Below are 72089 nucleotides of genomic sequence, written 5' to 3'. Positions count from 1 at the left end.
ATGGGGAGAGTATCAAAACTAAAGCATTAATTGACTCAGGAGCGGCAGGGTGTTTTGTTAATCTTGCTTTTGCCAAAACTCATCGTCTTCCTCTCGTCTCTTGCGATCCCCGGATGGCAGTTGCAGCACTGGATGGGCGCCCCCTGGGGACCGGGAGAGTACAGTATATCACACAACCCCTCACGCTTAACATCGGCTCTCAGCACACCGAAACTATACAACTGTTTACCATTAATTCACCTCTTCATCCAGTAATACTAGGATTTCCCTAGTTGGAGAATCACAACCCCCAGATTTCCTGGTCAGAGAGGAGGATTTCACTGTGGTCTCCCCGTTGTCAGAGGAACTGCGCACCCACTGTCCAAGGTCCTGAAGCATGCCTCGTTTCATCTACGGAATCGAATCTTCATAAGGTACCGGCAGTTTATCATGATTTAAGCCGGGCATTTAGCGAGAGAGAAGCTGATCAACTACCGCCACATCGAGCGGGCGACTGTGCCATTGAACTCCTACCTGGGGCTGTACCAACTCGCGGGAGAGTTTACCCTTTATCTCAGCCTGAGACTGAGTCCATGCAGGCTTACATTGACGAGCAACTATCCAAGGGCTTCATTACTACCTCTACATCCCCTGCTTCAGCTGGATTCTTTTTCGTGAGGAAGAAGGACGGTGGTCTCCGGCCATGCATTGACTTTCGGGGCTTGAATGAGGTGACTGTGAAATATCGATATCTTCTGCCGTTAGTTCCTGCTGCCTTGGAGATGCTTCGCACAGCCCGGTACTTCACCAAGCTGGATCTACAGAATGCTTATAACCTGATACGCATACGCAAGGGTGAAAAGTGGAAGACAGCATTTTATACTACTTCCGGCCACTATGAATATCGGGTTATGCCGTTCGGACTTTCCAATAGCCCCTCCGTGTTCCAGGCTTTTGTCAACGAGATATTCCGAGACCTGCTTAACCGAAACGTCATAGTTTACATGGATGACATCTTGGTCTATTCTGAGACCCTCGAAGCGCACATTAGGAATGTGCGAGCCGTCCTGAAACGCTTCATTGACAATCAGCTATACGCCAAGATTCAGAAATGCTAGTTTCATCAGACCCGAATCTCTTTCCTGGGTTACATTATCAGCGCCGAATGGGTTCTTATGGATGATAGCAAGGTCCAAGCTGTGGTCAATTGGCCTCAACCCTCATCTGTAAAGGAGTTGCAACGCTTTCTGGGGTTTGCCAACTTTTACCGCAGATTTATATGGAATTTCAGCATTATCGTGGCTCCCCTCACATCCCTTCTCCGGGGGGGAGGGAAGTTCAGGTGGTCTCCCGAGTGCACTTCAGCGTTTGAACGGCTGAAAGAGAAATTCACCACAGCTCCCATTCTTCACCACCCTAATCCTGAGAGTGAGTTTATCATAGAGGTGGATGCTTCTAACACAGGAGTGGGTGCGATTCTTTCACAACGCCATGGCAACCCGGCCAAAATGTTCCCCTGTGCGTTTCATTCTCGCAAGCTCAATTCAGCAGAACATAATTATGGTGTGGGCGATCGTGAACTCCTGGCCATGAAGGCAGCCTTTGAAGAGTGGAGGCACTGGTTGGAGGGCGCGCGTCAGCCTTTCACTGTCCTCGCGGACCACAGGAATTTGGAGTACATCAGATCCGCCAAGCGTTTGAATGCACGTCAAGCTCGCTGGTCTCTGTTCTTTTCCAGATTTAACTTCAAGATCACTTACAAACCGGGGTCTAAGAACGGGAAGGCTGACACTCTCTCTCGTCTGTTTGATAGTCCCCATGAACCATCCAAACCTGAGTCTATTCTTCCCTCCACGCTAATTGTGGCCCCCGTGCAATGGGATATAATTGCTGAGGTAACTGCTTCACAGCAAGATCACGCTGCCCCGCCAGAATGCCCTGCAGATCGCCTCTATGTTCCTCTCGAGCTTCGCCATTGTGTCCTCCAATGGGTTCACTGCACTCCCAGTGCGGGACATCCTGGTATCACGGCGACCACTCAGCTCGTCTCCAACCGTTTCTGGTGGCCTACTTTGCAAGCCGACGTCATCACTCTCATCCACCAATGCGTTATTTGCAATACCGTCAAATCCTCTCATCTCAAGCCTGCTGGTCTTTTACAACCTCTGCCTGTTCCTCAGCGCCCCTGGTCCCACATTGCCGTGGACTTCGTCACTGATCTGCCCCAGTCCCAGGGGTTCACTACCATTCTATCGGTAGTTGATCGCTTTTCCAAGTCGTGCCGCTTTATTCCAATGGCTGGATTGCCTACCACCCTTCAAACAGCTGAGGCCCTCGTAAATCATGTGTTTCGTCTCTTCGGACTTCCAGATGACATTGTTTCTGACCGCGGTCCCCAGTTCACATCTAGAGTCTGGAAAGAGCTCTGCACCAAACTAAACATCAACGTAAGCCTCACATCGGGTTACCACCCTCAGGCCAATGGTCAGGTGGAGCGGCTCAACCAGGATCTCATCCGTTTTCTGCGCACCTATTGTCACCAGAATCAGCACGACTGGAGTCGCTTCTTGGTCTGGGCAGAGTACGCCCAAAATTCTCTGTTGAAACCAGCTACAGGATTAACCCCATTTCAATGTGTTCTAGGCTTTCAACCCCCGCTCTTCCCATGGGCTGGAGAACCATCCGATCTCCCCGCAGTGGACGCGTGGCTACGGCGCAGCGAGGCTACCTGGGACTCCGCCCACGTCCACTTACAGCGCGCTATCCGCCACTATCAGCAGCACGCAGATCGGAGAAGGCACAGCGGACCTCAATACAGGCCTGGCCAGTGGGTGTGGCCCTCCACCAGGGATCTCCGTCTTAAGCTTCCCTGCAGAAAACTTTCTCCTCGGTTCATCGGGCCATTCAAAATTCTCCGCCAGATCACTCCTGTCTCTTTTCGTTTGGCACTACCAGCTCATTACCGCATCTCACCCACTTTTCATGTGTCTCTTTTCAGACCCGCTAATACTCCCAGGAGAGAGGTGGTCCAGGAGGAGATCGCCCCAGTGCAGGCGCCTCCCATTGAGGTTGGCGGCGCAGAGGCGTACCGGGTGCGAATGGTCCTGGATTCCAGATGCCGTGGCAGGGTACTACAGTATCTCATTGACTGGGAGGGATACGGTCCCGAAGAACGCTCCTGGGTTAGGTCTCAGGATATTCTAGACCCCTCGTTACTCTCCACTTTCCATCGAGACCACCCAGATCGACCCGCACCAAGACCCCGTGGAAGACCCCGTCGTCGGTCAGGTCCTCGCTTCCGGAGCCGCTCGCAGGGTGGGGCTCTGTCACGGAGTGCTCAGCTACGCCTCCCTCTGGTTTCATCCGCTTCCTCTCTCCGGAGTTTTAGAACTGCACTTCCCATCTTTCCCTCTGGTCATTATCTATCTCCATCCCTGCCTGATTTATCTGATTATCCTCATCACCGTCACCTGTTCATCATTATCTCCCCTATATCTGGACTGTCCCTTTCATTGTTACTTTGCGAAGTGTTGTTTTGCTCAGCTGACATTACCAAGCGTTATTCCCTGATCCCTGTTATTATCTGGACCTTAGATCTCTGCCTGGACTCTCGACTCTGTGAACCCTTGCTGCCTGCCCTGACCCTTGGCTGTGACTGATTACGAGTACTGGATTGTCCCTTCATCAGAGCCTGTTTCTGTTTATGTCTGCTTCTCTCTGTTTGATCGCTTGTGTTAATAAACTACTGCAAATGGATCCAAACGCCTCTGCATCTGCACTACACTAATAAAAATAGATGGAAAGAAGTTTCAGAATTACATAAATAAAAGAGGAAGTAATCTGGGTGAATGAGGGCTGAGTGAGGGTTAGTGGATGGAGGTGGTGTAGCTGATCAGAGACTAAACCCTGGCCCCTGCTGTTCTGCCATGCTGTTTTCAACAAGTGAACAGCTCTAATCTTGTTTATTACTGTTGACAACAAATGCATCACTTATGACTGCAACACCTCTGTTGCAGTATATATTCCAGTGATCTCTGACTGCTGAGACTGAGCCACTAGAGTAGCCAATGGCAGCACAAGCACCATCCTCTAAAAGGATTATATTTAGAACTCAGAGCTGTTGCACATAAACTCTGGCCACTCTGTCCAGCATGAATGAGACATATATAACCAGGAGCCCCTCAAAGCTCTGCTCTCAAGAGCTGGCCCACTTACTCATCCTCTCTCGATCTCTCTCTCTCTCACTCTTTCATCCACTAGCCCATTGCTCGGTTGATCTGATGATGACTGAAATGAAAAATAAAATCACCTCCATATGGCTCTGTAATCAGCAGCTCCTCATACTGGTCTGTTCTCCCCAGCCATTCTCCAGATGGACACAGTAGGGAAGACAGGGAGAGGGTGATGGTGGCAATGTGTTTCTGGGTTGAAATCGCAGTGGGACTTATCCAATTTCTTCAACAGGTATCCTCTAATTAGTGATGTCTCCCTATGTGTTTACCCCAGCTGTTCCTTTTGTTTGTACTTGATAAATTAAACAAATACATGATGATGAACAAAAACAGAGTAATAATAAGACTTTATACGCTAATGAATATTGTTATTGTTTACAAATACTACTTCTGAAAAAATTAAATTAAGATTGTTATTTGAGGTGGCATGCACAGAAAGCAATGTGAGTGAGGATTTGATGAACTAAGAGATATAACAAAAGAGAAAAGGGATGATGAGGGGAAGAGGGGAAGAGAAAGAGTGAGATATTGAATGACACTGATGCAAGGCTTTGAGTGGGGACCTGCTGTTTTAGTTTCACCATGCTGAGAACAAATGGTAGTAATCTGAGCCTCTCCAGTGCAAATAAATACCATGATGTGTCCTTTCCCTGAGGAGAGAGAGAGCACTGCATGAAAGAGAGCTGCAGGAGACAGCTCTGCTAAGAGTAAACAAATGGAAAATTATGGTTTCCCTAATCATTTAAAAGAGCCTGTCAAAGAAACTCATTGTGTTTCCCTTCATTAACCGTTTCATATGTACCATCACACATATTGTTAATAACTGGGCCCTGCAGAGTAGCATCACACATGTGTTTCTGCAACATCCTGTTAAGTTACAATCTCCCAGATTCAAATTGGCTTTGGCATACATTCTGTGCTGGTCAAGCTTTTGTTATTATATTAGCTCAAACAGTTACTCATACTGTCTTTTAAACCACAGAATACATTTATTTTATATCCATACATCCAACTCATCACCAACAAAAAAACTAAAACTATTTACAGCTCTTATACACACAGTCAATACATCAAACACGATCTTCCTCGGATGCGTGCTGCCATTAGTTTACATTAGTAAACCATCATAACTATTCACAGCTTGTATACGTATGCACAGCCATCATATCTAAACGGGATCTTCCCATGCATGCAGCCACATCTACTAGGTGTAGATGTGGTTAATTCACACAAACAACCACTCAAACAGTCTTTTCAGGCATATAATTTGTTTGTTTTTTGAAAGAGACAGCCAAACCATCACAAAAGCACCACTACAACAGTTTAAAACTTGTATACTTACAGATGCTGACCGAGCACGCAGACAAGTCTGTTTACATAAGCGTTTGTCACTCACACACACACACACACACACACACACACACACACACAAACACACAGACAATGTTTGAGATGTCAAACGGTGCATAGGCAAACCGAACTGCTGATATTATTTGTTCATTAGTTTTTTACAGCAATACAAATTAAATAAATAAAACAAAAACAGTACAGCAGACATAACCTATTTGTTCTCAAGTTTACTATACTATTCACAGTATTTTTTATGACAAATAAAAATAAAATAATAAAAAAGATATTTGTCTACACTTTGCCCCCTCTACCGGCTGTGCAGTGTCACTTGCAAAAATAACACATTCCAGGGGGCACTGCGGAGGAATTTAGACCCTACTCATGAAAAAGTAAATAAACAGCTTTCATGTTGTATTTGAAAGAGTCATCGTGTCATCTCTCAACATCCGGTCCCATTTTAAGTGTCCCTTAAGCACTTAAAGGAGACACCACAACGATGCCATATCCACAGCATCAAGCTACATTCAAACATTGCAGCTTGTCTGGATTTATAATGGCATAGGTGAAAATGAATTTAATATTTTTACATTAAGACACAGAGAGGCAGGACGCAGCTGAAAATTTCATAGTCATGTTTCATAAAATGTCCTAGAATAACACCTTGGCATGCAATGCAAGAAATGCTTCAAAGTACTGCATACCTCAGTCTCCTCAGTGAGAGAGTAGTCATGTCTATTTGTTTATTAATTAATGGCCCTCTTTTTCACTTCACCTCATTTTGTCAGAATGATTTTTCCTCCCTAGTGGCCTCAGAAGATCTGAAATACAACAAACAAATATCATGGATTCATTTATGCTAATTTTAATGGTACTTTTCTCTTTTTTGGGGCTACAGTCTGAAAACTCCCTCTTTGTCCCGTGGCAAACAAAACAATGAGCAAATAAGAAATAAATACTGTAAATACAGCAATGAATAAATTATGACAGAATTTTCCAATTTAATTCATTTTAAAATGCAGCCTTGGCTAAAGTACTGAAATCCTCCAAAATTAGTTGAATAAGGCATCAGATTGACATAACAAATATTGATAAAGGGTGATGTTTTGGTGGGACAGGCAAAAGTCACTATAGTGACGTATAAGAGAGGGTTCTACATACTCTGACACCATTCATTTTTATATGGAATAAAAATACAATGGAAGTTAATAGTGATTTGAGGCAATATTCTTCCTTACATCTTTTGTATAGAGTAACATGGGGGTGATGACAGAATTTTATTTTTGGGTGAACTGTCTCTTTAAGCACACTCAGTATTTCCTCATCAAAATATTTTATTAAGAGTCTAAGATTCAGAAAAACAGTCTCATTCTGGAGTAAATAATGTGTAAGATGGGTTTTATCCATGCCTGTCTGCTTTTTTCCTTCTTGCTCTCTGTCTGTCTCTCTCAGTGGATGCTGTGATGGTGAGGTAAGATGCTGGGATACATTACAACAATGACCTATGTATCCTGAGAATATTTATTGCAGATCACCCTGCCAGAGGAAAAAAGAGTGTGAATGAGTCCTAATTGCATGGACACCTGGAATCACTGCAGTTAAACATAATGCATAGCATGTTACTGATCTCAATCTAATAATGTCTAAAGTTAACAATATTTCTAAACAGACACACACTTTTGAATATAGCATTCTGTGAATCACATAAATTCAAACACACATACAAATTTTCATACAAAACCACTGATATATAATATTGAACTGGATTGCTCATGACATCATAACAGTGAAGCCAGTGTACTGCCATATTGCTATGCCCAAACATGTCTCTTAACAGGAAATCATCTCATTTCAGTGAGTAAATAATAGTCATTCAATCACTGATTTTATATCTGAAATCTGCTTGCACATCCCTACAACACAAATGGCATACACATGTCATTATTTATTAATTATATATTAAAGTCTGGAATTCCTGTTTCTTGAAAGCCAGAGTGAGTTATTTGTTTCTATATCAAACAGTATCCACCTCAAACAAACTTCATCATTGAACAGATCAGATGAATAAACAAGTTCACTGAAACTGAGGTAAGATATAAACTGACATTTTCAGACTTATTTATTGTGAACATTAAAGTGGTTGCTCAGAGTTACTTGTTTCATATTTCCATCAAAAAGTGCCTTTTTCTCACGGTCACTTGAATAAGAGTGTGCTCTCTCTTCCTTTATCACATGTGAAGCGGGCACGCAGAGGGAGTCAAGCAAAACAAATTTGGTTAAAATGAAACTGATACGCTAGGTTTAAATGGCAAACAAACACATATTTATGACATGTATCGATTTATGACTACAGAGAGCACTTTAATATGAAAACAAGCAAACCTCCAGGCATTTAAGGCGATTTAGAAATCCTAGTCTGACTTTTTTAAAGTCCCTTTCGGGGGTAAGGACGTATTGTCACCTTAAACAAGCAGATATTACAGCTTTTCCTACTTACATTACAATTTGTGGACAGTTTTGCCACTTCCTTTGGTGATTGTTGTGCTGCACTGATAGACTGATGCTCTGACATAGAGATCCACATATATATTCTCCCTCGTAATGAATAGTATCCATAATGAGCAAATTAAACATTCATTTCACTAGAGGGTCAAATGCAGCCGCAGGTCAGAGATGGTGAAATGGGGGGCGTTTTCGCCTGCCAGTCATTAATGCTCTATGAGTGTTTGGGAACATCATGATGGATGCTCAAACACTTCCGGTGGCTTCAACTGCTGCTGGCAGTTTACCTTTACATCAGCGATCCAGTTCTATATATCAGTGTACAAAACAGTGTTCAAGAAACAAATGCCAGCAAAATAAATGTGCTCATGTCACAGAAGGAAAGAACTGCGTTACGTAAACAACCTTGTTCAATTCAACATAACAAAAGGAGTGGAGAGCCATCCCAAGACAAAAAAACTTTAGTTACATTACTAGCTTCTCTATCTCATCCAGGGGACTAGGCCATAATAAGAAGACATATACACAAGCACATAAATTATTTAGTTTTCTCCACCTCTTTGTATCTCTCTTGGCCCAAAAAACAAATATACTACCTTAAAATCCGAAAAAGGGACATAGTCTTTTAAATTGTGCTCTATCTTGTGTAAACAATGTAAACTGCATTTGGTAAGGTCGTTGTCGAAATGTAGAATATCTAGTAACAAGCCAAAGCTGTTTAAGTTCAAATTGGGCAAAAGTGCAACAATAAAAGTTATGCTCCCAATTCTTGTTTTGCTGAAATGGCATTTTGATCTATTGACAAACTTTTATATTGCTTGCATCTTTTATTGGAACCCATTATGAGATGAACAGACTTGTGAAAGGGCCAACAAAGGCTTCGGGGATTTTCAATTTCCAACAGACTGCGTAATTAATTGTCAAAATTATCCTACCACTGAGTACTTTTATTTAATATTTTCATCGTATACAGTAGCAGTTTATAGTAACATTATGCAAATTATAACGTGAATATTTGAAACTTCTTTAACTTGAAGAACCCAGTACAATTCCCAAACTAAGTAGAGAACTTTGCAAAGAGTTTAACACCAGGTCACTCAAGGAAACTAGACATACTGAGGAAAAAAATAAAAACTTGTGCCTCAGAGCCTCTCTGTTTACGTTTTTGTGGTAAAATATAGAGTCAGAAAACGATTAGCCCTGTTGTTTTAAATTGCATTGCGTGCTACATTTACCATGGCACACATTAATATCGCATTGCCTGCTCATGAATTAGAAAGAATTTCTGTCACCCATCCACAACTAGCTTTTTTTTAAGACTGCCCAGCAGGAGATATCATAAATATCTAATTTTTCTTTTTGCTAAATGCTGTGGAACAGCATAAGAGATGTGAGATTTTAAGGTGATTATTTTTGCCAGCTGACAGGGGAACCTTAGGAGATCTCATCCAGACACATGAACATCACGACTCACCATGAATACAAGTCAAGACAACAGGCTACTGTTCTACATGTTCTGCTTTTCTCTTTCTATAATGTTACTGATGGCGACACAGTCATTCTCCTCAGTTTAGGTCAAGTTTAGTCAAAGGGCTGAAACCCTATTGTAATTGTAAGGACTTTTAGGGGTTTAAACGCTTAGCGCTGAAACGCTATTGTAATTGTAAGGACTTTTAGGGGTTTAAGCGCTTAGCGCTGAAACCCTAATGTAATTGTTACGATTTTTATTAGGGGTTCAAGCCCAAAGGGCTGAAACAAGTTACAAAACTTGAGATATATGTACACAGTCTCAGAATGTGGCTGTGTACCAAGATTTATAAAAATCGGTGGAAAAAGATGGCGCTATAACAAGGACATTTACATTTTTGCCAAAAACTTTGCAACTGAGTTGACTAATCTTCAAATCTAAAAGAAAAATTCCTCTAATTCATTGCACCAAGACCTACAAAATGTATATCTTTGTTTTATTGTTTTTTAAAATAAAATCCGCTATTCTAATGTTCTAAAAAAGCAACTTTTTATATCTCCTCCCAGGCCATATATACAATTCTCACAAAAATGTGTGTGTGTCTACTATGAACCCTCCTGATGAAAAGTTATCAAAGGAATTGGTCAGGCGTTGTCCATTTTGTACGTATTGACAAATATCTACCAAACGAAAAGGCCACATTTTACAAAACTTGATGCACATATACAACAGCACATTTTGAGTCTGCATGCAAAATCACACAAAAATGTGCCTATATGGGGTGCTACAACAAAAAAATGCTCATAAATCTGCAACTGTATTATCAATGAAATGCAGTTTCAAAATGGCTGTATAAATGGTGTGTGAATTATTGTATATCATCCAATGTTACCTGCTATTGTGAACTACATCTAGGACTCCCTAGGTCAATAATTATCAAAGCTTGGTTAAACTTTAGTTATTTATTTAGTTATTTAGGGGTTACATTTATCATGTGGGTTTGACCAAGTGATTCCAAAAGCTTATAATTCCTAAAATAAATATTCAAATTTCTAAAATCTTTTGGACATTGGGTGCTTTGAGGCTTTATAACTGTTATAAAGTAAAAAAAAAAAAAATGACCACCATAACAAATGAATTGGAAATACGAATAATGTTAAAATACAGGGAATTTTGGGGGAATACAAACTGCAGATTAAAAGAACACAGCAATTAAGGGGTTCAACTCTAAAACATCAAGACTGCAAAATACACGCACTCACACAGAAACACTTATGCACACATATATGATCAATAATGATCAATCAATAATTCAGTCACATTACAGGAACAAAGCACACATCAATGGAGCTAAACTCAAAAACATCAGGAGTGTATATTAGACACACCCACTCAAATGTACACACACTTATACACACAAATACTGTATACAAACAGGGAAATCATAGGCTGAGTTTGACTTTTCACTAGTTAGTTGAGTCTAAAGACTCAACTAAGAGATTGAGATCAGGCAGTTCTACCGCCGATGAAGCATTTCTTTTCTTTTTTGTTTTTTATTTCATTTTTATTTAAAATGAATGTTTGAGCTAGATTATGTGTAACATATTTATTACTCTGTGTTCATGCTTGACTGTAATCATAATCCAAAAAGTGATGCTTAAAAACAAAATTTTAACAAACAAAGACAAATAAACTTTAACAAAAAGTAGTTTGATAATGTCTAAATATACATCCAACCTAATAAAAGTAAATAACTATGCCTTAAAACACTTTAATCAGCAAGGTTTGCACAAATATGCAAGCTTTAGGCATCTAGTGGCCACACCATAGTAGTTACATATTATTTTCTTAATTTCTTTCCACCAGATGGCACTAATCTGCCTTCATTCATTGGATTTTAAAATATATTTTTAACTTAAATACAGCATTAATTGAAAAATAACATCAAAATGTGTTTTCCCAAAATTTTTAAAATAAACATTATGCAAAACAAATATGGTATATTCATTTCGCTAAAAAATACATGTATGGCATTCAGTCAGTTTTGAGTGGCTAACAGTATGTATCTGTGGCCCAAACCCACTCAAAAATACACATACTTATACACACACATACTGTACACAGACAATGAAAACATAAGCTGAGTTTGAGATTGAAAGGCTGGATTGTCAGCACATTTAAATCTGACTTTATCCTGTTTCAGGATCGTTGAACATAAGACATCAGGGTCATATTGCAATGGTAGCAATAGCAATAGTTGCAACACCAGTCTGCAAAAGTTTTATGCATACTTTAAAAGTTCTTAAAAGTCTTGAACCCCGACAATTGCTGCTTGCAGCTATATTATTGTTATTATTGTTCCGTATTTTTGCAATTTCATACCATAGCAATAATCTGAATGTCAAATGAAGAGTACATTTTATCTATACTTAGGAACAATCTTAAAGCAGACTAGGTGATCTGTAACCTGCCGTCACACTATCAAGATGGGTGTCTGTTTTGTCAAGAAATGACAGGTGAAGATGGAGTAGCTTCTGGAGTATGGAGTATGGGCACATTCGGTAGTAACATGTCGATTTCCTTGTGTGATCATGTTAATACTTACTTTCCTCGTTGTCCATCCATTTACATATGAGTATAAAAGATTCAAATATATGAACAGCGCTCTGAGCTGAATAAATGTGTGTGTGGGGGGAGACTTTCTGACTCTTCTAACAAATTATATTAAGAACAATCATCAAATTTCTTGACTGATGAGTGTCTTCCTACAATAGAAGGGCAGATTACTGTTCAATCCCTCTCTGTCTGATGCTCAGCCTCTTACACTCCCTCTCAATCTCCTATACTTTTTAATCTTGTTTTTCAACCACACTGAAGAACCTTACATTGTCGTTCTCACCATCTCTCTTAATCTTGCGTATCAGTACATCAATAATCTGAAAAAAATGTATTTAAATATTGCCCTGAAACCATTTCTCCCTTTGTTCAATCGTTTTTCTTTATCTCTTCCTTTCTGTGGTGGTGAAGTGCTAATGGGAGTGTAGGGGTGAACAAGTGCTACATTATTGGCAGGCAAGCAGCTGGGTGGGAGGGCTGTTTTAGGATTCAACCAGAGAAGCACTCTGCTGCACAAGCCTGGGACTCCAGGGACAACATTGGATTAGTGGTCAGATATGGTGACACATCCTTCAATTCCATGGGAAGGAATATGTCTGTGTTTGACCTGTAACACCTTACAATGTTAGATTGCAAATCTGCAAAAATTGTTTTTTGCATCACCCTTAATAAATATTTATATTTTTGCAAAAATACTATATATATGCATATATATCAACTGATCACAATGTATAGTCAGGACATTAATAATGTGAACATTTACTATTACAATTTGAGAAAAATTTAAGCTACTTTAAAGAGTTCTCATCAAAAAAATCCTCCATGTGCAGCAATGACAGCTTTGCAGATCCTTTTCACTCAGGTGACATTTACATTTACATTTACGCATTTGGCAGACGCTTTTATCCAAAGCGACTTACAGTGCACTTATTACAGGGACAATCCCCCCGGAGCAACCTGGAGTTAAGTGCCTTGCTCAAGGGCCCAACAGTGGCATCTTGGTGGTGCTGGGGCTTGAACCCCTGACCTTCTGGTCAGTAACCCTGAGCCTCAACCACTGAGCCACCACTGCCCGTAGCACTTACCATAGATAAGGCCTGCACCTCTGAGTCTTCTCTTTACTGTTGTACATGAAACTGGTGTTGTGCGGGTAGAATTCAATGAAGCTGTTAGCTGAGGACATGTGAGGCATTTATTTCTCAAACTAGAGACTCTGATGTATTTATCCTCTTGTTTAGTTGTACATCTGGCCTTCCACATCTCTTTCTGTCCTTGTTAGAGCCAGTTGTCCTTTGTCTTTGAAGACTGTAGTGTACACCTTTGTATGAAATCTTCAGATTTTTTGGCAATTTTAAGCATTGTATAGCTTTCATTCCTCAAAACAATGATTGACTGATGAGTTTCTAGAGAAAGCTGTTTCTTTTTTGCCATTTTTGGCCTTATATTGACCTTAAGACATGCCAGTCTATTGCATAATATGGCAACTCAAAACAAACACAAAGACAATATTAAGCCTCATTTAACGAACCAAATAGCTTTCAGCAATGTTTGATATAATGGCAAGTGATATTCTAGTACCAAATTAGCAATATAGCATGATTACGCAAGGATAAGGTGTTGGAGTGATGGATTCTGGAAATTGGGCCTGTCTAGATTTGATCAAAAATATATATCTATTTTTAAATAGTGACGGTGCTGGGTTTTTTCCCTCCATTTTTTCTCCCCAATTTGGAATTCCGAATTTTCAATGCGCTCTAAGTCCTAGTGGTAGCGTAGTGACTCAATTCAGGTGGCAGAGGACGAAACTCTAGGTCTGAGACGTGACGGAGCTGTTTTTTACATCAGTAATGTCCTGACTATTCTTTGTGATCAGTCGCATGCCACTTTGTTGAATTAAAGTACCAATTTCCTTCAGAAAAACAGCTAAATCTGTACATTAATCCAAACTTTTGGCCACCAGTGTATGTATATATCAACTGATCACAATGTATAGTCAGGACATTAATAATGTGAACATTTACTATTACAATTTAAAAAAAATGTAAGCTACTTTATAGAGTCCTCCATGTGCAGCAATGACAGCTTTGCAGATCCTTATATACACAGCACTGTGTAAAAATTTTATATAGCGAGAATGTCATAAAAAAAAATACATAAATAGTTTTCATTTATCACTTAATGTCATACAAAGTCCAGTAAACATAAAAAAGCTAAATCAATATTCGGTGAGACCACATTTGCCTTTAAAACAGCACCAATACTCCTAGGTACACCTGGACACCGTTTTTCTTGGTTGTAGGCAGATAAGATGTTCCAAGCTTCTTGGAGATTTCACCACAGTTCTTCCATCTATTTAGTCTCAATTGCTTCTGTCTCTATATGTAATCTCAGACAGACATGATGTTCAGTGGGGGGCTTTGTTGGGGCCATGTGATCTATTGCAGGGCTCCCTGTTCTTCTACTCTAATCTTTTCTATTTATATGCTTCCTTGAGGTATGACCATTGAATCTCCAGAGAGAATGACGAGACTCTGACAGCTCGAAAAGTGCATGCCATCTCTCTCTCAATATAAAAAAACATACTTTTTATCTATACTAAGGAACAATCTTAAAACAGACTATGTGATCTGTAACCTGCTGTCACACTATATAATATATACATAAATATAAATATATTTTACAGAGGTAGGGTTACTACCACTACTTCTACAAATAATAGCCTAATCATCATCATCAACAGCATTCACTCTCATAGCAATTCACTCTCATAGCAACTCTCATGTATTTATAAAAAATCAAAGCTGAAAGAATGTGGTCTCCCGTCTATACCCTGTATATTTGTAATTTGACTGACTGACAGAAGAAATGGAGATTACCTTGATGATCCTAATACCAGAAGCAGAGGCTGAGGTTAAAAGGGCTTGGGTGGGGGAGAGAGAGATTGACTGGGTGCATTCCTAATCTGAGGTATTGGAGTGTTTCATATGAAAATGAAATACTTCTAGACTAGTCATGGCGTGGCGGCGGCTATAATTTAATGGCTGCTTGTTGATCTCGTTGAGTTAACCGCGTGAATCATTGAAGCACTGTTTACTTTTTGCCTGCCATTTGCTGTGGACGTTGGTTGTTACGGGTTTCCTCTGATTGGTCGAGCCTTATGCTGTTTTGAGAGAAAGAGACGGTAGTTTTCATCCAAACCCCGTCAGTCCGTCAGTCTGTCAGTTGACTCGGGCGAACGCTGAACTGAGCTTGCGGGTTTGGCGGCGACTCACTGCTCACGCGCTCACCCACAAAGCAGAACATTCCGGTGGCGCGAGCTGAACCTTTAACTGCTTCTTAAAAACGTCGAGGGAATATTTTGTTTTCGGTCGTTGGGTTTTTGGTTGTTGCTTTTTTCTCCTCGCGGCCATAGACACAGGATTGTTTTGTGATGGGTGGTGGAAGCAAATCACGGATTTTTTTCTCTTGGAGACCAAAGTGAGAAGATGTCCTAGCCTACTGCTGAACGCAAGTTTTATACCGACAAGAAGCAAATGGTGGAATTGAGGATTATTTAGGGGGAAAGGATACTCACTCCAAAGAATAACATAAATTGTGCAGAACACAATTTTCATTACAGAAAAGGGTTTTCTCGTGCGCATAATTGGATTGTATTGTTGTCTGACTGACGAAGCATCATTTTGGAGTATCTAGTTTTTGGAGATTTAATGACCAACGTTTGGGCAAGAAATGACCGCTTCCGCTCGTTATCCAATCTGACCACCTTATTAATGACATGGAAAAACGAGGACCCCACAACGTCCTTTATTATTTGATTCTGAATGCACCCCTGCTATTCTGTGTAAATGGTGAGTAAACTTGAGTTGTCCTCGTTGTCAAAGATGTCTAGTCTTTTCCGTGTTGCGTATATTCAGTCTGATGGGAGAGCGCATATGCTAAGAATCACTCCTTTGAAGTTTTTATTTTTGGTAATGTGAAATTATTGCATTACAGTTGACTAAATGCAAGCGACTATGCCATATCGAAATAAACCTGAAATTAAATGCATATGGGAAGCCTACTAAAGGCAATAAATTATCATTATTACCTACGCGTACACACTTCCACTAGAACATCACAGTCATACTGAAGATTGATGCAGTTTATACCAAAGCACTTCTCAAAAAATGCTTCTCAAAACGCTTCTCAAAACACTTCACTTTATCGCATTGATATAGACCTATTTGGTATCTTTTCAAGGAGTTTCTTTTAATCAAATTATGTTGTTTTGTGTTTTCTTTATAAGCCACATTTACTGAAGTGCCCAAAGATGTGAGTGTCGGTGAGGGCGAGGACATAGAGATGCCGTGCGCTTTTCGAGCTGTCGGAGTCTCGCCGTTCTCTCTGGAGATTCAATGGTGGTACCTCAAGGAAGCAGCCCCTAAAGAGCTCGCTCATGAACTTCAAATTAGCGCTCCGGCCAACAGAGCCAAGGTAACAGGGCTTTCGACAACAGGCAGTTTCCCTGTAAGTTGCTACAGTATTTGGAGACCTGCAGCGAGATTTGTACCAGGAGTAATGTTTGACGGCCGCATTGGTATATGCTAGGGATTCACGTGCCAATTAAATAAATAAATTATTAATTAATTATGAATTGAGTTGTATCTGTGGGTGGGCATCAATGAGAATGATATGAATGACACACTCAATTACAAAGGGCACAATGCGTTTTTATTTCATAAGCTTTGAGATGGATTCTTTTTGGCTTAAAGTAGGCTATGTTGTGTTTAGGTGGAAACACTATATCTCATCGTATTGACTAGTAATACCAACCCTTTAGTAGCTATATGAAAGGCTACTTGAACAATACAATATTAAAGGGAAACGTATTAGAAATACGCAACTGTTGCTGTCCAAGGTGCTGAACAGCCAACGACCTCTCATTTGGTGTTAACGCTGTCATTCGAGTGTCAATAAAAGTTCCCCATTGACATTATTGCAACAGTAAAAACAATAATTTAATATATGTTGTCAACTATTCATGGCTTGATGTCCTCTATTACAGGTTGCCCACAGGGACGCCACGAAAATAAGTGTAAGTATTTGAATAATGTTTAATGCTAATAATATTTTAATAATATATATATATATATATATTATTATTAATAATATTTAATAATATATATATATATATATATATATATATATATATATGTATGTGTGTGTGTGTGTGTGTGTGTGTGTGTGTGTGTGTGTGTGTGTGTGTGTGTGTGTGTGTGTGTCATACGATCTTTTAGCTTAAATATATGGCACATTCCTCTTCAGAAATAAAGGAAAATAAAATTTTCTGCTTCATGGGGTTTGTAAAACATAATTGAAAGACAATAAGCCTAATGGTTTATCCAAAGGATCGAAATTGTCACGTTCCATCTCTACAATGTTCCAAGTGATTGTGATCCATGATTAATAAATAGTCTAATAAACGTTGTTTAGTAACTACATTTTTGTTGTATTCTTTTGTTGACGCGCAAATAGGCTACTGAAGAAAACAATTATTTTTATTTTCATAAAAAAATAATGACTCTTGAATAACCTACACTCTTATATTTCAAGAAATGACGTGACGTGTGGCATTTATTTACAGGAGCCCAACTATCATGCTTAGAGACATTCTTTTTTTAAACACCAGCTCATAAATATTCATGTAATTGTCAGATGAAAAAATGAGACAAAATATCTGATATCGTTATATGAAACACATTTTGAGTAGTATTTTTCTCTCTCCTCACGAGCAGACGGTGAGAGTCCAGGGCAACGCTATTTCTCACAAGCTCAGCCTATCGGGTGTGCGGAAGGAGGACGAGGGAGTTTACGAGTGTCGGGTTTTGGACTTGTACTCTGATGAGACTCAGGAAAACATGGTGCAGGCCACTCTGCGCGTTACCCCGCGCGAAGGAATGCTTGCCGAGGAGGCCGTGTCTCACATCCAGAATCGATGGCCACTGAGGTACAGCAATACAGCGACGGGTGGACGGGCCACCTTTGAGCCGGGCCAGGGTCAGGGACAACCCCGCATGCCTCCTCCGCTCGGAATTGGGCCTGCTCCCGTCTCAACAACTACAACCCCTGCAGTCAAGTCTTCAGTTTCGTCTCAGCCGGGCAATTCGTCCATCCTGAGACAACAGCACGGATCCGGTGAGTGAAAGTGCAACAGCGACACCGAGTGGCCAAGAGAGGTAGATTTATCACGGTATTCAGTGCATTAGAAGTGCAATTTTTTTAAATTACATTAAGTTTTGAAGGGCTTTGATGAATACATCTTAGAATAATGTGAAGCAACAGAGTTTATTTTTTATACACCTTTTATAGAATGCCCAATGGGGTGTGCACTACAAAATGTGGCACATTGAAATAAACAATGATGAAATATTTTTATCAAATCACTGATGTTTGTGGTGGCTTAGGACTGGTTTTATGTGGTGTTATAATGAGCATGATTCAGTACATTTTGTTTTTGGTATACCTTCTCAGAGAGCTGTCTATATATGCAGCATTTTATTAAGAATTATGCATGTGGAGAGGCATTGCTCTTACAAAACACACTAATCAATGAAGCACATCTTCAAATAATCACATTTTACAGTCGTTGCTGAAAGGTTTAATTGGTACTCCTGCCTTATCAAACCAATGTCTGCTAACCCAGTTGGCGGTCTGGAAGAAAATGATGTGTGTATGTGTGATTAATGTGTGTTTATGTATCAGTGTACTCTGTTCTGTGAGAGAAAAAGCAAAAGATTGAGGAAAGGGCGTGAGAGAGAGAGAGAGAGAGAGAGAGAGAGAGAGAGAGAGAGAGAGAGAGAGAGAGAGCGCAAGATGAGTAATGAAATGTCTATGACACTATTTCTGTCTGAAGCAGGAAGTTCCACTACGATTTGTCCTGTTTCATAGCATCAGTCTCGACCCTTTTTGTCTGTTTATGACCACAATGCAGTCACAGTGACAGTAAGGTTATCTATATATTACCTTGTTACCTTAACTCTGGTCACAGGGTCAGGGCCTCTATTTAGGTGTACTTCAGTGGGGATTGGGATGTTTCTGACTCCCTTCTGTCACGACAGGATGGAGTCATACAGACATTTGGAAGACGATTACGTTGAGTCTCTAGCTGAGCCACAAGAGTTTGTTTGTGGTGGGGATGCATTACCCTGCAGGTGACTTCAAAACCCTGTGGTCTGTAGACTTGGAGATACAGTGGATTCAGAAGCATTTGACAGTAATCAGCGAGCATTATTAGGCAGTGATTTTTTTCTGTTGTTTGTAAGTTTCATGAGAAATTGCTGTCAAGATTTGTGTTCTAGAGCTCCAGTGGTGACCAAGAATAGATCTATCTTCATTTATTTTGGTTTTGTTTGTTTGACATTTTAAATCTATCAAAGAACAGAAAATCTACACTACCGTTAAAATGTTTGGAGTCAGTAAGACATTTGTGTTCTTCAAAGCAACCGATGCTTCTCTTCACCAAGGATGCATTAAATTGGTCAAACATTCTGTCAAAAACATGATATAAGGATGCACATTATTATTACTGTTTGAAATAAATATATTTATAAAATGTTCAGCAGTCAATACTCAAGTCTACTAAGAAAATACTGTATTGCATATCCTTGAGAAAGGATTCTAATGTGCTAATTTGGTACTCAACAAACATTTCTTATAATTAGAACAGGTAAATCCTTGTACTTCTTAATGAAGTATGGACATCACAATAGAGTGCAGCACAGTTGCTGAGGTATTAAGTACTCCTGCAAGTCACTTTACCCTTGCAAGTGAAATTGTGGTTCCAAAAATGGCCAAAAAGCGACACATTTCTCGTCATTCTATTGTTCCTTTGAGAGGTGAATGCAATTCCATGCACTACTGTCTTGATAGAAAAAATCAAATTGGATCTGACCAGCACAGCGAGAGAATTGAAAGGCACAGATGCACGAAAACAAAATGACAAGTACAGCTGAGTCTCTAGTTTGAGAAGTAAACTTTACTGTCATTCTTGACTAATTTAAAGCATCATTGATAAATAAAATGATTATTTTCTTTCCAAAACATACACATTTTATGGTGATTCCAAACTTTTAAATGGTAGTTTATATTTTGAAAGTTTAGATTTTTTCCTTCTTACGAGAATCTTAATTTAAAATGTTACATTGCCATTACTCAATGAAAACTAGGGCTGAAACAATTAGTCTGCGTTATCGACAATTTCGACAATGAAAAATTGTCGACAAAAATTGTAGTTGGTGAATAGTCATTCAATCTCATTTAATGTAACACAAGATAACACTGAACTGATGATGCGTAAAAGCAGCACTGCAGTTCAGGAGAGGAAGAATTACACAGCTCACAGCCCAGATGCACTCCAAACCTTCCAAACAGCTTTAGGTGATTTAGATATCAACCCGGAATTACACCTTTAATGCAGTTATATTTAATGCGTTATAGCTTTATTAAAGTTCAAATTATACGAAGCAGATCATGTAAATAACAAAAAACTCAGAAACTGGCATGTCTTTGTGCGGTCAGCACCTCTTCTATGAGTTACGTGAATGTCCCGATCTAAGGGGAGAGATTAGAACTGCACCCGGCTGATGCACACTCTGTCGCGGGGATGATCATACTTCGAGCGTGCACGCTTAATGCAGCTGCATTATAACGCGATGGCTTGCGACTTGAATCATAATATGTGTCACTGCACATTTATTATCATGAAGAAAATTGGCAATATGCAGCTTTATTAATAAGAGAGGGTTTGTTTGTTTGTAAGTTAAAGATGGATTGAAGTGAACAGAAAGGTGAGAGAGGGTAGTCTATGCCCCATTATACACTGGAAAAAAATATGTTTTTGATTTGTTTTTGTTTTGGCTTGTTTTCCAATATAAATATATGAAACTCCTTCTAAAATGTATGACAAATTTTTATCTGAGAATGTTGAATATAATATTAAAAATATAAATATTTTAAAATATCTAAAAATTCTTCAACAAATAGATGCATTCAACTGAGTGGCAGCATATAAGATGTTTAGACTCGCTTTTAGAGAATAGATCTTGAATATAAGTATATTTTTGTCTTTACTACACTTGCAGAAGTATAACCAAGTGAAAAAAATACATATATATACCAAAATACTTATATTTAAGATACATTCTCTACAAGCAATAATTGCTGAATAATCGCTCTAATAATCGTTAGATTAATCAATTAACAAAATAATTGTTAGTTGCAGCCCTAATGAAAACACAAATAATTAGTCTTTTAGTGTTTTTCCAGCTGCTACAAGTGTAATCAGCAGAGTAAATGGTCAAACATCTGAATCATGTACCTTTACAGTTCAAATCAATTAACACCCAAAGTACCTTTCTTGCAATAACCCCAATGAATTTCAATCTAATTTGTTTCACATTTACACATTTTGTTTCCATAGATATTTTTACTTTTAGTGAATAGTAACATTCATTAATTCACAAAATGAAAAATCTTTCTCTAGAAATATAGTTTGGTCAATATGCAAATGTTTACCAGGATTACATCATGAGGAACAATAATTTACACTTAGCTATTGTACAGATACAGCATGTAGGATATTTGTCTTGAAAGTTGTGGTTTTACAGTTTTCAAAGGCATTACAACAAGAAAACTATTTGCCTCTATTTCAAAATCAGTTTTAGACTTTTAATCACCTATAACAATTTTCCCTGCATAAACTAAATAAGCTTTTCAAGTGTTTATTTGACATGTAAATTTACTTAAGATATTTTTAATGCAGCCTTTTTTCTGGAACGAAAATATTAAGCAGAAATTTGCTTTTGATATCCTATAGAAAACTTTGACACTTGCCATTTTTGTAATAGCATATAGTTTAGTGCCACGAATGTACGTGTGTGTGTGCATGTGCATGCGTGTGAGAGTTACTGTATGTGCGCCAACTTGCACAGCCAGCTCTTTAGTGCAGACAGACATGGAGGCAGCCATTTGGTGAGTGTGTCGGACATTAAAAGGGCCAGTGCACTGATCCTCCATGGTATTTCATTCCAGGTTTCTCTCTCTTTCTGTCTTGCTCTCTCTACTGTTGCCCTATGCTATATTTTTATCTACTTTAAAATCATGAATTAACTATATTTTTATACAAGGAAATTTTCAGTACCTGTTTTATTTAATTGGCTGGGAAATGCAAGCCATGATTTTTTATTTGGTCAATCAACTGCTAGTTTCTCCCTGATGGGCATTTGTAGCTTCTGTGTTCTGAATTGTGTCTTATTTTCTGAATTTTAATTGCAATTTATTGTTTTTACAATTTATATGAAATTTGTACATTGGTAGCTCTCTACAGTGTTAGTGTGGTAATATTGTAGGTAGGACTACACTTTTCATTGTGTAATAATGCAACTAATGGCATACCTTTTAGCTTCTAGTCATTATGAAACAAAACTCAATGTTTGTTAGCTCATGCAGCATTTAATGCGACAGGGAGCCCCCTTATTACAATAATGTATGTTGAGAGGGGTGTTTATACTTGCCTTTGACAGGGTTAGTCAGATTCATTCACATGAGCCAGCCAGCAGCGCAATCTGTGCAGTATATGCAATCTAGGGCTGTTCTCATTCTGAAGGCTGCGTGCTAGGTAGGATGTGTCCTTTGAAGGCTGCAGTATACAGAGTGTCCTCTTTCAAACAAGCCTTGTTTAAATGAGACAGCCTTCGTAGGACAAACGGAAATGGAACAGAACATGGTTGCTATGACAGCACACTACTTTTTCACAAGCGCAATCGCTTTGAGTGAGAAGGGAACAACGTCCCTCTGGAAGGGAATGCGTGAGGCAAATTTTAGGAGAGTTATAATGATGTAAAGAGAAAAAAATATATATTTTACATATGTTACTTTACAATATATAATACTTTATTTTAATTATATATTAATATAATTATACATATTATATACTCTGCACCCATCTATTGAGGTACATTAACTTGGGAATTAACAATCCTTGCGTTTGAACATCATATTTACGGGCAAATTGGCGTAAATGTTTTTAGACATTTCTGTTGAAGCAAAGAATTGTGGGTTGTGAGTGCCCACGAGGATACACCTCATGCATCCTCCGAAATACTGTGAAAGAAGGTTAAATTAGGAGGATACACCTTTCACAGGATTTCGGAGGATGCCGTGAAAGAAGGATGCATTTGAAGGCTGCATTCAAAGTTTCCTACTCACTTTTCTGAAATGAGACAAATGTCACCTCCGGAGGACGCAGCCTTCCAAACGAGACTCAGCCTAGAAGGTTAAAGAGTCATCTGCCACATTTGAAGGATTGCACCTTTCAGTTCTGACAACAGTATCAGCATTCAAGAAGAGAAAGAAAATGCACCTTCTCCTTTCTCACTCTCTCTCTTACACACACACCTCTACTTTTGGGAACATGCATCCGTCACTTTTCCACAATGTCATCTCATTGAGTGGCAGAAACAATTAATATTAAAAGAATGCCAGGGACAGGAGCTGATAAGCTTGGCATGCTGCATGTTGCCAGGTGCATCAAATTGCCTCTTGCTGCTTTTGCCATTTTTTATTTATTCATTTTTCCCAGCAGTGCTGGGTGGCATGTCTATCCTGACTGGAAAGAACAAATAAATTCAGTGCCCTGTAGAAACTGGGTCCTCTCAGATTGCTAATGTTTCTCTCATGAGAGCATTAAGCATAAAAATGTGTCTCTTTGTAGACATGGTCCATAGTTAAAGGCCTTTGGTGGTAATGCTCACTGATCGTCTCAGCATACTGTTTGTTTAATTAATTTAGAAGCTAATTTCATATTAATGTAATTCCTTCCTGATTGCATAATTAAGGGATTGGGGTTGCCATAGGTTTAATTGAAGCTTAAAATTATTTTACAAAGATTTAGCAGGTTGGACTAATCTAATTACACAAGAAATTACATGATTTGCACTTACTTTTATCTGTTTCTGTCAAGAAAGTCAGGAAAGAGAATGCTGAGTAACCTAAACTTGGCAGGTAACTAAATGATTTGAAGCAAGTTGTTTAGAGCCGCAGAGAGATTGAGAAAGACCGCAGAAATACAGTGAAAAGAAAGAGAGAGAAAAATATCAGAGGCACAGTGCACCATGCCACATGCCATCCCAGGTGACCTTGGCACTCTTTATAAGTTTATTTCATTCCAACTGCACAGCTGCTTTAATCTAGTCTCCTCTGTGCAGTGGCGAAGTCTCAGGGCCAGCAAAGCCTTCTCTGCTGGCGTAACATGCCAAATAAATACATATTTTTCATCCATTCATTCTCAATCATCTTTTTGCCTATGTATTTTTAATTGCTTTCCACTTTTAATTAATCTACAAACAAATAGAGGAAAACAAAATGTTTATCCAGTCAGAATTTATTCCTTGATGCTTACAAGTGAAGCGTGACAACTGTAATTTTAGATTTTTCTGATGAGTCGACTGTCATTACTGCCACTATCGCCATTGAGAAAGAGATCCATTTACATTTATGCATTTGGAAGACACTTTTATCCAAAGCTATTTACAGTGCACTTATTACAGGGACAATCCCCCCTGAGCAACCTGGAGTTAAGTGCCTTGCTCAAGGACACAATGGTGGTGGCTGTGGGGATCGAACCAGCAACCTTCTGATTAACAGTTATGTGCTTTAGCCCAATTCGCCACCACCAGATCCTTATGGGTTTAAAAACACTATTTGTTCTGCATGACCGTGTTATTGTTTAATTTATAAAAACAGGAAAGGAAGACTGATGATAAGTGCTTTTGCATTGTTATAGCAACATCAGGAGTTTTCTAAGTGTAAATTAGGCTGCTTGAGCATTCAGTGTCGGATAACATTTTGAAAAGTTGTGCTGTGTTCCATTCAAATCGGAGAGAAAAATTTTGCCGAGATTCAGGGGCATGATATCACACAACATGTTGATACTCAGGGAGATATACAATGTAAGTGATAAACATTCACTTTATTAAGTAATATCGATGAATTAGTTTGTTTCCACATTACATGATATTAAAGCTTGTTTAACAAATGCCTGAAGAAACAGGTGTATTAAACATTATAATCTCTTTTGATAATTGTACACCTGCTAGTGCTGCAGCATTGTTTATCAGTTGGGTTGCTAGGAGACATCTCTAATCAGGGGTGAAAATTTCATCAAAATGTTGGGGGGGACAATAAACATAACAATTCTCAAGAGCAATTTTTGAAGGGGACACCAAGGGGTTTTTTGTTGTTGCCCCATTTGCATTTGTATCATTTTATTTCTTAAACAATTATTTTAAGAATATATCATTATATTATTTACAATACACATATTCTAATGACAACCCTCAGATGGGGGGGTTGTCATTAGAACCAACCCCCCCCCCCCCCCGCGATTTCCGCCTATGTCTCTAATGAGAGTCAAACCCCTGCTAAGCTAACGGGTGCGTTGCCGTTTCAAATGTCAGGGAATGGAATGCATTTATGTTCGGAGATATCATGTAGGAATATCCCACACCCAACTTGAATGGAACGCTGCATAACCATGTACCCTGACTAAACAAAATTTATTGGAAGAAACATTTAAATCGCAAATATCATTAGATAGATTTTTCCAGGTATTATAGACATCCTTGGTAGATTCATATGAAAAATCATGATTTTTAAATGTCTGATTGGTAGACGTTCATTTCATGCTGCAGTTAAAATGAGTCTTGCTTGAGCATTACGTGTCGTTTCAAGTTCTAGCTAACGTGCATGGACTGTTTTTAAAATGTCAATTGGTATTATTAGTTAGCTGCGACATAATGTATGATGCCCAAAGGCATAGGGTTACTCTCCAAGCACTCAATCTCCAAGCACTTTTTTTTTTTGCCTCAACACATTTTTAATAACATTGTAACACCTGTAATTAAATTGCATTCCTGCATGAGTGTGAGCACATGGGGGTTCTGATTGTGTGTTGATTGCTAGAGAAGCCCAGTGTTTATTGTCGCTGGACAGCTTTCACACTTAACACTTGCAGGCCTCCCACTGCAAACATCCATTCACTGGATGTGTTTGTGCATTGTCACTGAACATTGTCACTGTGTGGGTGGGTGTTAATTGTTTCATCTCTGCTTTGCTCATACTGGGACACTGTGCTTAGTTGTTTACATGTTGTCTCCACCAGGGAAATCAAGGGGAGCTTTGTCTCAATCTAGCTTTTGTTTGGTAACATGACTCACATAGACAGCACCAGAGAAAGAGAGAGCGAGAGAGAGAGAGAGAGAGAGAGACAGAGAGACTTTTTTGACATTTAGTCTTTCTTTATTTGAACAATTATTACTTACACCTTAATAAAAATATATGAATATACAAAATACATAAATATACTTACACACTCAAAAAATAAATTAATTAATACATTACATATACAAACAAATTACCTCATACATTAATTTGTAAACTTCCATCATCCAATTTACATAAAACATCATTCAAACCCCAAGTAAGTTTAAAATTATCAAGATCTCCAACCATTTTATAATATGTGAACTCAACTGTAAGCTGGGCAGATATCAGACCTCCTAAAGTCATATTAACATCAGTAGAAACACCCCCATTCATCTTTGCTTTTCTTGTTAGCAACACAACTAACATTGCTTGACCATATAACAAATGTATAAAAATGTACATCTATTTTTTTATTTTGATAGTTATATTTCGGGCCATAAATTAAACCATTTAATGTAAATTCAAAATTCAAAATTTTACTTAATTCTTCCAAAAACAGAAACATTGGCTTCAATCTTTCGCACTGCAATAATAAGTGATACACATCTTCAGACTTAAAACAAAATGGACATTCATCCCTTACTGTTTTATCAATATGTGCCCTATGTCTATTAGTAGTTATTGCTCCATTTATTATCGCCAGTTCTCTTATCAATAGGCCGTTTATATTAAGTCCTCCAGGTACCTTTAGGGGATACATCAAACCCTTCTATCCCTTATGAGTCTGAAACACATTTTAATGATTCAAAATGCATCACTTTTACACAATTATGATACATTGCTCTCTTTCCAGTATCACCGAACAAATTAAGTTCTTGATTTTTAAAACTCAACAACTTTCCTTCATCCTCCAACCATGACTCCACAGCTGCCCTTCCCCTAAACTTGGAAACTCAACCATCTCATTAATACATTATTGTTTTGTTTCCTCCTCCTTCAACAACACTGTAAATGTTGATGGTATTACAGATAAAAAATTATTCCTTAATATTTCTGCCTCATGGAGTGATTTGATATCAAGCTTTGCTGTAATATCCCTTGAAGACAACCATTCACTCTTACTCCAAAGATGAGAGACTTTTATAAACTGGGCTTTCACCATAGCAGCCTGCATTGAATGGGAGTTCAAAATTGTCATGGGTAATGCAGGGTTGTAAAGAAGATGTTCCTCTTTAATCCATGATCCACTTGTAAAAAGGAGATATTTCAACTAAAACCACATAATTTAAATTCATTAAAAACAATTGTCGATCTAGTCCCAGTTGTCCTCCTCTCCTCAAAATACCACAGGCCACATCAGCCCAACTGACATCCTTCCCATACAAAAGCCTCTGGGCTGCTAGTCTAAAAGCAGCAATCCTACATCCTATTTCAATTAGATATTGCCCCCTTCATGTAGAGGCAGGTAAAGTACTGCAGGTCTCAACCAATGCTGACCTGTCCAAAAGAAGTCAACAAGACATATCTGAATGTCCTTAATGACAGCAGCAGGGGGGTCAACAGTCATTGTATGCCACAGAGTTGAAGCAACAAGATTATTGACTATTAATACCCTTCCCCTATAGGACAGCTGAGGAATTAGCCATTTCCAGTTAGGTAACTGGAGACATACTTTTTCCAATATTCCTTCCCAGTTCTTTTTCTTATACATCTCAGAACCTAAAAACACTCCTAAAAACTTAAAACCATATTTTCTCCATATGAACCAATGCTTCGATTTTTGTCCAATTTATTTTCGCTGATGATGTTCTTCCATAGCATTTAATTGTTTCTAAAACCACTTTAATATCATTGCTGTCCCTGATTATTACAGTTATATCATCAGCATAGGAGGATAATTACACATCATTAAAAATATTTGACCCCTCAATATGTAAACCTGTCAACTGTTCTCTTAATTTGCACAGTAGGGGTTAAATTGCAAGACTATAAATTTGCCCTGAAAGAGGGCATCCATGTCTTATTCCCTGCTGTACTTTAATAGGAACACTTAAACATCCAGCTACATTGACCATGCATTCATCTTCATTGTACAATAAATTAACCCATGAGATAAAACCAACTCCAAAACCAAAAGCCTTCAGTAAATCAAACAAATAAACGTGGCCAACTCTGCCAAATGCTTTTTCTTGATCAAAAGATACTAAACCCAAATCATTATACATTGCATCATCTATTATATCTCTCATTAAAAATAAATTTTCCCTAATATATCACCCCTTTACACAATTAGATGTTTCTTTCTTAATTAATACACTCATATAATTATTTAGTCTACTGGCAATACATTTTGAAAAAATTGTATAACCCATTCACATTAATGCTACAGGTTGCCAATTCTTCAAGCAATACAAATCACCTTTCTTTGGTAACAAAGAAAACACTGCTGTATTACAACTTATAGGTAAAGACCCAGTCCGTATTGAACTTAAAAGCATTTCAAAATAATCCTTTCCAATCACTTGCCAGAAATGTTTAAATGGTAACAGATCTGTGAAATTGGCTCTTTATAATTCAGAATAAAAGTCAACAGCAATTCTTCTCATTTCATAAGAATCATAGATAACAACACCTTCATAATTTTTTAAACCCACCATAAATTTTCCTTGATTAGTCTTTCGTTCTAAATTGAAAAATAATTTTGTGGATCCATCAATGTCTTTATTTTGGATAAATCGTGCCCTAACCTGTCACTTTATCATGTAATAAAGAAGTTAACTGAAGCTTTTTCTCTGAGAGAGCAATTTCCAAATGAAGTCCATTCCCGCAATCGTTTTCTCCTCTATATCAGAGATATCATTCTCCAAGTCCCGTATCCTGGTCTTTAATATCTTTTTTGAATACGATGAACATTGCCGACAGAAAACTCTAATTTGCACTTTTCCATTGTTTAATATCACCATAATTAAATTTTTGCATTTGCCATGTTTCCCAAAACAATTAAAAAATTGCACAAAAAACATGATCTTGTAAAAGCGTATTATTAAAATACCAATATAGACTCCTTTTACTTTCCTTTAAAATTACAAAATCCATTGTTGTAATTGTGTGATCTGAGATATTTGGAATAATATTAACATTACCCACTTTGCTTCTTGAATCACATGTAATATAAAATCTATCCAATCTGGCAGCATGAACTCTACCATCTGTAACTTTTTAAGTAATGGATTTTTCATTCTCCAAATATCATCAAGATTTAAACACAAGTGCTGATTTATGATGAGGTTCTTCAGCATTTCTGTCCATGTTAAATTTCAAAGTGCAATTCCAGTCTCCTGCCATTATAATTACATCTCCTAAATTAAGAGATTTAAAAACACCACCCAATTTATCAAATAAAAGATATTTTTCTGTTCCATCATTAGGGGCATACATATTAACAAAAAGAAAATTATATATTTCAGCTCTTACTAAAAGTAATCTTCCAGGTTCCACGTCATATCTAGATAGGATTTTTGCTTTCAAAGTTGAATTAAACAAAATAGCAACTCCTGCACTAACATTAGAGCCATGACTTAAAATATTTTATCCCTTCCACCACAATCCCCATTCAGACTCATTACTCTTATTACTTTGGGTTTCTTGAAGAAAACCTACTGCCATATTCTTAATATTAAAATACTTAGAGAACCTATTCTAAGAAACTCCATGAGATAGAAAGAGTAGAAAGAACAGCAGAAGAAAAGGAAAAGATATACAGATATATATACATAAAGCCATAATGTTTATTTAGCTTTTCCTTTAGTTCTTCTTTCATTCACATTCTGTTTACCCTGTCTTATCGTCGTTATATACTTCTTAAATATATACCGTTTCTGTTGCGATAACACAGTATGATTGTACGTTTTACCTGCCCACATTACAGAAGCAACAAACTTTTCCTTATCAGGGAAAAAAATCTCCTATTTCTGCCTTTTTCCCTTTTTTCCCCAAAAAAGCATTTATATGTTCTACAGAATACAAATCATCATCAGCTTTATAGAGATATGACATATCCGACAAACTCTCATCATCATTCATGTCATCCTGACTCTGCGTCATAATATCAGAAACAGCATCATCCTCCTCCATACTCGCACACTGCACACCACTAACGTGTAGGCCTACATAACTAGCTACAACATGTTCTTTTACAGTAGTACCATTTATATTGCTACAACTAGGCTTTTCATTATCAACATGGTTTAAGTTACTTGCAATATTGTCACTCACCTCCAATCCATTGTCCTTACTCATCTCAGCCACGGTATCTCGAAGAATTCAGAAACATGAGCAATGTCTCCTAAAAGACATCAAACGTTTAAGCGCAGGATTTTTACATCCTAAAGAAACAGTTTTAACCTCGCTTACTACTTTTCTGAATCTCGCAAGTTCTCTCACTATGACTTCATTTTCAATTAATGGAGGGACATTTGAAATTATCACTTTTGTTGCCGGAGCAAACAACGAACAAGTATTAATGAAAATTTCTTTCATCCACAAACCGTTTTCAATATCCTCGTTAACCAATGCTTCCGTTTTAAGAAAAACAACTATGGCTTTATTCATTCTCGAAGCCAAAGCGATATTTTCATAGCTCACCAACTGCTAGCAAAACATCTTCAATTGTAGTACTCACCTCTGGCACGCACCTGAAACCATGACGGAGAGATAATGACGTCCTTCCACCTCTGGACGCCATATCTAACGCCAGGTGAAACGTGCAAAACACAGCACACTACTTACTAGAATCCTATATTCATCTTTTCAAACAATCAATTATAAAATTCAAGATAAAACAACACAAACACACAAAAAAGAATATTAAGAAAAGGGCACGACGAGAGTAAGAGAGTAAGCAGATGGAGTTTAGCCTGGGCATAAAGCATTCAGTCTAATACACAGGAGAGATTTTTTGGAACATGAAAAATAGAAACATTATAGCTGGATAAGATGAGGATGGAAAGAGGTTTCAGAAGAGGTAACAGAATACATGGGAATTCCATAAGAAAGTAAAAGGCTGGTGAACAAAATATAACCCAACAGAGTTATATTTTTGTTCATTTATTATTAATTTATATTACATTAAGGATGTTAAACTAAACCAGCCTGATCTCATGAAAATCATGTGCATGGGGCAACAGTCATGCATTGTCAAAATTATTTATGCATGTATCTCAGCAGTTCCCGGAGTAAAATGTCTACAGTGGGGCACTAAAAGCAAGTTAAATTGGCTCCCAAACTGATCAAGATTTGAAGGTTAATGTTCTGTCAAATTTTACATCAACAAAACCTCCCTACCCTAACCCTTAAACCTAAATCTAAGCAAAAGTGCCATGAAAAGCAAATGTGAGATAAAAGACGAAATTATTGAAGCAGCCCCGTCATTTTGTGGTGCTTTTGTGGTTATATAATGCAAATGTTAAAACGTAATGCAATATAAAAATATTTCAAATTTAAAATATAGCACTGTGTGAGGAACAAAGTGAAAAGTGTTAATGAACTGGCAATTTGACGTAATTTGTGTGAAAGGAAATAAGTCAAGATTTGTTGTAGTCCTTCTAATGTTTATTTCATCAGAAAACTGCCACAATACATACAACAAACCAGGTAAAATCATTTTGCAAAAATATAAGTATAGAAATGTGATTTTATGAGACCAGTTGTCACTAAACACTTAGTAACTAAATTTGTGTTATAACTTTTCAATATAGATACTAGGTTTTTTCTTGCATTGCTGAAGCAAATTTTATTAAATTAAATGTAACTATAGTCATCTTGCTTTCACCATTTTAAATATGCTTCTCGTGTGGAACGGTTTCACGTGCGTTTTGCGCCATCCGCTGAGAATCACTTGCCAAGTGATGCTCTCTACTCTATCCTCCTGTATCTCTGGAGCCCTCAGGTATGCATGCGTCTTCCGGGCTTCCCTTGATATGCAAGCTCTGGTGACAGGATAGCGCCATGCGGATCACACATGTGATTAAACTGGGCTTCCCTTGAAATCGTGGCGCAGACAGCAAAACTTATATAAACCATTTTAATTTTACATGAGAATTTACTATTTTAAAATGCTTTGGAGCAGTTCAGCCATTTCAAATGTCTAGACAACTCCAACATTCTGAACAGTACTGATAAGGGTAAGAGAAAACGTCTCGGGTTCCCTGAACGAGATGTTGCGCTGCTAAGCGCTACGGGGAACAGCTTTCGCTGTGAGCCGAGCTGAATAATGTGTGGAACACGTCAATGAACATTGACCGGAATTTATAGCCTCGGCTGATGTAATCATTAGATGCACCTGAGGCCAGGCTATAAATGGATACGTCACCAGGTGTCGTCAGATACTTCTTTTTGAAGAGCAGTCCTGGGACGTCCCAGTGCGGCAAAGCAGCGCAACATCTCGTTCCGCCTTTTTCAGGGAATAAGGGTTACACATGTAACCCGAGACGTTCCCTTTACAAAAGGCTTCACTACGATGTTGCGCTGCTAAGCGATACGGGGAACGCAATACCCATGCCGCTGCACTTGGGGCTGTCCGGACCCCTACGGTTGTGCAGTGTAATCACAAAAACCTGAGAGGTCTCAGACATGAGCTTGAGATGTCGACTCAAGGGCATAAGAGCCCGGAGTAGCATAAACATCTAAACCATTAATTTTTTTGATGAATGTGTGCAGAGAGGACCAGTCTGCCGCATCACAAACTTGTTCAGGCATGAGCTGAGATGTCGACTCAAGGGCATAAGAGCCCAGAGTAGCAAAGCATCTAACCCACAAAGTTCGATGAATGTGTGCGAAGAGAACCCTATCGCAGCACAAACTTGTCATAAAAACTGCTGAATGTGAGCGGAGAGGACCAGCCTGCCGCATCACAAACTTGTTCAGGCATGAGTTGAGCTGTCGACTCAAGGGCATAAGAGCCCAGAGTAGCAAAGCATCTAACCCATAAAGTTCGATGAATGTGTGCGAAGAGAACCCTATCGTAACACAAACTTGTCATAAAAACTGATGAATGTGAGCGGAGAGGACCAGCCTGCCGCATCACAAACTTGTTTAGGCATGGGTCCATAAAATGTGATTAGTGTGTGCGGAGAGTGCCAACCTGCCGCACCACAAACTTGTTCGGTGTCAACTCAAGGGCGTAAGAGCCAAGAGTGGCAAGAACATCCAAACTATAAAAGTTTAATGAATGTGCGCGGAGAGGACCAACCTGCCGCACCACAAACTTGCTGCAGAGGGAGACCTCTAGCCAAGGCTTTAGAGGAGGAGAGCCCTCTGGAAGAGTGCGCCCTAAAACCTACTGGCGAAGCTTGACCGCGCGCCTCGTAGGCCCGGGCAGTAAGGTTTCTCACCCAAAGTGACAACCCGGTCACGGCTTCAAAGTGAAGAACTGCTGCCCTGACTTTACACCACTAGCAAGTGCGGTGGACATAATTCTGAAGGGCACAGACTGGACAAAGTCTGAGTAGTCTTTAGCTGCTCCGGCATTTACAAACGGCAGGGAGCAGAAGGCTTAGAGAATGACTGGCCAAGGGTCGAGAAAGGCACCTTGGGCAGGTAGTCAGGGTGAGGGTGCAAAGAATGCTCTTGGTCCTACCTGGGGCAACTCAAAACAGGCCGGCAAAAGAGACAGAGCCTGTAGGTACCCAAGTCTCCTTAGAGACGTAATTGCCATATGAATAACCATCTTGAGAGTCAGAAGTCTACCAAACGCTGACTCTAGAGGTTTTAAAAAGGGGGGTCTTACCCTATGAAGAGGTCCTAGCAAGAATGCCTCTTAGAGGGAACCCCGCCCACCAAGGCATGGCAAGCTGAAGTGGAAGCCACATAGAACCTGGCAGTGGCGAGGCAAGTGCCCACTGACAGTTCTTTCCACAGAAAATCCAGAACTGAAGCAAACTGGCAGTTAGCTGGTTCTGTAATTTAACTTATTAGAAGGAAACGCATGCAAGCGCATTTGTGCCATGTATGCGCCACCACAATCACACCCCCGAGGGGGGGGGACTGGGTGACTCGAGGAGAAGTAGAGGAGACATTGCGCTATCAACAGAGGCAAAGAGGTCCTCTTCTGCCCTGTAAAATCTACCCAGATCAGTTCCAAGGGAGGGAGCCCTAGCACTTGCAATGGTCTCGATAACTTCAGGAGAAAGCCCTGTGAACCTCAGTTGGTACCCTACAGGGACCAAGCATGAAAGGTTTCACAATTCGGGCCGGGGATGAATATGTCCCCTGAGCCTGAGAAAGAAGGTCCTACCTGTTCAGAATCGCCCAAGGCGAGCCGTCGAGGAGAGATATTAACTCCGAGAACCATATCCTGTTCAGCCAGCGCAGCGCCATTAATAGGAGGCAAGACCCTTGCTGGTGAACATTGCCAAGACTCCCGGGAGCAGAGAAACCGGGGAAAGAAACGCATACAGACGCATTCTGGGTCATGTATGTGTCTTAACGTCCAGACCCAAGGGGCTGGGTGATTTCAGGGAGAAGTAGAGGAGACATTGCGCTATTCATAGAGGCTGAGCGGTCCTCTTCTGCCCTAAGATCTCACCCAAACTTGTTCCAAGTGGAAAAAGCCCGGCATTTAAAAAGGTCTCGATAACCTCAGGAGAGAGCCCTGTGTCCCTCAGTTGGTACCCTTAGGGGCCAAACATGAAAGATTCCACAATTTGGGGCAGGGATGAAATATTGCCCTGTGCCTGAGACAGAAGATCCTTCCTGTTCGGCATCGCCAAAGGCGAGCCGTCGAGGGAAGAGATTAGCTCCGAGAACCAAGCCCTGTTCGGCCAGCTGGTGCTATCAGTAAGAGGCAAAAACCCTTGCTGGCGAACTCTGGGCAACTACTACCTTAGGGTGGAGTTCTTAACTCCCCCGTTGGTATTTTCTGTCTGGACCGTAAATCTGCTCCCATATACGGGCATCCAGGGATATAACTGACCTGAGTGACAGGAGCTTGCCCTGGGCCCTAAGGAGAACCCAACGTGTCAGAAATACAGCTGACAAGAACGTGGGTCTCCTTGATGGTAAGAGGCTACTGCTGCATTGTCCACCCGCACCAAGACATGGCAGCCTCAGGAGGAGGTATTTCAGGGCCAGAAATACAGCCATCAACCCGAGACAGTGACTGTGACAACCGAGCTGACGACCCTCCTATCCCCTTAAGCTGGACGACCACTTAAGGCTGCTACCCCGTCCATCAGGGAGGCGTCTGTCGTTAGCAGCCTGCGACAACAAGACGCACCTAGAGTGGGACCCAAGGCAGAAAACCGGGGTCTGAACCACATAGAAAGGGAACGAAGCCTGAGGCGCGTAACCCTATTTAGCCTAGGGGTTTTGGCCCTTGGAAGAATCCCCTGGCTTTTGGCCACAACAAAAACGGTCTCATGAGCAGAAGGTCCAGAGGGATCACTGTGGACGCATTCGCCCTGAGACCTGGAAATCATTGATACTGATAACAGTGCAACCTTGACCTAGCCTGACTTTGCTCAGGGTGATATAAATGGACTCAATCCTAGCGGGAGATAGTTGTGCCCGCATTGAGATTGAACTCCATACGATGCCCCGATAGACAGTGTTCTGAGTGGGAGAGAGGACGCTTTTCTTGGCGTTGAGCCTCAACCCCAGAGAAACAGATGAGCTAAGACGATGTCCCTGTGCTGAACTGCCAGTTCCTGGAACTGCGCTAGGATCAGCCAGTCGTCTACATAATTCAGAATGCAGATGCCCCGGAGTCACAAGGAGCCAGCGCTACATCATGCATTGTGAATGTGCGGGTAAAAAGGGCTAGGCTGAGTGAAAGAACCTGACCCTGGAAGACTTCGCCCCCGGAAGTGAACCTCAGGAACTTTCCATGTTGTGGCAGAACTTCTAAATGAAGTATAGAAGTGCGTCATAAGATCGATGGTGACCAGCCAAACGAGTTGTAGGGCTTGAGACACGACCATCTTGACAGGCATCATCTTGGACTTGAACACCCATGGGTAATTCAAGCTTTAAGATCTAAGCCAGACGCCACCCCTCACCCTCCATGGGTAATGGGAAGTATTTAGTGTAATAACCTAGCTCTCTCTCTGGAAGGGGAACACATACCATGGCCCCTTTAACCAGGAGAATGAGTTTTTGTTTTTACAAAAAAAGAAATCCGGTTTACGGTAGTGAGAACACGCCATTGAAACACGGAAAAGAGTGAATTAAATCCTGACGCCCTTATAAGACCCACAGAAAAGAATATATCCGGCAGGAGTTTCCACGCTGCCAGGATCTCTGAGATGGGTATTATATTTTAACACTTCCTGTTGAGGGGTTGTCGGGTGTTTCACGTCCTGAATAAGATGCAGGAACAGCGAAAACACCCAATTTTGATGGAAGCCTCTGCAACCCGAAACACCAAGAGGTGGCAGGAATGGGGGGCTTTGAGGGGGTACCGGGAGGGGTGAAGTGAAACACGCGCCCCGTCCCGAGGGGAGCTACCCCCTAATCTAGGTGCAAGACCGTCAGGGTTTTCTCTTGGGTCTTGCTTCGGGGCTGGCGAGGGTGGCGAGACTGTCCCCAATCCCTGGGAGGAGGAGCACGACTCGCCACGCTTTGTTTTTGAGCCTCCCTTCAGTCAGGACCGAGGCGGGTCTGCGGCTTGCTCGTCAAGCGCAGAACCCACACTCAGGTCGTCCAGGGGGTCAGCCTGGTAGGCCTGTAAAACAGCATAGTGTGCAGAGCAGTACCAGCCTGACCTGCTGCTTGATAAGCCCTTCCCAATAAAGTGGAGGTTGTCCTACAAGGCTTTGAGGGGAGAGAGGGCTTCTTAAGTGACGATGCCGAGCCCGGCGAGAGATAGCCCGCAAGCGTCTCTTCGACCGGCGGCATCACTGAATACCACCGTGCCTCAGCACCCACGATAGTCGAATATAATGACGTCGAGGGTATGCGAACACGGAAGGAAATATATATATATATATATATATATATATATATATATATATATATATATATATATATATATATTTAATTTTTATTTATTTTGGGGGTTTTCCATGAGCGAAAAAGCTCTTCATGGAGGTTATCAAAGAAGGGAAGGGACCCATGAGGCGTTCCCTTTCTTAGACTGGGAGATAAAATATATCCCCTAATTTGGAGAGTTTGGGGGTCTCTTTTTCGCGAGGCCAGTCCAATCTGGCAACCGCACGAGTAACAACATCGAGCAATTTCCTCCGTAGATTTTTTTATCGCGGACGGAAAGCTCGGAGGCGGGAAGAGAATCGCGATCCACCTCATGACCCGAAGAAGCGTCGAGATCATGTGTGAAGGACCAGCTGGATTTGGGGAGAGAGTGAGAGAAAGGGATCAACCCGTCTCTTGCTCCTCAGCCACATCCATGCAAGAGCCCCACGAACTATTTTTTTTTTTTTTTTTTCGTGAGTGCTGACTCCCGGAAGCAAGCGAGGCGAGCACGACGCACTCTGCCTGTTAAAGCAAATCGCAGTGCTCGCACCCGCCCTGCTGCAACGCGAGAGCAGCGTGCTCTTACCCCCAAACAAACAGAGCAAAAACTGATGTGTGTCGTCTTCAGCTATAGAGCGAAAGGGGAGAGGAAGAGGGGAACACGCACCGTTTGCGGCTTTCAGTCATTCTCTCTTTTTCTAAACAGAAGAGAACAACATTCACTGCACACTGCCTAACTGATTCTAACTTCTAACAGAGGAAAGAAAGTTTTGACAGGATTTGTGAAACACACAGAAACAGAATCGCTCTGAAAAAAAGAGTTTCTGACGACACCTGGTGACGTATCCATTTATAGCCTGGCCTCAGGTGCATCTAATGATTACATCAGCCGAGGCTATAAATTCCGGTCAATGTTCATTGACGTGTTCCACACATTATTCAGCACGGCTCACAGTGAAAGCTGTTCCCCGTAGCGCTTAGCAGTGCAACATCGTAGTGAAGCCTTTTGTAAAGGGAACACCTGTCCTGCACCAGCATTAATTACAAGACTTTCCACATCTACACATCAACATCCTTAACATGTATCACAGTAAACTGTAACAGATTTTTTTTCATTACAAAGAATTTTTTTTTTAAGATTTTTCATAACAAATTAACTTGTATTTTTAAGAAAGATTAACTACCTTTCTAACTTTCTTGTGATTATGGCATTACTGCAACTGTTTAAACAATGAAGAACTATGGTAAACATAAGGGCAAGAACAATGTAAAATAAAAGTCTTGGCCTTTATACATTTTGAACAAAGCCATGTATAATATTGAAATACATTTCCAGATTATGTTTGAGAATAGGCATCAAACTGGTCTGGTTTGGCTTCAGATGTCACTAGAATAAAAAACATATGCCCAAATCATTAAGAGTCTGATAAAAGGAAAACAATATCTGATTTCACTGTCTGTTATGGAGTAGGAACAAATATATTTACTATAGAAGCAGTCTCAAATCAGTAAAGTGGTTTACTCATGAATTTTACATATGTGCCAATATAAATAAGATACGTTTGTTTGATTTCCCACAGCACCTGAAGAACAAAACATTTTGAATTCAGAAGCGTCTAGATGCTCAGATGATCAAAAGAATCATGAACTTAGAAACATGAAATGCCCTTACATTTCTTAATTATTAATTGCAATTATGTACAAAATAAAAATAAAAAACAAACCTAATTTTTCATTTCTTTTATCATCTTTTGCTTATTTTTTCATCGATCTCTTCCTATTATAAGCATGCTTCACTGTGTGTTAGAAGATATCATAATTGATTAGTGTTTTGATTTTATCTTATATATTAGATTCATAAGGATCATATGTTCTAGAAACAAAAAAGTAATTTGCAGGTATCATTGATTTATTATATCAGTCGTTGCATGCACAGGTAAATTTGTTTGTAGCTTATAAATTAAGGTGTGAGGTGTGTGGATTGTGCTTCTGAAACTATATTATCCCTCAGAAAGAGAGTAGGACATGCCCTCAGCTCAACAGATATGATCACACTGTAACCCTCTAATCTTTCCTCTTTAGAGTCCATTACTTCTGATCTCCCTGTTGGCCCACAAGGGCCATTACAACTCTCCATAAGAACACCTGCTGAGATTGCAGGGGAGTCAAAACAACTGATAAAAACAAGAGTTGACGCAAGGTGTTTATTTCACATTTTAAAAATTCTGTTGTTGGGTGTAACAGCTGGGTCCTCAATATTTATATTGAAGAATAAAACTCAGAGTCAGGTTTTGTAATAATAAAATAAGAGAGTTTACTCTGATTGTCCTCTGCAGGTTCAATAGGCATCATGAGTCGATGAGATATAACAGTTAGAAAGACAGGAATTCAAAGTGACATTTTATAAATTTTCCAAAGCAATTATATTCATAAGCAAATTATATTAATGGTGTAATTGTACCACAAATTCTAAAATTCTGGTAGGTCAACTACTTCAAACATTTTAACATATACAAATATGGACGGCTTCTGTCTTTGTGCCACAACATGAATCAAGGTCCCATCCCTGGTTGAAACAAACTTATGGTCAGATATCAGTTATGGCTACTCCTTATTTCTTTAATTCAAAGGGGTACCAAGGAGAGCAATTCAAATCCTTGGATGTTGTTTTCGACTACGGCAGTCACATTTCAGAGGGCACAATTACCGTAAATAATTCAGAGACATAAGTTATTTAGACATTCAATGTGTAGGTGTTATCTTCTCCTCTGAAATATAGGCCTCCTCCTAAAACTTGCTGGAATGTCAGGCCTCACCATCTGTGGAACATTAGGACAGAGATCAGGAGAAAACACAGAAAACATAGTATAAAATCACATTAAAGAAACTAAAATCTCTATCTCTCTCTGATAAACATGTATGTGAATAAATCCAAGATACAGTAAATGCATATTCTCCAGAACCCGGGCTAAATGATTAATCACTGTTACTGCACTCCTGACATGGGCCAGACCCTCAGTCACCCCTCAGATTACATACATGTTACCTGCACCTTATAGAAAAATAGAAAATTGATTAAAATAATAACAATAAATGAAGACGATAAAAGATCAGATATAATTTGTAAAAATAAATGGACCACTTCACTGTAATGTCAAGTCAAGTCAATTTTATTTGTATAGCGCCTTTCACAACACACATCGTTTCAAAGCAGCTTTACAGAATATTAGCATTAACAGACGATAAGAACTGTAATGTCTATAAAGTCGATTAATCATCATTGTGTAATTTAGATAAAATACGAATTTTAATAGTGTTTATAAATAATTAAATGATAATTGTATTAATAACCCCAGTGAGCAAGCTGTAGGCGACTGTGGCAAGGAACACAAAACTCCATAAGATATAGATTAATGGAGAAAAATAACCTTGGGAGAAACCAGACTCACTGTGGGGGCCAGTTCCCTCTGGCTAACATTATGAATGTAATGTAAATATTAATTATGTATAGGTAAAATCATGGTTTAAAATTATTAAACTAAGTGATAAGGGTCATTGATTAAACATAGATTGTGTTTGAACTGTAAGATTAATGACCAAAGTCTTTGAAGTCCATCTTGATTAATTGCAGAAGTTCACATAGATGCAACTGTCCTTGTTAACTGGCTGATGAAGGCTTTTTTTGGCAATAGTTAGTCTAAGCATTTAATTTCAGGATCGTAGTCCATAAATAGACCGAGGTGATGCAGGTTGGAGTTGGCATAATTTCATCCTCTGAAGTCTGTCATAATAGATTGAAGTGATGTTTGGCTGGCACCGGCTGCATTTAGTCATCAACATTCTGCGACATGTAGCAGTGGAGTCCAACATGAAGCAGGAATGGTGCTGGATCCAGCCGGTTCTGGTGACCTCAGGATAGGAGTCCCGAGGTTGAGACAGGGAAACAAATAAAAAGATGTAAGCGTAGATGCCATTGAATTTATTGCAGAGTTAGAGATCATGCTCAATGTTTCTGGTTCCGGCAGACCCAACTAAAGCAGCCTAATTGTGGGATAAATTAGGTGTATGCCTGGCTAAATAGATGAGTCTTTCGTCTAGATTTAAACTGAGAGAGTGTGTCTGCATCTCGAACAGTGTTTGGGAGACTATTCCATAGTTTAGGAGCCAAATATGAAAAGGATCTTCCTCCTTTAGTGGATTTTGATATTCTAGGAACTATTAATAGGCCAGAATTTTGCGATCTTAATGAACAGTTTGGAATATAGCGTGTTAGAAGATCACTTAAGTACTGCGGAGCTAGACCATTCAAAGCTTTGTACGTAGTTAACAGAATTTTAAAATCAATACGGAATTTAACAGGTAGCCAATGTAACGATGATAAAATGGGGCTAATATGATCATATTTCTTGGTTCTTGTCAGCACTCTGGCTGCTGCATTTTGAACCAATTGAAGTTTATTTATTGATCTTGCTGGACATCCTCCCAGTAATGTATTACAATAATCTAGTCTTGAGGTCATGAACGCATGAATTAGTTTTTCGGCATCAGCAACCGAGAGCATATGCCTTAATTTAGCAATATTTCTTAGGTGGAAGAATGCTGTTCTACAAACATTTGTAATTTGATTTTCAAAGGACAGATTGGTATCAAATATAACACCTAAGTTCTTTGCTGTTGAAGATGATGTAACAGTACATCCATCTAGAGTCAAATTATATTTTAGTGGCTTATTTTTAGAGTTTTTTGGTCCAATAATTAGAACCTCTGTTTTGTCAGAATTGAGTAGAAGGAAATTTCTGGCCATCCAATCTTTTATTTCATTGATACACTCTGCTAATTTTGAGAATTGTGAAATCTCATCAGGTTTTGAAGAAATATAAAGTTGTGTATCGTCAGCATTGCAGTGGAAACTTATTCCACGATTCCTGATAATATCTCCCAGGGGAAGCATATACATGGAGAAAAGCAGAGGCCCTAAAACTGATCCCTGTGGCACTCCATACTTTACTTTTGTTTGGTTTGACAATTCCTCATTTAAATAGACAAAGTGGTAGCGGTCTGCTAAATATGACCTAAACCATGCTAATGCCACTCCACAAATTCCAACATAATTCTCCAGCCTATTCAAGAGATTGTTGTGATCTATCGTGTCGAATGCAGCACTAAGATCTAAAAGCACTAGAAGAGAAATGCAGCCGCGATCAGATGATAAGAGCAAGTCATTTGTAACTCTGATAAGTGCAGTCTCTGTACTGTGATGAGGCCTAAATCCTGATTGAAATTCTTCATATATACTATTTCTCTGTAGAAATGAACATATTTGGGAGGATACTACCTTTTCTAGTATTTTTGACATAAACGGGAGATTTGAAATCAGTCTATAATTCGCAAGTTCTCCAGGATCAAGTTGTGGCTTCTTAATTAGCGGTTTGATAATTGCCATTTTAAAGTTTCTTGGGACATGTCCTAAGCATAGCGAGGAGTTAATGATATTAAGAAGAGGTTCTGATATTACAGGAGATACCTCTTTTAAGAGCTTAGTTGGTATAGGATCTAACAAACAAGTTGTGGCTTTTGATGTTTCGATAAGTTTTGTTAGCTCTTCATGACCTATGATAGCGAAGGATTGAAGTTGCACATGAGGGAAATTATTCGACACTGTTTTCTGAGGTGCTGTGACAGATGATTGCATAATTCCAATTTTATTTCTGATTATTTCAATTTTATCTGTAAAGAAATTCATGAAGTCATTACTCTTGAGCTGTGACATAATATCTGGTTCGGTTGAGGCTTTATTCCTAACCAATTTAGCCACAGTACTGAATAAACATCTAGGATTGTTGTGGTTATTTTCTATGAGTTTACTAAAATATGCTGACCTGGCAGCTTTGAGTGCGTGTTTGTAGCTACAGACACTATCCTTCCATGCACCCTGAAATACTTCTAATTTTGTATTTTTCCACATGCGCTCCATTTTGCAAGCTGCTCTCTTGAGAGCATGAGTGTGATCATTGTACCATGGTGCAGGGCTTATGTCTTTAATTTTCTTTAATTGAAGTGGGGCGACAACATCAAGGGTGCTAGAGAAGACTGCATTTAAATTTTTTGATATTTCATCAAGTTCTTCTGGGCTTTGGGGTTTATTGAGTATATGAGATAGATCTGGAAGAGTATTAGTGAAGTCATCTTTAGTGGTCGAAAGAATAGTTCTACCTGAACGATAGCGTGGTGTAGATTGAGTAACATTAGCTGATTGCAGCATGCAAGAGACGAGGTAATGATCCGAGATGTCATCACTCTGCTGCAGAATTTCTATATTATCAACATCAACTCCATATGAAAGAATTAAATCTAGCGTATGATTATGGCGATGAGTTGGTCCTGTTACATTTTGTCTGACTCCAAGAGAGTTGAGAATATCGATAAATGCTAATCCCAATGTATCATTTTCATTATCTATGTGAATGTTGAAGTCACCAACAATTAAGGCTCTATCTACAGTAACTACAAGATCTGATAAAAAATTAGCAAATTCACTAAGGAAGTCTGAATAAGGCCCGGGTGATCTATACACTGTAGCAAGGGTAAAGGACGACAGAGATTTTTTATTTATATTTGTATTTGACGGTGTCACATTAAGCATTATTAGTTCAAAAGACTTACATTTATATCCTGTCCTCTGAGTAACACCAAAAACGTCACTGTAAATTGTAGCAACACCTCCTCCTCGACCCTTCAGACGAGGTTCATGTTTATAACAATAACCTGGGGGAGTAGATTCATTTAAACTAATATTCATCCGGTTTAAGCCAGGTTTCAGTCAAACAGAGCGCATCCAATCTATGATCTGTAATCATTTCATTGACAATTAGTGCTTTGGTAGCAAGAGATCTAATGTTTAGTAGCCCTATTTTTATATGATGTTTATTTTTAATTTGTTTGTTTTGTTCAAGTTTGACCTTAATCAAATTTTTTCTAAATGATTTAGTGAGGGTATTGTGTTTGGTAGTTCGGGGAACAGACACAGTCTCTATGAGATATCTAGGTGATACATTCTCTATGTGTTGTAGTTTATGTGACCTGTGTGACGTCTCATGGCAGCTAGCAGACGTTCGGATTAACCAGTTTGTCTGCTTCCTGACCTGGGCCCCATTTAGTCAATTAATATCATTATTAAGTCTACGAGCCAAATTACTAGAGAGGAGAGTGGCACCTTCCCTGGAGGGATGGAGTCCGTCTCTCTTTAGCAGGTCAGGTCTACCCCAAAAACTTTTCCAATTGTCTATAAATCCTATTTTATTCTGCAGACATCACTCAGACATCCAGCCATTCAGTGACACTAATCTACTATAAACCTCGTCACCATGACGAGCAGGGAGGGGACCAGAGCATATTACAGTGTCTGACATCGATTTTACAAATTTGCACACCTCTTTGACATTATCTTTAGTGATCTCCGACTGTAGTAATGTGGCAAATATGTACTTGGCAGTTACAATATACTGATGCCATTACCAATATATCAGTATTCAGAACATCAGAGACAGAATTGGTCTCATTTTCCATCTACAGTAGATCTGGATGGTTTGCCATCAATAAGATATCCATGTACACTGCATTGCATCAGGAGAATTAAATGTAGAATATCTGGTCATTTTTGCATGACCGAGGGCTTGACGGAAAGTGAACACTGCAGTGAGCCAGTAAACTTGAACATGTAATCTATAATGGAACAAGTTTAGTTAGGGAAATTCTACTTTTTAAGCTTGTGGCAAGCCTTGAGGCAGCTATCCCTTTAAAATCTATTGATTAGAACAGGGGAATTCAAACTTGAAATATTTTTGGACCAGATCAAGCGCAGACAACATGGGTTTTATAAGGGCTGTAGTCAACCCTTCCCAGTATAACATGTCCAGCTACACAACAGTATGAGAACCATAATCCCTCAAAGGTTACCCCCAAAAGGTAACATTTTATTATAAATGGCAATGATCCATATCACTGGGGTGTGTTCATTAAATATGTAATTAAGCAAACAGAGAGATTAATATCCTTTTATAGGGGGTTAAACGAGGAAGAGGAGGTGATTACTGATGACATGTGAGTAATGAGCTGGACTCAGAAGCCCTCTGCGTTGATGTTGACAGTAATTATTTCCACAGCAGTCAGGGTCATGACTTTGCCATTTTTGCTGATTTGTACATCTGTTTGTGTATTCACTTACCCTTGTTTAGTTATAATCTTGTGTGTATCTATCATTTTTCGCTGTAAGAAATTTTTATTGTGTGCAGTGATATTTTCAGGTCAATTTAAAGGGAATCCTGCAAATTAACTACCATGTAAGAATACAGGGAGAATGAATACTAATGTAATCATAATTATTAAAGATAATAATGACAAATATGATTTCATTTACATTTATAATAATCATGGCTCTACAGTGTGAGCGTTTTACTCCCATTTGCAAGTGAACATTACTTGCGAATGCAGAAAATTAATTGGGCGCACAGCACGAGTAATGCCCAAAGTTATGAATGTATTATTGTAGCCTACCATCTGAATTAAAACTGCCTACTATATATTCCCTCATATACCAAATACTTTAAAAAGATGTGCGTTAGTTATTTTTGCATTAAAAGTAAAAATAAATGTCACTCTCCAATGGTTTAAGTGGATTTTCTTGCTTATTTTTTATGTGTCAAAATTACGGACAGTGTTTTGAATAATGACGGATTACTCACGCGCTTACACACAAGATTCTGAGAAAAATAGTGTTCAAATTAAAATGTGCAAATCCATAATATGCGCGATAACAGTAAACAGCATGTCAGCGTCCTACCTCAATGTGATCAGCAGAATCTACCAATAACAGCCTTTTTGTACAACTGCGTGAGGATGACGCTGATCACATGTACAGTATTCTTCTTCTAACGCAACTGCACTGGCTGTCGCGTGGACAGGCACATGTGGATTTTTTTTTACAGATGCAGAATTGCTTCTTTTGGGGAATTTTTTGTCATATAAAATATATATTAACATTGTATAACTTTCATGAATAACGCATTATACAATGCTTAATGCTTTCAGTTAAAACTGAAAATACATGAATGTAGTTATGAATATCATGAACATTTGATTTGAAAGATTTAAATGTTGATGAACTAGCTACTAATCTGAAGTAGGCCTACCTACAATATATGTTTTTAATAGCAAATGGAAGTATAAAGTGTCATCAATATTTTATTAACTTATTAGTGGCATAAGGAGATCTAGAAGGACTGATGTTGTTTGGTACTACCTGTAAGGTTAATTTAAGAAATAATCATTTGAAAAAGGTTTATCAGAGAAGTCATCCTTTCACTGGAATGAAGTATGTTTTGTTAATGAATTCTGTAGTAATTTTTAATGCATGCATGCTCTGCTGTGATACATTACCAGTTGTATTATGTGAGCTGTGAAACATTGTACAGTTGAGTCCTATTGATAAATTGTACTATGGAATTGTGTTTAGTTTTTTTTTTTTCTTTTTTCTCTTGAGTTTGACAGACCGGAGTCACTATTCACTTTCATTATGGCAAATAACCATAATTACTGCGGTGCACTCAATAATTTTTTCCTCATTAATAAAGTTTTACTCCTAAAAAAAAATTACTGTTATTTGTAAATTATGTCTCTATGTTGGAGAGACAAACCAAAAAGCTCTGTTCCAAAACCAAGTAAGCTGCCTCCAGTGGCAGCATTTTAAGGGATCATTTTTGCACACTAAAGATGTGAAAGCGCTTCAAAAAAGTAATCTGAAAGGTCCTGCATCTTATAGTCCAAAGTGACTTATTTATATACTATACCTAGTTGATGTTGGCCAGTGAAACCCGCTGCACACCAGACACATATGCTTACAAACATCTGGCCATCATAACAGAATTGTGCAAACCAACAGAATTACCAGTACTCTAAGACCGCTGTCACATGCAACTCCTCACATACCCACAAAATGAAATTTCATCACACCCCTAGTAAAAACACTCAGTCAGTCAAAGTTAGTGTATAGCAAATGGGGTTGCAAATTTCAGAAATGTCCTTGATCGACAGTTGTTAATGTAAATGAATATTATTTTTTTCTTTCACAGACTAAAATGTGTTTATTTGTAATTGTAAGCACACAAAGTATCATGTTATAAACAGATGTGGATTATTTGTCGCATTTTGTCATGATACAACAACAAACAATTACTTAAACAATTATTAAAGCAGTTGATCCTGATTAAATCAAGCCCAAATACAACGTGATGTGATTGGCATGCTGATCGGCAGAAACTCCTGGGTCCAATCAATCAATTCTATACTGAAAAGATCAATTAAAAGTATAATAAAAAACTGACTAGTTCACCAAATTGTGTGTGTGCAATGTATATTTATGCTCACTGGAGTATCACATAGTTTCTCTTGTGTCACCTGCATATAATTAAATAAACTGCAAGATAATGTGCATTTGCTTATGTGCTTTGCATGAGGATCAATACTTGTAGTGCCAAGCACTGACTCAATTCGATACGAGCATGCTGTCTAACTGACACACTTCCAAATACTCACGCACAATTTGTCATGTTTGGAGAAAACAATAATGGACAATTAATCAAATTAAAAACATGACATGTCTTAGTGTGATTATTAAGCCATGGAAGACTGAAATATTATTCTGCATGAGCTGCTTTCTTCAAAGTGATTGTGCAAAGCAGACCACTCATAACTCCAAACAACATTATATGGGATGACAGAGCAAAGCACTAATCCACTGTGCAGCATGCAGCACATGCAAACTATATATTTATACAATTAAATCACAGCAGTTGCACTTTAATGATCACACTGGGCCATGTAGCAAACTGTTTATCTGGACAAGGGAAGCTTCCATCAAAAACGTGTCAAAATAAAAGCTCATGTCAAAATAAAAGCATGAATCAAACTAAAAGCTTGATGCCTGAAATTCGAAAATGTGACCCAAAAAATATTACAAGCATGTAATATTCACTGTAGTAATAATAATAATGGTTAATAATAGCAATAATTATAAAAATGTTGTGCAATGTACTGTATTAAAGTTTGCTAAAAAAAAAAAGATGAAATGATATGTTGAAAAATTATTGTTCTATATTTATTGTTGAAGGATTAAGGAATTAATTTGATTAACAATATTTTGATGATGAAATTAAATTAAACTTTAAAACATGGAATTCTAAAAAATTAAATACAGGATTTGGGAAATATTTGAAGAGTGTAGGGACTTAAAAACACTTTAGTAATGCAAAGTTTATTGAAAAACACTTGAAGGACACATGCATTTGTTTTATTATTTTTATTTTCATTGAAATTTACCTTTTTGAATAGGCTAAAAGAGTGTTTAATTGCACATTGCCATATTAGCATATGTTTGCTTTGGTATCGATATTGGTATATCAAGAACTGTGAAATTTCCATGATATCAGTACTAGCTACTGAAAATGTTGTATCGTGCCACCATTAGTATATATTATCCACTTATTATCCACATATGGTCACTTATGATGTTCCATGTCAGTTAGGATGTTGTCATAGAAAGTAGCTGCCAACGTAGGTGGAACAGAACCCAATTGTGTACATGTGGTCTAAATGTATCCTAGTGGCATGTTTGTTTATGTAAGTATGTTCATGTCACAATCTGTTTCTAGCCTTTGTTGGCTAGAACACAAAAGGCCTATGGGCTACTGTTATGCTGCCAGTCATGCAGAGGAAATTACATGTAAGTCCCACACAAGGGCAAGGAGTTCCCATGAAGGTCCTAGGGTTCTTCGATGACCTATTTTTTTACCACCTCCAGCAGAGATAGCTTGCATTTTGCTCTTTTAAAGTTAGGATGAAAATGTGGAGTAACTGAGATCCCTGTTTTGAGTAGACTGCAATAGAGGAATGAGGCGACAGGAGCAAATTTGCTGAGGAGCCTTGATATAAAAGCCATCTGAAGGACTTTAATGATGTGAAATATGGCCCAGATGCTGAATCAGGCACTGATGCATTAAACAACCACAAGCTAAAAGCAATTAAATTAGATGCTTTTCTGATTCTGTACACTTAGAAAATATGCAGTTTTTTATTTTTTCCAAGGTTTAGCGTAATATTTCTTGGGTGTTTAAAAATAACTGGATTCATAATTAATATTGGGCTGTTTAATAGTACACTATGATGTAACAAAAATTCTCAATGTCTCTCTCTCTCTCTATCTCTGCTGTTGATGATATTTGCAGGTTCCGGAACAATGGCAACCACTGAGCCACTCCTTTACATCACTCTGCTGATCCTGCACAAGCTCCTCTCCTTCCTGTTTGACTACTAAGAGACCACAGCCAAACAACTTCACTTTATGTACCAAACGACAAAGGGAAAACATAACGATGTGTATATATATATATATATATATATATATATATATATATATATATATATATATATATATAATCTTCCATTATGACACATCACAGAGAGGGATTGGATGTGACAAATTGATCAGCAAATGACTTTGAATAAAAATTAAATATCACAATAATAAAGAGAAGGCCATATACTTTTCTGAGACTTGTGTGGGAAATTTGTCTCAGATTTGGGTGTAAAATGGATTCTATAAGAAGCATGACAAAAACAAAACAAAATATATATAAAAAAGGAGTTCTTGTGAATTAGAGCTTTGCAACTGTGTCATACACAAAACTGATATCCATAAACGCTGCATCCACTTTCCAAATACAACATTTTGTCTTGCTATATGCATGGCTCTTTTTTAGTTTTGTTTTATTATTTTATTATTATTATTATTATTATTTACATTTAAGTGATTTTTTTTTTGTGATTAAGTGATTAAGATTTTTCATTTTAATTTGATAATTTTTCTAATTTAAGTATCTGATGTTGAATTACGAATGACAAGGTCAAAACTTCACATTTCACATCTCAATATTTTTATTTGCATGAGCTGAATCCGAATCAGAAAGGTCAAGACGCTCATTCATGTTAAGACAATGTGTAATACTATGTGTTTAAGAGTTCTCAAATATTTCACATAATGTATAAAAATGCAACATTATATATTTTGATCAACACGTTACCATAGTTGTTGTCAGTCACTTCTAATAATGTTTATTTTTATTAAAGGTATGGTGGTCAAGGTAAGACATTCATTTATAAAATTGTAAAAGAAAAAAAATATTGGTACTGTATGTCACCAACACCAGTTGAAATAAAAGTTTTTTCTTAAAAAAAAAATGTTTTTACATCACAAAAGCACTTTCTATTTTTTTTTTTTTCAGCTTGCTTACTCTGCAGTCTTGGCTAAACATTCAAGCATCCCATGGGTGTCATGAACTGCGATGTATACTTTACAGTACGATAGGCTCAATTCCAGCTGAAAAACGCATTACTCTTGCAAGCATTAGTGACTGAGCACAGCAGGCATACAACTCACGGTTCATTTCATTAGTCAAATGCACATCCCCCTTTTGCAGTGGTGTCAAATAACTCTTAACCCTCTTCTGCTGTCTTTGCTTAACCCTGCTCCACTCTCATCCGCTCTACCTAAACACATCTTCTGATGAATGGCAGAGGCATTGTTCTCTGCTAAAACACTGAGTTCTATTGTCTTAATGAAAACCTGGAAGGCGTCACATAACAAACCAACCTCTCACCGACTTTGACATTCATTGTGTTTATCACCTCCAAGTAACTGACTTTCACCCGCTTTGATTTTCACATGTACAATGAATGTCATCCTCCTTTCAGTGGAATAAATAACTGTTTACAAACTAAAATGGATCTAATGGGTGGAGACAAGCATCCGGTGAGCAACTGAAGCATTAGCTTTTTTTTCTTTTTTAAAACTAAATGAGCCAGGTTGCTTTTACTCTGCCTAGTGAAGGCCTGTCCTCCCCATCAAATTAATAAGTGTTTGACAAGGCTATTTATAAGTGTTACCCAACATCCGACAAGGCCCTGAGTGCTCTCCTCAATGCAGTAAACCATCCCCCATTGAAGTAAACCAACACAGCTCACTTTTAGTTCCTCTCCTGCTTTCTCCCAAATTCAGAGGTGGACAGCAACATCCCTTAAAGTGTGGCACATTAGGAACAAGTGCATGTTTTGTAAGATAGAACAGTTAAAAATAACACGGTGCATGATTATAATTGCATTCTTATAAATTAATTCATCTGCACTTCTCTGAAGATTAGTGAGAAAGCCATGTGCTCTGGGGATGTGCTCATCCCCAGAGGAACATTTAGCGCTCAGAGGTTGCTCTATTACAGCTCAGGAGACATTGTATCAACTTTTTCTCATATGTTTATCCTAAAATTCTTTGAGAGAAATACAAATTAACACAAAATAGACATTGATGTAGAGCTGCACAAGTGCATAAATCAGATCATTTGGTATGCAATAATTTCTGAAATTCCTTCTTTTGACTTTAACTTGATTTAACTTTGACTTGGTATCTTGAGAAATCTGAGCAGAGTTTGAGATCTCTTCTGATGCTAGACTAATTACTATCTTGGAGAAAAAAGGTGTAATATCTAATTTTATCTTTCCAATATTAAGTAAAAGAAAAGAAAGAAACTGTCCATATGATTAGTTTATTGTATGCTTCAGATAAGGGCAATTATTGGGCATGGTTCAAAGATGTTTTTTGTACCCAGATTAGTAACAGAAATACATGTAGAATAATGTCAGAAATTATTGTTGTGTTTCATTTACATTTAGCCATTTAGCAGATGCCTTTATCCAAAGCAACTCACAAATGAGAATTGTGAAATAAACTTTGAACCTCTTTGTGATGGGACCACCATGTACCACTCATTCATAGACCGCAGAGAACAAGTTGGAGCACAGACCTGGAGAAGTAAATTGAAGTAAGAGGTTGCAGTTCCATTGGCTGTCCTGAAGGCCAGAGTCAAAGCCTTGAATTTGACGTAGGGAAGCTACAGGTAGCCAGTGGAGTGAAATCAAGAGTGGGGTGACATGAGCCCTACTGCATTCTGGACTATCTGCTGTGAATTCATTGAGTTAGCTGGGAGGACAGCCAACAAAGCATTACAGTAGTCTAGTCTTGAAATGACCAGAGCTTGGACCAGAAGCTGTGCAGCATATTTAGACAGAAAAAGTCTTATTTTCCTGAGGTTGTAAAGTGTGAATCTGCGAGACCATGCGGTTTATGAGATGTGGGCGATAAAATTAAGCTGGCTACCAATCCCTCATTCCGGGCTGTTCTAGTTGGTGTTAGTGTAGTTGAACCAAGATGAATAGTGAGGTTGTGGTCAACAGAGGGGTTGGCTGGGATCACAAGGAGTTCTGTCTTGGCAAGGTTGAGCTCACGGTGGCCTTCCTTCATCCAGGCTGAAATGTTCGAGAGGCAGGCAGAAATACGAGCTAAAACAGTAGGGTCATCAGGCTGGAACGACAGGTAGAGCTGAGTATCATCTGCATAGAAGTGGTTGGAAAAGCCATGTGATTTGTCCGAGTGATGTTGTGTACATCAAGAAGAGGAGGGGTGCAAGAAATGATACTTGAGGAACACTAGTGGCCAGCTGGTGTTACTTGGACACCTCACCTCTCCAGGAGAGCTTGAAATATCTGCCAGGGAGGTTTGACTTAAACCATCCAAGCATAATTCCTGTGATGCCCAGGTCAGAGAGGGTGGAGAGGAAGATCTAGTGGTTCACTGTGTTGAAGGCAGCAGACAAGTCAAGGAGCATGAGGCTGGATGATTTGGAGTTAGCTCTTGCCAGTCGCAGGATTTTAGCTAATGAGAAGAGGGCAGTCTCAGTTGAGTGTCCTTTTTTGAAGCCAGACTAATGTCTGTCGAGTATGTTGTTATGTGAGAGAAAAGAAGACCACTGTTTGAATACAACCCTCTCAAGTGTTTTTGACAAGAAGGGAGAGAGAACAGTCAAAGTGTCTCTGACAGCCAGGGGCTGGAGGGTGTGACACATGCTGGCCTGGAAGAGGATAGACACTACCAAGGCAAGAAGTTAATGTTGAGCAAAGAGCATATTTAGCTTCCTCATTTAAATGACCAGAGAAATCCCTGGGGTTGTGTAGCATTAGGTTAAAAAGAAACTGTACATTACAACGCAGATTTCCCCTACATATTGTATATCCATCTCTAAAGCATGTTTGATCCAAAGAGCCACAAGACCATGTTGCACCCAAAGTTAAAAAAAAAAAAAAAAAGTTGGAAGAGGGTAAAGGAATGTGCCAGGTTTATGAGGTAAAGTTTATGGAGGCCCAAACCTGCATAGATAATAAATAAATAAATGTAATAATAAAAAAATAAATAAAGGAATAAATGTCTTGATAAAACAAATATAATTAGTTTTTAATTACATTTATTCCTGAATTTATTATTGTATGACTTTATTATTTTCTATATTTATTTGTAACTTTATTTTTATTCTTTTCAACTTTTAATTATTTATTCTGCATATTTTTTTTATTTGTGTGTTAATTTATTTTTTATATTTATTTAAAAAATGAGGGAGGCGGTCCTTGCGTAGCTCCAGTGCATCTATAGCACTAATCGAAAGCAAATAAGATGAAGCATGGTTGTATCTTTTACAATGAACAATCATAACAACAGAAAACAATATTATGGATTTGCGGACATCAAAATATGAAGTTGTATACACAGAAGAAGAAAAAAGCATAAGGTTAAATCATATAATTTATGAAACTTGCTCATTTTGTGGATTTGTTGAAGAAACAGCTCCCCATTTATTTTGTGATTTTAATATAACCAATAAATCTTGGATTGACTTAAGCTCTTATGTTTTTAGCCCCACAAATAGCTATAGTTTACACGATATGGCTATGACCTAATGTCACATCAAAACAAGTCAAGAGTAATCGAGCACACGCTTCAATCTACAATAAGCCAAAGGTAAACAGGACCCGCCCACATAATTATCATACAAGAGACAGAAATGTAAGAATAAATACAAAAATAAATAAATGTGGGAATATTTAAATATATAAATAAATACATATGGGAATAAATAAATATAAAAATAAATGAATGCATAAATAAATAATAATAAAAAACAAAACAAATGAAAGAATAAAAAAAGTTTTCAAGAATAAAAATAAAAAGAGAAAATAATAAATAAAGGAAATAAATTCAGGAATAACTTTAAAAACGAATTATATTTGTTTTATCAAGACATTTATTCCTTTATTTATTTTCTTATTATTACATTTATTTATTTATTTATTATTTTTGCATGTTTTGTCCTCCATAAAACTTAAGCTCAATCGACAGCTGACTTAATTATTTCAACTTGTCTCTTGTTAATTTAAAAAACAAAAGCAAAAATTGCAGTGAGGCACTTACAATGAAAGTGAATGAGGCCAGCTCCATAAGCATTAAAAGACTGTTTCAAAAGAACAGCCACAAGACATAAACATCATATGTGTTAACATGATGAAGTCACCGATTTACCAGCAGTGGCATCTGCAGCAATCACTGTGTTTTTAGCATCTCTCACAGGAGCGCTGCATTTGTAGACGTTGTGTCAAGTTATAAAGAACTTCCACCTGATAATATGTATTGAAATGTCTTGAAACACCTGCATTCTGCTCTATTCTTTGTGGTGTGTTTTGATTTTTTTTAACGAGAGAACGTGTTTTTTTTTAAACGGTTACTAGAACAAATGCTTTAGTCAATAATTACATGTACACTACTCATAATCGAGAAAATGCCCAGCCAACATGTTTATGTGGGTTACACTTGGGCTACAGGGGAACCGAGTGGGCATGGGCCCAAAATGGGCATCTTATCTGGGGCCCACTTGGGTCAACTAAGTAGGTCCCACATGGGCGAGCACTGGTGGGCTTCCTATGTGGTTCTTAGTTGGTCACTAATGGGAAATGAGTGCATGAGATCAAAATGGGCAACACAAATGGGGTCCATTTTGGTTTACCAAATGGGTTAGTCAAGTGCAAACACAAGCAATCCCATATAGGCTGATTACATGGATCCGAGATAGTACACAAATAATTCAATTTTTCAATTTTTATTTTATTTTTGTTGTTATTTTGACACTTGGACATATGTGTAATAGCTACTTCAATCCAATCAAAATCTAAAAATGCCAACACTCATGCAATTTTATCCAACATGCCCTTTAAAAGGATCAAGAGCCCATGGGCATGGATAAAAAAAGGTTGAAAAAAACCCAAAAACATAAGAATCCCAAAAAAAAAAAACCATACCATAATAATACCATAGTGGCTTAAATATTGCTCTGTGACCTTGTTTCTGTGCGTGTTCAGTTAATAAACCCCTGCAACAAAAATGTTGCTATATCTACTTTGGTAAAAATACTAATGAGACAAATTTGGTAAAAAGACAATGCTAAGAATCGAAAGTTAAGAAAACTGTTTGTGTATGACAGAATATTATATCTGATACAATTATTGTTTTCTGTTACTTTAAAATGTAAAATCACCTTGCACATTAAGCTATATATAGTCTGACAATGAAAAAAATGTATTTCCTAAAAAGTGGAGATAACTGCTTCTTTGTTGCCAGGGCTCAAATATGGAATTTAATCTCACGTTTATGCTCTTTATGGATGTGTATTTCACAGGCAGATTGACATTTTGTTTTCCTTATAAACCAAATAAATAGAAAAGATGCTGAAAAGGTAGTATCAAAGTGGCTAGTTGGTGCCAGGGACAGGGGAGGAAACTGTACTGTGAGGGCACATGCTGGAGAGCAAGATGGTATAAATCGCTTTGTTTTAAATGGAAATACAATGCACAAAATGTTGACATAAATATAAATCTAGGGCATCTTTATGTATTTGGTTAATATTCAAAATACTGCAGTTGAACTATGAGGGCCTTATGAAACATGCACTACATATTTTAATTACTTTTTTTGCATTTATTAATCACAGACACTAGTCCATATCGTGATTATAATTTGATTATTAGCCCATCATCAACCCACATGGGCTAACCCATGTGGGGTCTCCATGGAAACGGAGGACAAAACTGGCGGGGCACCAGTTTGGTAGCCCAGGTGCAACCCCTTTGGGCCCTACATGGGAGTGCTGGCTGGGGGATAAGTTGTATTAGGCAGATAGTAGTGGAAATGGCCATTATGCCACAACTTCTGTTGATTGAGCTTAACTTGTATTGAACCTGAAACATTCCTTTAATAGCTTTGATGCTTAAATGTGGTGACTTTGCTTTTATAAGGTGATAAAATACTTGCAATACAGAATATTTTTTTTCTTTTTAATCATGTCAATGAGAAGAGGAGAAGTATAATTAATGCAGCTCTAATAATTAATAATCTTAATAATCCCAAAATGTCCTACTTGGGCATTCACAGTCTAAATGAGCTGTTTGAACACATTAAAAGTGATCAAATAATATGCAATATATTCTCGCTGTAAGCTTTATGTGTGAACTAGTGGCTGATCGGCAGATGACGGGAAGATAATCTTGCTGATGGAGCAGCCAGCCACTTAAGAAAGTACACAAAAATTGAAAGTGGATGTGAGAAGGCAGATTGTAAGTGCTTCCTAATGGAGGGTAAATATAAACACTTGAATGCGTACTATCATTTGAAATCATGGCCAAGCTGGATTAAGAACAAACAATGTCTTAAAAAGCTGATTGCAACAAGAGTCACCACTTTTTGGTAATTATCAGATCATCATTTTGGCCTTTAGTCCCTGTCTGTCATTTAACATATTTTCAGTTGGTTCCCTCTAGTATTTATCCCAACAAAATGACCTTGCCATTTAATAAGACATTGGATGAAAAACGTCGAGGTTACGAATGTAACCTCCGTTCCCCGATGGAGGGAACGAGATGTTGTGTCGGAGAAGCGACACTAGGGGTCTCTCTTGAGCCACCGAATATACCTCTGATCTATGAAAAAAGGCCAATGAGAAGTTGGCAGTCAGTATTTGCATACCCCGCCCCCGGACATTCCGACGACTTTGGTGGGGCATTGGGGAAGGGTACGTGTAGTCTGATACAGCTGGTCGTCTGGCACGTAAAAAACACCTGCCCGCTCCTGTGTCAGACCACGTACACGGCTCAGCGCATGGCGTGATTTAAATTGGACCCCTAGTGTCGCTTCTCCGACACAACGTGGAGAGAGCGACAGAAGGGGAACGTCTAGGTTACGAATGTAACCTCCGTTCCCCGATGGAGGGAACGAGACGTTGTGTCCTTCCCGGCCACGTCGCTGAGCCGAGCCGCTGTAGTGGCCGGACCATTTCCGGCTCCTCAGAAAAATCCTGAATGAACTCTAGTATTTGCCTCACCATGTACGTGGTCTGACACAGGAGCGGGCAGGTGTTTTTTACGTGCCAGACGACCAGCTGTATCAGACTACACGTACCCTTCCCCAATGCCCCACCAAAGTCGTCGGAATCCTTTTGGTTACCCTGACAGGGGAACAAGGCGACGCTTGCCAACCTGGGAACGGGCCAAGCCTGGCTGGGCCTCTTTTCTCTCTATGTTTCTCGCATAGAGCAATAGACAGCTGGGGCCCTTACACGCACTGAGGGAAGGGGGGTCTTACCCAACTTCCTATTCTTTCAGGGGGAACAGACCCTGTGGAGACCACCCCTACCCAGCTGGGGAGGTAAGGTGGTGAATACATCACATGTGTTTTTAGGCGACACGTGGAAGTGGCAGGTGGTAGATCCAGCCTCAGCGAGGGGGGAGTTGCTACACACGGCGACCGGAGGAAAGCCGAAACGTACCCAAGGAAAATGCGGGTCCGCTCGTAAGGGGACCGTATCGCGGAAAATACACACAGGGGGAGTCCGCGTAGGAGTCCTCACCCTGTGGAGCACCTATTCCAGTACAGGGTAGATTTGAGTACCCACAGTGGATTGGGTCGGCAAGTTCCTCCGACGAACTGCGGACCCATGAGGGCTAGGGAGGTATCGACCAGGGATTCGAGCTGAGTGGAATCTCCTGGGAAAAAAGACGCACAGTTTTACCTCAAGTGAGGGAAAGGGCGTATATGCAAGCGATTCACCCGGTCAGCCCATCAGCGTGTTACCGAGTTCTACTGGCTCGGACCTGAGAAAACACGGGATGAAACCGACACAACCCTGAGATTGTAGTATCTCGTAAAGGTGTTGGGTGTCGCCCAACCCGCTGCTCTACAAATGTCTGCCAGGGAGGTACCCCTGGCCAGTGCCCACGAGGACGCAACACTCCTTGTCGAGTGAGCTCGGACCCGCAAAGGGGGGGGCACGGCCTAAGTGTGATAAGCCAGTGAAATGGCATCTACTACCCAGTGGGAAAGCCTCTGTTTGGAGACAGCGTTTCCTTTCCGCTGTCCCCCAAAGCATACAAAGAGCTGCTCAGAGTGTCTAAAGCTCTGCGTGCGGTCCAGATAGGTATGCAAAGCACGTACCGGACACAGCAACGACGGGGCTGGGTCTTCCTCCTCCCGGGCAGCGCTTGCAGGTTCACAACCTGGTCTCTGAAAGGCGTGGTAGGAACCTTGGGCACGTAGCCCGGTCGCGGTCTTAGGATCACATGAGTGTCTGCCGGACCGAACTCCAGGCAAGTGTCGCTGACAGAGAACGTTTGCAGGTCCCTGACCCTCTTGATGGAGGTGAGCGCGATCAGCAGGGTGGTCTTGAGAGAGAGGGCCCTGAGTCCAACTGATTCTAGCGGCTCGAAGGGAGGTCTCTGGAGGCCCGCAAGGACTACCGAGAGGTCCCAGGAGGGGAACAGGCTTGGCCGGGAGGGACTTAACCTCCGGGCGCCTCTTAGGAACCTGATGATTAAGTTGTGCTTACCAAGGGACTTGCCATCTACTGCGTCGTGGTGGGCCGCGATAGCAGCAACATACACCTTCAAGGTGGACGGGGACAGCCTCCCCTCCAACCTTTCCTGCAGGAATAGGAGCACTGACCTAACTGCACACCTCTGTGGGTCTTCAGCTCGGGAAGAACACCAATTTGCGAACAAGCGCCACTTCAGGGCGTAGAGCTGCCTGGTGGAAGGGGCTCTGGCTTGGTTGATCGTGTCTACGACAGTGGGTGGTAGGCCAGCTAGATCTTCCGCGTCCCGTCCAGGGACCAGACGTGGAGTTTCCAGAGGTCTGGATGCGGATGCCAGAGCGTGCCCTGCCCCTGAGTGAGACGGTCCTTCCTCAGAGGAATTCGCCAGGGAGGGGCTGTAGCGAAGAGTACAAGGTCTGAGAACCAGGCCCGGGTGGGCCAGTATGGAGCCACTAGTGTGACTTGCTCCTCGTCCTCCCTGACCTTGCACAGCACCTGTGCAAGAAGGCTCACTGGGGGAAATGGGTACTTGCGCAACCCCATGGGCCAGCTGTGTGCCAGCGCGTCTGCCCCGAGGGGGGCCTCTGTTCGGCCATACCAGAGCGGGCAGTGGGAGGTCTCTCGGGAGGCAAGCAGGTCTACCTGGGCCTTTCCGAATCGTTCCCAAATCAGCTGAACCGACTGGGGGTGAAGCCTCCACTCTCCACTGGGCAAGCGTTGTCGTGACAGCGCGCCCGCTACCACATTGAGTTTTCCGGGGATGTGAGTGGCACGCAGTGACCTGAAGTATTTCTGACATACCCGGGGGAGCTTCGCAGTGGGGCGGAGCAGGTAAAGTGCCATCGGGAGGCAAGGGTGCGTCCCGAGGCTTCGGTGCTGAGAAAAGACTCGAAGCACTTACCTTGCTCCGCGCACCCGGCAGGTGGCGGGTTAGAGACTGAGGAGGAGGTCTTATGGTGGCGTCCTCTGGACTAGTCAGAACCGGCCGGCCGGGGGTCAGTCGTGGGGCTGAAGGCGGACCTGTGGCCGCATCCAGCATGCCGGGACTGTTGAGATCTGGGGGCAGAGTGCCGTGAGAATGGCATTTGCGGGCCAGATGACCCAGAGGCAAAGGAAATAGCTCTTTTATTGAGAATTTGGGTACCGCTGCCCCGTTAAGGGGAGCGGCAAATGAAATGTATTCAAAACAAAATTCTCCTCCCGGCCCTCCACCGGGGGACGGAGCGGTCTTACCATCTCCGGAGCTAACGTCTTGGGCTCTGGGTCGTCCGTCTCAGGAGCGCCTGGGAGCCTTCCGGGTCCTCGAGGGGGTCCGTGAGACGGGGGCGTCGACTTCCTGCGGGGCGCTCGACGCGTGGGCTGAGAGCTGGGCCCAGGTTGAGGCGGAGCAGCTTGTTTCTTCACAGGGGGACGCCCTCTGCAAGCAGACGGGGCATGGCCCGAGGCGGCAGACTTGCTGCGGGGCAGGATCTGGGAGATCGCCTCCGTCTGTTTCCTCACCACTGAGAACTGCTGGGTAACATCCTCGACGGTGTCGCCGAAGAGGCCGAACTGGGAGACTGGGGCGTCAAGAAAGCGAGTCTTGTCGGTCTCACGCATCTCGACCAAGTTCAGCCACAGGTGTCGTTCCTGGACCACGAGGGTGGCCATTGCCTGCCCGAGTGACTGCGCTGTGACCTTCGTGGCTCTGAGGGCGAAGCCCTATCCACCGGGGGAATCGCCGTGTATCCGTGGACCGCTCCGCCGTCGAGGGTAGCGAGAGCGGATGAGCGAGTGGCTTTGCAAGAGGTGAAAGGCGCTCTCCACAGCGACGTCAGCTCATCATGCACTTCCGGGAAGAACGGGATGGGGGGGCGTGGCCGTGGGCGGCGCCCAGACCCCAGGAACCAGTCATCCAACCGCGATGGCTGTGGGGAGGATGGAGGGTTCCAATCCAAGCCCACGCTGGCGGCGGCCCGGGAAAGCATGTTGGACATCTGAGCGTCAGCCTCAGCCTGAGCTCATCCGTTTCGAGCTCTAGAGGATAGGCAGGCTGGCTGTGAGGCGAGCCGCTGTTGCCTCGAGCCCGGACGGGAGTTAACAAGCATGCTGGGGAACGGGTGGTCCGCGGGTCTCTGGTACGCGATGGAGCCGCACCCGCTGCTGCCCCCAAATCGCCTCCAGCGCCACTCGCACCATCCTCAATCCCGTGGGAAGAAGGAGCAATGCGAGGTGCGGCTGGAGTGGCTTGTTCTCGGTTGAAAACAAGTCGTGACCGCAACGTTGTCATGGTCATGCTCTCACAGTGAGAACATGAACCATCCACAAACGCAGCCTTGGTGTGATCGCTACCCAGACACACGAGACAACGCCTGTGGCCGTCTGAAACGGAAAGCACTCTACCACATCCAGGAACTACACAGCGGCGGAATGGCATCTTTATAAAGACGCGTCCTGAAAAGGACGTTCACGCTCGCTGTGTTTACTCTTTTAGAGGAAATTACTCTTTTAAATAAAATCACTCTTTTAAGAAACTCTTTCGAGTTTTTATCTGCGCTGTCGAAGCGCCCAGGGGCAACAATGCACAGCCGTGCACAGGATAGGAGAAAGCCGCTGTTATGCGCCGTCAAATCCAACAGCATGCAGATCGTCAGAGGAATACACGGGCGTGTGTAACTCGTAGCAGACAGCATACAAGACCATCGGCTCCGAAGAAAATTTCTGAACGAACTCTAGTATTTGCCTCGCCTTTATACCCGTATGTCCGGGGGCGGGGTATGCAAATACTGACTGCCAACTTCTCATTGGCCTTTTTTCATAGATCAGAGGTATATTCGGTGGCTCAAGAGAGACCACTAGTGTCGCTTCTCTGACACAACGTGGAGAGAGCGACAAAAGGGGAACAAAGCAGATTATGTCTTATTGGATATGCAATATAATTGATAATTGATCTTTAATGCCTACAGTATGTTGGCACTTGCTGTTTTTAATACAAGCACGCATCCTAACAGGACCCTAAACCCTCAGGCTAATTTTCTCAATACCTTAAAGTATGGCCATATGTGATCCCTGAATTTTTGTGCTGTAGAGTCTTGATTAAAAGCCCTTATGCTTCACAAGTCTACATTAAGTGGTTATCAGCAAATGAAAGCAAAGGGCTTTTTGACCTGACTCATTATTTCTGGTTGTATGTGATCAACAAGGAAACATTTCTGTCACAGCTGGAAAAGGTGGCGAATAAAGAGTGTTCTGGTTCTCCTCCCTGATGCAGTCATCACTCTGACTGCCATTAGAAATGCATAGACGAGAAACAACCCCTCTAAAATATATTTATAGTCCAGCACTTTAGCAAGAACATTGATCTTTTTTAAAACATTTCCTTGGTGGCCAACACTGGATGTGTTCTTTGAATTGTAAGCCATGAATTAATGTAAGTTGTCTGGTGCACCAGCGCTTTTAAACACAATGTTCACTTCATCATTCCTCAAGAAAAAATAGGAGCATTGAGACAAGGTAATGAGTTGGTCAGGTGATTACAGGAATCTTGCTGATGGAGGAGCCAGCCAAGAAAGTACACAAAAATTGTATACATGGGTCAGTGACAGTACATCCTTTGAGGCCAGTGACTGAAAAAGTCTGGACATAGTTTGAGGATTAACAGTTAAAAGGATAAATTCAGTGACAGGTCTTAAGATTACTGAATTAATTTGTGAACAATAATGTTGTAGTGCAGGGTTTTCTTGATTCACTGATCAGACTGTGAATTCGGCAACAGTATGGTGAAAGTTCTGCTCTTAAATTGTTTGTCTGTGCTTACTGAAATTTTAATCACTGCCTCCCAATGGCCGAAACTAGAAATGTTGTTTATTGTATCGGCACATGTGAGCTCCAGTTTCCAATTGAAATATCCACAAGGTGGTACCAAAATTGAGTTATATTTTTAGTTTTAAATGATGAAATGTATTCAAAAGGAATTAATATTTTATTAACTCTACCCCCTAACCCAAAGCCCAACCCTAATCCAAACTGTGAGTGGTGTAAAAATAAAATGTTAGAGCAAATATGTGCTCATGATTGTTTATGTGAATGTGATTACTTCCTGGTCACCACAGGACCAGAAACTGTATCTCGGAGGTTGCTTGAGGGACAATTCACAAGTGATGCAAAGTTGTCTGATGGGAATGGCGTTTATGTTGTCTATACAATTGTTTGTTCAAACAATCCTGATTCTGATTATGCAATGGTTTGTTTGGGGACGAGGGGACACATTGTGCGCTTCTTACACCACCACAAATGCATGGAACCACCACCGTTAGCCCTGAAATAACCTGCAGAGAGACTGAATACAGCAGAAAAGATGAGATGATGTTTGATAACCAGATTAAATGTTAAAAAGTGAGTAGTGCAGACTGTAGAGCCTCAGATTTATCCGGTTATGCTTAAATCCTCTAAAAGATTCAGGGTAGGACTCAAAACCATTACCCCTGCCAACAGTGAACAATGATCATACTGTTATTTTTTGAGCAAAGCTCACCTATACACAAATATATTCCCACTCCAGGCATACCGACAAATGTAAACTCATTAATGAATAGTCCAAACGAGATAAAACAAAAGCATGTGTGACATTTTTAAGATCGTTAAGAGATAGAAAAGTTTTAACTTTGGACAGAAGTTTAAGATGGAAAAAACAAGACTTTACTACAGAATTTATTTGTTGATCAAACTTGAGAGATGAATCAAAAAGAACTCCCAAATTTTTCACAGTGGGTTTGCACAGCTCTTCCCACAGAGGGGCCAAAAACAATTGCTTCAGTCTTATTCTCATTTAAGTGCAAGAAATTCAAGGACATCCAAGATCGTACATCAGTTAAACAGGCAAGCAAAGTTTCTTGGCCTTGCTTGTCATTATGTTTCAAAGAGAGATAGATTTGGGTGTCATCTGCATAAAAATGAAAAGACACTCCATGCTTCCTAAAAATTGAGCCTAGTGGTAGCACGTATAGTGAAAATAAAATGGAAGCCAGAATAGACCCTTGAGGAACACCACAGGTAACTCGTGCTACAGATGATACGGCGCGACCAATACCCACTGAAAAGGTTCTATTACTAAGGTAAGATCGGAACCAACTAAGGGCAGTTACTTGAATGCCCACACACTTTTCAAGATGCGATAAGAGAATGTCATGATCAGCTGTATCAAATGCCGCACTCAAATCTAATAGCACCAAAATTGCTGTGTTCCCAGAGTCAACGAATAATAAAATATCATTTAAAACTCTTAGAAGTGCTGACTCAGTACTATGTTTTTTCCTAAATCCAGATTGGAATTTTTCTGCAATATTGTTTGTTTCCAGAAAGCTCTGCAATTGCACAGATACAGCATTCTCTAAGATTTTTGCAATGAAAGGTACAATTTGAGATTGGCCTAAAATGTGATAAGATAGTTGTATCCAGACCTGGCTTTTTCAACAATGGTTTCAACATAGCATGTTTGCAAAAGGATGGAACAATCCCAGAAAAAATGCTCTTATTTATAATTGCTAGAATCCAATCCCCAACACAATCAAGTACAAATTTAAAAAATTGGGTCGGAACAATATCACATGCAGAGGTGCTAGGCTTCAGCTTAGCAACTGAATCCATTAAACCCAGTAATGTGATTGGCTCAAATGAGTTTAAAAGCTTAGTGGGAATTAAAAAATCAACTGGGTCATCAGTACAAGGAATGATGGACTGTCTAATTGTATCTATTTTATCCTTAAAAAATATCAAAAAGTTTTCACACAAAGTTGAGGACTCCGCTAAACAAATTTTGCCATTTGGATTAAAAACAGAATTCAAGATATTAAATAAAGCCCTGAGACTATTTGTACTTTTGCAAATTATCTCAGAAAAATAGTGAGATTTCGCAGCTTTCACTGCTTTTTGGTATGTCATTAAATATTCCCGTAGAATGTCATAGGATACTTGGAGTTTATCCTTTTTCCACCTGCGTTCTGCCCTTTTGCAGGTTTTTCTCAAACTACGGGTATTGCTGTTTAGCCATGGTTCTACTTTGTTTTTATGTTTTTTTAGTTTCGTAGGGGCAATAATATCTAAAACACTAATGCATAAATAATTAAACGTATTAAGAAGCTCGTCCACATTTAACGCATTAGCAAGATAATCTGAGGAAAGCAAATCACAGGTCTCTTTGAATGCTACTGAAAAATTTTCCACCGAGGTTGGAGCAAAAAGGCCAACACGTGACCATTTTTCAGGTCTAATAATTTCAGTTGTGTGACAAGAAATATCAGCAGTAAACATTATAGGCATGTGATCCGAAAAACTTAAATCACCTATATGCACATCTGAAATAGAAAGGCCATGTGTCAACACCAGGTCTAAAATATGACCCTGTGCATGTGTTGGTTCTTTCACCCACTGGACAAAATCACACGCCTCTATGAGACTAATAAACTCTTTCACTAACACTGTGGAGTCACAACAAACCTGAATATTAAAATCACTAACAATTAAAATTCTATCAAATTTAGGGGTAATATCCCCTAGAAATTCTGAGAACTCAGCGATAAAGTTTTTATTTGTTTTTGGTGGGCGATAAACCACTGCCACCACCAACGAGTTCATCGAGTCCAATGCAAAAATTTGAACCTCAAAACTTGTGAAAATGTCGGTTTCTAAGAACAGATGCCAGCCCTCCACCCCGGCCAGACAAACGGGGTGAATTAAAAAAATTATAATTAGGAGGGGTAAGTTCAGAGAAAGGACTATTATCTCCAACAGACAGCCAGGTCTCAGTCACAAATAAAAAATCTAAGTTGCCAGAGTTTATAAAGTCGTTAAAAATAAACGTCTTGTCACTGAGAAACTAGGAAAATATATTTTATGTCTGAACATTAAATTATATTTAGTTTACATTACTAATGCAATGAACATTACTACAACAAATATTTTGGATGCAGCAGACTTTTACGTGATGAATTGTGTTTCACCTTAGATTTCTGGTGAATTTAACATGAGGCGCTACAACAATGGTGAACTGTATTCACTTTCATGCAAACCACGATAACAACAGCTGATTGTGACTTTATTAACAATTATTTTTCACACTATTACACATGCACACACACTGCTATGTTATGATCTCAAAACACTATTACTCGTAACGCATCATTAAAAAACAAGACATTTTACCGCTTATATGACAGACTCATCTACCATTACACACTTAATCCATAGTAATTAGCTTCCGTTGCAGCTCACCTCATAGTATTGGATTTGGACTCTTAAGTACGTGGTTCGAGACAAATAAAGCACACAAACTGACATGTGAGACGAGAGTGTCATAGAAGCTTTACAAGATGACGTGGTTGCTTCAGAAAATGTGCTTTTTATTTCTCAGTTTGTTTTTGGACACTATCGGTTAGATGTAGGCATTGGTTAAGGGTAAGGATGTATGTTTTGTGTTTACCTCAGTTGATTTTAGATCACTATTGGTTGGGTTTAGGTTAAAGGTTTAGTTTAAGGAGGTTCGTTTTACTCATTCAAACCTCCATCTAAAATCCACCTTAAAAAACTGGTCAGATTACGACATTGTTTCACTCACTTTTGGTGCCCACCACTGGACATTTCACTGGGAAACTGCAGCCAAATGTGTAATAAGGCATGTCATTTTGTTTTGCAAAATGTTGCCACGGTCACATTATGTTCATGACAGCAGGCTGCGATAAACAGATTGTTGACTCTTCTTATTTCTGATTTTACTGTCATATATCATCAATTTAGTGTATAATATTGTGGGTTCGCATCATGTCAAGTGTGGACAGACAGATTGCTTGTCGCTGGAATCTTATCACATCGCATCTGGTAAGGACAAGCTATTATGTGTGAATGACAGAAATACCATATAAAGGCTCTGTGTTAATGGAAACCTATAGGTTGAGAAATTTGTCAGTTTTGGAGAGGAAGAACATTTACCAAGAGAAAATAAAGCTGTTCACAGTTTGCTTTAATAATTTGACCCCAGGGGGAGATGACTTGCCAAAAAGCAGGGACTTCCAGCCTTCACTTTTCAACTGTGTTCCCACTATTTATTATTTGCTATTCAACACAAACTGTATCATATACAATCCTTTTTCATCAGCATTATTGCTGTCTGTGAGTTTTAGAAGATATATTCAAGCATACGGTAAGTGTTTGCTGTCCAATGTTACCATCCAACAGAGCTTATTCAGCAATCCACTGGAATAACAGACATAAAAACTGCAGCAAACAAACAAAAATGAGACACATGGGTACCATCATTAGGTGATTGTTTTGACCATCGGTATCAGTGTCAGCAGTCATGGCACCAGCTCCAGGGGAACTGCAGGAGACAGTAGTTAGACAAAGGGTTTGTGCTAAAATGGCATATTCTTGTACATACCATCACAATAAAATTAATTCCACTCCCACTACAAATTCTCAAAGTCTCCCCATCAAAGGCCCTCCCATCCACCACTGAAGGACAGGCACGTCTATCAGCAGGGTTCTGTTTATCCAAACCTGACTTTTTCATTTGTTTATTTTTTAAGCGCTGCCTGTTTCAGCAATTTGTTTGCTTTCGATTGCTACATTCATAATACATCTTACACCTCATGAGAGATGATATCTGCACATCTGTTTTGACCTCTTGCACTTTCAAGGAACGGAGCAGTCAACAGTCTGAGAAAGGCACCAGCTGCCCTTTGTAAAACATGCACTAAAAGAGAAGAGCTTTCAGACTTAAACTCATGATTAAATTAGATATCTTTCAATTTATATTATTGTCCCACTGTCACCATATGTCTGTGTGTTGAAGCGAGTTTAGCTCAGTTCTGACTAACCGGTCTCAAAATCTTTACATATATAGATGCTTGGCTAATCATAGCCAATTCCAGGGAGAAAGCAGTGTGAGACACACAACTAGGCACAGACCTTCTGTCTCATGCGAACAGAGAAATATACCAATTTGTGACACTTCTGTTCGGTTTGATTGCGGCCCTGGCTACGTTTCAGCATCTCATGAACCAGATCCTCAGACCGCATACAGCTTATGCCGCTACAGCAAAGATTGGCAGCGGCACATGCAGAATCTGCAGGTGGATCTGGAGATCACTGCGATGAGCAGGACTCACAGCAAACCCAAAGAAGTGCACAATTGGGTGGGTGGAGGTACGGTATCTGGGGTTCCACTTGGGTCACAGGCAGGTGCGTCCCCAAATTGACAAGACTGCGGCGATTGCCACCTGCCCGAGACCCAAGACCAAAAAGGGGGTGAGACAGTTCCTGGGGCTGGCTGGCTATTATAGAAGATTCATTCCCAATTATATCACTAAAAAAGGAGCTCCAGACCCGGTCCATTGGACGGAGCAGTGTCAGAAGGTGTTTACGCAAGTTAAAGCCACACTTTGCGGAGGGCCGCATTTGCATTCACCCGATTTCTCTCTCCCTTTTGTTTTATGCTTCAGACAGTCGCAAGCTCTCAAATTAAGTACAGCACCGTAGAGAAAGAATGTCTGGCCATCAAGTGGGTGGTCCTCACTCTCCGATACTACCTGATGGGGCGGGTCCTCACCCGCTGCTCGGATCATGCCCCACTCCAATGGCATGAAAGACACCAACGTGTGGATTACCCGTTGGTATCTGGCTCTTCAGCCGTTTAAGTTCTATGGGAGCATAGATGGCTGCCGCTGATTTCCTTTCAAGAAATGGGGAGGCGTGGTAGGCAGTCCGGATGCCTCCCCGGCCCGAGTATGGGGATATGTGGCAGCGGGGGTGTGGTCAAGTGTCCGTCTGGAGAGAGAGAATGGTAAGGGCGCTTGCATCTGAGCTAAATTATATCTAACATCTGTCTCTAATTTCAGTGCGCACAGGGATAAAAGAGCCACCCGGCCAGCAGACGAGAGAGAGAGAGAGTGAATCTGATGTTTATTATTAATCTAAAGAGTTACTGTGAAGCTGAAGTCTATTGAGAATCTGAAGTCTATTGAGAATCTGAAGTTTATTGTTAATTTACTGTGAAGCTGAAGTTTTGAGAGGCAGGCATATTGTGGCGACCAATCAAGCCAAGCATTGTAATAAAAGCCTAATCACCTGAGTGAAGGAACCTGATTCCCTGTGTCCTCCTTTAAGTATCTCCACAGTCTGTTATATCAAAATGTCAAAAGTTAATATGAGTGGGTTATCTTTCTCCACATGGTATGTGAATGGGTTAGGGCACCCCATAAAAAGAAGGAAGGTTATTTCTTTCCTTAAGTGTAAGAAATGTTATCTTGTTTCTTCAAGAAACACATCTTTCCTTGCAGGAAGCTGAAAAATTTGGGAAGATATAGGGTGGACATATTTTCTTTAATGCTGACTCAAGTAAGAGCAGGGGGATCATTATATTGATAAATAAATCTACAATTCAAATGTTTCAAACAGATTAAATATCAATTAAGGAGAATCATAATAGTTTTCGTAGAAATTCTGGGGCAAAGGTTGGTTTTGGCTAATATTTATACTCCTAACATTGATGATCAGGGCTTTTTTATTGATCTTGAATGGATGTTGCAAGCTGCTGGCACCCCTCATGATCTAAAATTGGGAGGAGAATTTAATCTTTTGATGGACTCAATCATTGATCACAGTGAAGCAAAAGGGTGTAAGCCCCCTAGAGCAACATTGACGCTTCACATGATATGTAAATATCTTGGTTTTGCAGATATTTGGTGACTTCTGAACCCATCTCGTAGGGACTATACATTTTTTTCATCATATTTTATTTTATATATCTACAGTAAGTACCTAATTCCATCTGTTGTGGATTGCTCAATTGGAAATATCTTAATCTCAGATCACACCCTGGTGAGTTTAGAGGTGTTGCCACATATGGAGAAAAAAAATCATATAGTTGGCGCTCTAATGTATCCCTCTTGTCGTGGGACAAAGCAGGGAAGCTTTTGGCTAGACATATAAAGCAGAGAGAATCTTTTGCTACCATTCCCTCAGTGAAATCTGCTGGTGGTGAAATGTTTACCTCGGCAATTGATATTAATAATGCCTTTAAAGAGTTCTCTCCTCATCTTTATAGTTCCACGTCTTCGTCTACTGATGAGGATATTAGACAATTTGTGGAACCATTAGAACTCCCTAAATTGACAACTGAGCAAAACAATTCTCTTGATGCTGAGATAAGCTTGGAGGAGCTTGATAAGATAAATAAGACCTTTCCTACAGGGAAGGCTCCGGGGCCAGATGGATTTACTACTTATTTTTTTAGATCTTATGCTACAGAATTGGCTACACTTTTGTTAGAAGTTTATATAGAATAATTAAAGAATGGAAAGCTTCCCCCAACCGTGACACAAGCCCAGATCAGTCTGATTTTTAAAAAGAACAAAAAAATTAAGCGAGTATAAAAGTTACTGTCCAAATTCCTGATCCAGCTAGATTTAAAAATGTTTAACGATTAATTAAAGTTAGGACATCTCTTATACATATAGATCAGGTGGGGTTTATTCAGGGCCGTAGCTCTTCTGATAACATTAGGTGTATCATCAATATTATGTGGTCAGTAGCGAATGATCAGTCTCCGGTCGCTGCCATCTTACTTGGCGCAGAAAAGGCATTTGATATGGTAGAATGGGATTATTTTTTTAAGGTTTTGGAAATGTATGGGTTCGGGAGTACATTTATTTTTTGGATTAAGTTACTTTATAGACACCCTGTAGCAGCGGTACAAACAAATGGATTAATTTCAGATTATTTTACTCTGAATATGGGCACTCAGCAGGGTTACCCTCTTTCCCCATTTTTGTTCTGTCTTGCCCTGGAACCATTTGCAGCCGTGCAAAGGCTGGCGGAGGTGTGGCGCATAAGCTTCTGCCCTACGCAGTTGATATTTTATTATTTGTCTCTGACCCTACTAGACCTATGCCTTTCCTCCACAGAATTGTTAATTCCTTTTCCAAGTTCTCAGGATACAAAATCAATTGATCAAAATCAGAAGCTTTGGCTCTGACAGCGTACTGTCCAGTAACGACCTTCCAGCCGATTCCAGCAAATTTGTCTGATTTAGTCAGAGTTCATTTTGATCCCTTAATAAAAAGATTTTCGAATGATGTGGGCAGGTGGGCTTCATTACATTTATCTATGATTGGGAAGGTTAATGTATTTAAAATGTATTTTATTAAAAATGTCATCTACCAGTTACAATCTCTCCCTGTAGATAACCCCCTCTCTTATTTCAAGCAATTAGATAGCATAGCAAAGTCCTTCATTTGGAGCTTCCCAGGTTAAATTTCAATAAGTTACAGAGGACAATTTACTAAGGTGGGTTAGGCCTACCTAAGGTTTTGTTTTATTATTATGCATTTGGTCTCAGACATTTGGCTCATTGGTCGCTTCCATCTGAGAGAGCCCCTCCCTGTTTTGTATTGAAAAGGAAGTTCTTGCCCCTATCTCACCATTGTTAAAGCCCTTCTATCAAACTAATTGGAGAAGTTAAGTCACATTCCGTTATCTCGCATTTACACTCTATATGGACAAACGTGTCCAGAGTTTTTAACTCGAATATTTATTTAAACGTAGCCTCTCGCATTCGGCTGAACCCTAAACAGTGTATCAATAAGTCCCCTTTCTGTTGGTCAGATTGGATTGTGAGGGGGGTAATACACTCTGTGACCTATATGAGAGTGGAGTATTGAGATATTGATTCAACGTTTTGGGATTGCCAGATCTCAATTATATAAGGATTTAGAGCTGCGCCACCTGCTGTGCACTGTTTTTGGGTGTAGCACGCACCCACCTAGAGCGGCAGATACTCTGGGTACTCTGATACTCTGGGTATTACTCCCTGCTAATGCAGAGTCTGGGGCAGAGCTTTAAATTCTCTCAAAAGATTATGGG

General features: G+C 39.9%; 1 protein-coding gene across 1 annotated transcript; it reads left to right on the top strand.

Annotated features, from left to right (window-relative positions):
* The first annotated feature begins 15367 nt into the window (after window positions 1-15367).
* On the top strand, window positions 15368-50599 carry LOC127643651 (V-set and transmembrane domain-containing protein 2B-like). The gene is made up of 5 exons (XM_052126850.1): window positions 15368-15992; window positions 16430-16617; window positions 17189-17218; window positions 17919-18318; window positions 49632-50599. Exons 1-5 carry the CDS (start codon window positions 15920-15922, stop codon window positions 49718-49720), a joined length of 780 nt encoding a protein of 259 aa, XP_051982810.1. The 5' UTR covers window positions 15368-15919; the 3' UTR covers window positions 49721-50599.
* Window positions 50600-72089: the final 21490 nt, after the last annotated feature.

This window comes from Xyrauchen texanus, chromosome 1, assembly GCF_025860055.1.
Source record: "Xyrauchen texanus isolate HMW12.3.18 chromosome 1, RBS_HiC_50CHRs, whole genome shotgun sequence".
NCBI lineage: Eukaryota > Metazoa > Chordata > Actinopteri > Cypriniformes > Catostomidae > Xyrauchen > Xyrauchen texanus.
The sequence above is the reverse complement of the archived record's forward strand: the minus strand, read 5'-3'. Positions and strand labels throughout refer to the sequence as shown.

Bases quoted from the DNA above. Each gene is read 5' to 3' on its own strand.
- LOC127643651 (XM_052126850.1), top strand. From the start codon at position 15,920: ATGGAAAAACGAGGACCCCACAACGTCCTTTATTATTTGATTCTGAAT. The intron at 15,993-16,429 runs GTGAGTAAACTT...TTTCTTTATAAG, and splicing joins CCTGCTATTCTGTGTAAATG to CCACATTTACTGAAGTGCCC. The intron at 16,618-17,188 runs GTAACAGGGCTT...CCTCTATTACAG, and splicing joins CTCCGGCCAACAGAGCCAAG to GTTGCCCACAGGGACGCCAC.